Source organism: Dermacentor andersoni, chromosome 1 (assembly GCF_023375885.2).
Source record: "Dermacentor andersoni chromosome 1, qqDerAnde1_hic_scaffold, whole genome shotgun sequence".
Classification (NCBI taxonomy): Eukaryota; Metazoa; Arthropoda; class Arachnida; order Ixodida; family Ixodidae; genus Dermacentor; species Dermacentor andersoni.
In genome coordinates this window covers 381,810,753-381,882,841 of record NC_092814.1, presented here as the reverse complement: position 1 = coordinate 381,882,841, position 72,089 = coordinate 381,810,753, and the positions used below count along the sequence as shown (strand labels likewise).

General features: G+C 46.7%; 1 protein-coding gene across 1 annotated transcript; it reads right to left on the bottom strand.

Moving 5' to 3' along the window:
• Positions 1 to 47,129: 47,129 nt before the first annotated feature.
• LOC126518576 (retinoid isomerohydrolase-like) lies at positions 47,130 to 49,400 on the bottom strand. Its single transcript, XM_050168351.3, has one exon. It carries the CDS (start codon positions 49,297 to 49,299, stop codon positions 47,773 to 47,775), a length of 1,527 nt encoding a protein of 508 aa, XP_050024308.2. The 5' UTR covers positions 49,300 to 49,400; the 3' UTR covers positions 47,130 to 47,772.
• Positions 49,401 to 72,089: the final 22,689 nt, after the last annotated feature.

The window sequence follows — 72,089 nt, the reverse complement described above, 5'->3', positions numbered from 1 at the left end:
CTACAGCAAGCGAATAGTTCAGTTAATTTGCTAGCTGTAGAGTTAATTACATATCAAAGCAAGTGTTAATACAGGTGCAGTAGGATACAAAGTCCGCAACATATTCAATGTTTATTGGTTTCTGTGCAAGAAAAAGTTCTCCAGATAAGAGGTACTTCTTAAAGTGCATGTAATATTCGAAAACAAATTGACGACGCTGTTTATTGAAGCAACGGATTTAATACTATAGTAGAAAATTCATTACGATAGCCTACACTTTTGCTCTGTCAAATTTAATAAGTGAGGTAAGATAACCTTACCATTGGGAAATGCATCGGGAAATTCACGCCTGAAAACCGACAAGAATATGCAACTGAACGGTACCACGTTCAGCCCAACGTTGAAACTTCGGGTACTTCGCTGTCTTGTAATTTGCCCTTGCCGAGGTTGAAATTATTTAAGCGCAATTATTTTATGCTGTTAAACAAAAAACTGTGAAAACCCCACATGGCCAAGTCGTATCCTGACAACTCGCAAAGGTGTGCGAAGCAAACGTGAAAATGCACTTCATTTGCTGCAAAGTGTGTCACCGAACGCGTAGAAATGGGAGAATGCAATCTGCGGTACAAGTTTTTTATTCTCCGTTCGCGTACGTACCGAATTCGGTAATCCACGTCTCCGCACATTGCACTTGTTGAGCGAGACGCCATTTCCCAAAATAAACCGGCGAAATAGCTCTCCGCGCAATTTCAACGGAAAATCGCAGCGACCGCTGCGACCATCCGGTTGGTCGCAGCCAAAAATTGGGGGGGAGGGGACGGCACTGCGACTGCGATTTTCGTCGGAAAGGACGGAAATCGCACTTCCGGTGCGGCGAAAATCGTATCATGTGAAACAGGCTTTACCCTCACGCACTTTTATGCGCCCTCACAGCGCGCGGCAACAATTTTATCAGCCTTGGACTTTAAGGGAACCTCACAGCGACGGCAGAAATACGTCTAGAGTTTTCGTATAATTGCTATCGCCATAAAAAAAAATGTTGGTCGCACTTCAACACTGGCCAGCAAGGAGGGGTGAGGAATGCAGTGAAGAGGGAACACGACAGGACAAAGCACTGACTGGGGAACAAACAATAAAGAGGGCCTATTCAATAATTATTGTATATACAATAGCAAATATTATGACAATTTACTCAGACATTTTGCCTCCCCTGCAAGGCACACCGGCCAGTGGCCTATAATATGGCGAGTAAGGAGCCGATTTCAAGAGAGCCGACGGGTCACTGTATTTAGTGACATTTTCGGCGGCCTTAGCTTTTTTCACTGGCTATGCTCCACACCACCCTAAAACGTTTTGTCTCATCTCATTATGGAACTTACATGTCACCAAATGGGCGCAAGAACTGCGACGCCTTCAGAGAGAAAAATTAGAAGGCGTTACGCCGTGCCTGTAGGAGCAGAAGATTGCGGCCTCATCCATGGCGCGCCTCTCCCTCATTCCGGTTCCTACACACAGAAAGAAAGAGGGGATGAGCACGTGCTTGAAACTTGCAGACATTGTTGCTCCCCAGCAAGCTGTCGTGTCGTCGAGGAGCTTCTAACATCTGGTATTTGAACAGATCGTCGACTACGCTGCGCGGAAGATATGCATTCCGAAAATATTGCTGCTTGCCTCTCTACAAAACACATAATAAGCGTCCCCCTCCTCTTTCTTTCCGCTGTGTATGACTTTACTTACGTAAACAAACTTCAAGACAGCGTGCTCTTTTGCTATGGGTACACGTTGTTAAGAATGAAGACATTGCAATAAATGCGGCACGAAAGAATGGCAGCCAGAGTACTCATTTGCGTACAACAAAATATATCGAAGATGCGGGTACAGGACCAAAGAAGCTAAGAAAGAGCCACAAGAAACAGGTGGGAGGGAAAGTACGGGAATGGCCGCGACGTCCACACAGCGCCGCCGCCTTGATATGATAAAAGGAAATATGGTGACAAGTGCACATGTTTATCTTTCTACGGTGACCAATTTTCACCGGCTCAAAAAAGTTAAACTTAAGTGCTCGTCGTAGAACGCGCCTGCGTGTATTGGAAGTTTTTCGAATGTTATCGATAATTCCATCCGTTGTCGTCTCTACAGTGTACTAGAACGATTTGTGGTGGGCTCAGTGGAGGGCGTGGCCTTATGTGTTGCATGTCGCTACCGAGAGGGGGCGCGGCAAGAGGTTCCTCCTTAAGCTTCGCTCCGGTAGCTCCTGGACACGGTGGCTGCCTAGCGGGCGGCGTTACTTTTACCATTTCACTTCGATGTCGACAGCCGGTTTCTGCGCTGCCCGCCGGGCAATTACTTGTAGGGTACCCTGCCACTTTGGCAGGAATAAAAAAAGTGATTCTCTGGACCACCGCAGACGATTCGGGGAAGATCGCACGTCGTTCCCGCAATGATGTTGAATGTCTGCTCAGTTAGTTCTTAGAATCATTACGCTTCCACGGGAAGTTTAATTTTCCTGTCACTGCCGCAGCCTAATCATACGCCAATGGTTGGCCCGTCACCTGCGTAATGCCGTTTGCTCTAACCGGATGAAGTTTGATTTTTGAACTGCCGTGGTACATTACGTTGCTGCAGGAAAGTAAACTTGCCATGGCCTGCGCTCGCATAGGCTCGGAGGCCAATTTGTTCAATAATTATGGATATTCAATCTCAAATAGTTTGTCTACTGCACTCGTGCATGCTCGCCTTTACAAGACCATTTTCTTACAATACAAGACATGAGTAAATTCCCCGAAAAAAGAAGCATCTTTCAGAGCATGTACAAACACTTTATTTAGGGTAAGAAATACAACACATTGGTAAGGCGCATCTTGCAAAAACATAACAGAACAGCTTTCAAAAGCCAAGCAGCATCCCAAACCACCATTCCCTCCGCCCAGTCGCGATTGACGAATTTGATCTCAACCGGGCTTGATCGCGATCTTAAGGGCCCGTGCGACACTGATCAGATGGGGCACTTCCCATCGCGATAGAGGCCGATCGGTATCGAATTCCTCGATCGTGACTGGTTCTCCTCAACAACGACCGTAAAGAGTCTCAATTATACAAACAAAGAATACGAGCATTCTTCTTTCGCAAATACCCTGGTTACACGTATGTCAATGTGACCGGATAAGGTTAATTCGGGGGTTTTACGTGCCAAAACGGGCTTTCCCATGCGCCGGTTCACAGGCCATTGGCTTTTTCGTCATTTGTACTAAGGAAAACTCTGATGGCTTACGACGCCTTTTATGGTGCGGTTTCCGCACAGAGCACATGCGATTGCTCTTGTACTTCGTTCCCATTTCTTAAACGCAAAAGTTCGACGGTGATGTTTCAAAAAAATTCTTCGCAATTCACTTTCCGCACGCGCAAGAAGTCACGAAGGACAACGACGACGAAGAACAGCTCGCACGTTCTCTCCAGGCAAGTGTTCGTTCTATCATCGGATGACAGCTTTCGGCAGTTGTCGTGTGGCGGCGCCACCGTACCTGGAAGTTGCGAATAGTGTTCCTGTATATGCTCCCGCAGGGAGTAGAGTTGCGCATAGGCCCGCCAGCGTTTATACAATTGCTAGTAGGTACAACGGGGCGTGGCGTTTCTCACGGCGCTCGACGTTTCTGCGCAGGCGCAAGTAGGAGCGGGTGCGAAAGATAAAATCTGGGGGCCTTTGCTTCTTTAATATGTGAGTCTGCCTAGGCACAACGGAGGAGGTTTCTTAACGCGTGTTACGTTGGTACACCGCCACGCCCCGCTGTACATACTACCAGTTGTAAATACGCCATGCGGCATTATGTTCCAGCTATGCAGTGAAGCCACTCCTCGCCCGCGCAGGAGGCAAATGTCACGTGGTGTTCCATTTGCTTTTTTGCCTGCTGGTCGCGAGCTACATGCGGCATTGTTCGCAAGCACTGAGCAAGATGACACTTTTTAAAGCAGGCTACGCGCGAGCCATTGGCTTAGCCGGAGGGGAGTAGTGTTCCTACACCCTCCCCCCCCCCCCCCGGAATCTTAACAGCGAAGCTGTTCTTGCTCGGCGTAGAAGGGGCCGCGTATCAGAAAACTGCACCGACGGAGACACTGCGCGCAGCCGGTTTCGTCGCCGCACCGAGATCTGCGCATGCGCCGTGATAATGGTTAGGAGTGCGCATGCGCTTGACCTTAAAAAGGATATGAAAGCGTGTGCTCGGCGGCGCTCGGTCAGTTAACGCCATGGGGCCACGGAACACGTACACAAACTTAGAGAAGGGAAACTGCCTTCCACAGTGCAACGGAAACAAGAGTAGTGGTGGCGTTGTGAACTAAAGTATGCGACCGAGAGATGGCGCTGGAAAAATCAAAACTAATATCATCATCATTACGTAGTGAGCAATATGCCCGCTACGGTAGCGGCTAGTGGGGTTCGTTGCACTGTTCGCGCACTGGTTTTGGGCGTTGTGCTACCACTTTCGGAGCGGTGTTCGTGTGTACGATACTCTAAAATGACTATCGATACCTTTATTATATCGCCAGGTGACCGAGAGGCCTCAACTGGCAAAAAACACGTCAGACAAGTAAGCTTCCGTTGTTTATTGTCAATCGTGAATGAAACAGTACGTGCCCACAATTTTCGTACAGGTCAGGTGGAGCTAATGCTGTCAGTCACTGAGTTTACAATATACAGAGACACAGACAGCAATCTTTTAACGGAAATGAAAGCTGAAATCAAGCGACGTTTTCTCATCGTGTTTGGCGTGCCGCTAAAGCAAGGACAACGATATTGTGCTCGGCTACACTCGTAATTGTGTTGCGTACAGTGCTGTTTGACGTGTTTCATACTTTACGTATGTTGTCTGCCTTCGACAATTTCAGCTAGATCAAAGAAAAAGAAACATAAGAAGTGCTCGGCAGAGATGTACTGTCGGTAAGGTAAGCTCGAGCTGCAATGCCACATTGTTTTCATAACACATTGGCGATAGGCACGAAGTGTAGAGGAAAAAAAAAACAACGTTATGCTAAATTTTAGATCAGATATCTTGAGTTCTTGAGATTTCTGCGGCACATTTAGTGTTTAGGTGCAGCGGTAAAGGCTTTGACACAAGTGGAGTACTCGTAGGAAGGCGAGGAACGTTATGGAGACGACAGTGCTTACAAGGACCTCAGAAAATATTGTGTATCAAGAAATACGCTAAATAAACATAAGTATGCCCAATTAATGCTCACAGATCCTTGTAAAATGCAATTTACGGTTTCATGTTAAAAAAACATCTCGGTTTGCATGTTCAAACAATGCAAAAAGGTTACAAGGAGATGAACACGTCAGTTGAGTAACAGAGGAGAGCAAGGGAAGCTTCAGCCTGCAGCCAACGCTTCAACAATCAAACATATTTGTGAGGGCCCTGACGAAGATAAGTTCCCACGCTGAGGCTTGCCTTGCTTGTCCACTGTTGATTGGCTGAATGTTAAGCCAAACATCAAGTATATTTCAAAAACTTTTTGTGATCACTGTCCTCAGGTATGTCATCTGCTGTTTGAAGAGAAAAAAATATGATTTTATTGGTTTGTCATCTTTGAGAAGTGTGGACTGAAGTTGCCTGTTCTAGCCATCTGTTATGGTGCAGGGCTAGCCTAGTTACTGATTTCATGCAAACTGTACATGAGCCTGTTGTAGTTAACAAATCAAAATCAGTTCATAATAAAACTCTCATCGGTGACACAAACGCACACTCATACAAGCACCAGACGCAAAGGGAAATGGCATCTATCCCGACTTCGCAGAACGTGTGGCTCCCAAATGTTGCATTTCCTGGTTCCGAACACCCTTAACACAAACATATGGTACACGGAAAATATGAACCTAAACAGAAAAACTATTGTTCAGCAATTTTTTGAGCATGTGGTGGGTTCAAACCCAAATTAGGCTAATAGTTTTTTTGCCATTGTATAAAAAGAAATACTGCTATCTATTGTTTGAACTTTATATATTATATCGTAGTGTTGAATTCCAATTATGTTTTAATCCTTCTGTTTCTGCTATACCACTGTATTATGCTTTTTTGTTACTTCTCAGTGCACTGTATATTTGAATTTTACTTTGTATTACATTAAGTTTAATTGTAATCCTGCATTGTGTATGGTTCCTTGATTCATGATGTATGTCAAACTGTACTTTTTTTCCCTTCACTGCTGCCATTTTGTAAATGGGCCCCGGACCCCGTCAAGCTGCTCCAAGGCAGCTTTTTGTCCCCGGCCTTTTTCTCTTGGAGAAATAAATGAACCTTGAATCTTGAATATCCAGATCTAATTCTAACCCTATCGCTTACCATCTTAACAATGCTCCCTTAGATTTCGTCCTGTCCTATATATATATATATTGGTGTACACATTACAAATCAATTAAATTGGACCAATATAGAGTATGTCGTTAGCAATGCAATTCACCTTCTTGGGTACTTACAGTGCAGCTTTTCCAAAGCGCTGTCTACTTTAAAGCTACACCTTAACAAGACGCTAATACGCTCTAAACTTGAATATGCATCTGCAATATGGGATCCCAGTCTTAGTCTTATTACTTCACCTGAAGTACTACAATATAACTCTGCTCGTTTCATTCTTTCTAATTACAACCGTACCGCGAGTATAACCTTAATGGAGCTAACCAGCCCTTATTCCCCTAGCTAATCGCCGCAGTCGCCATGTTTCGCTTTTTCATAAAATTTTCCGTCATACCACACTTCACGACGACTACATACCGCGACCTCAAGTACATTTCAAACATGTCGATCATCGCAGTAACGCAGGGATTGATTCTTTCTACACGAAGTCTTTCTTTCAATCTTTCATCCCCCATACATCAGGAGTAGAACCACCTTCTCTCAAGTATCGTAACCATTACCGATAACAAACATTTTTTTGCAGAACATTAGCTAACAATGTATAATCAGGAGAATCATTGTATTACATTAACTACCTGCTCTTGTTCGTTTGTTTTACTCTACTGCTTTGTAACCACTCCCCCCTTTAATGACATATGGCCCTGAGTGTACTTCAAGTGAAAAATAGAATAATAAAGTAAGGAGTGACTGCCAGAGTTTCAGTGAACATGAAGCAGCATTTTTTCGAAATTGCACTGAGCGGTTTTGAAGGCTTTAAAATTATTTGCAGTTTCATGTAAGAAATTAACACTATGAGGGAGCATGTGATACTTAGTGGTAATGCCAGTCAATCTGATTTGCAAATAGCAGATGACAGAGTTTGTGCAATACCAATATGAGCTTGCTATATCACGAGAAAAGAAACAAGTTAGGACTCAACTTGTTACTTCTCCGATTGTCATAAAACGTCCTTAAAATGAAGTAAGCTTGTACGTCAAATTTTAGCCTTCCCGCTCGGTACGATACAAAACTGGAGACTGCTGCCTTCTTGATAGGGCTCATAGCCTTCTTCTATTTGGTAAACTTGCAAACATTTCATGGTGAGGCATGTAGTTTAAGAGGACCTGTTGTAATTATGGTTACCTTTGAGCTTCTTCAGGCTTGGCGTGGGCAGCTTGCAAACCAATAATCTCTCTTTTGTCCTTTTTCCTGAAAGTAGAAATCATGAAGCCATGACAAACATGCAAGCAGAGAATGGTGAAACAAAAGTTTGTCCAATACATGGACAAATCACGGTTCTAGTTGAAGCGTCCAGAAACATACCTTGCGAGGTTTCTGGCTCTGTGGTGACACATTCACTGTTGACTTGTACGTCCAGAGACAACAGAGTCGAAAGGGGTGATCAAATATGAGCAGTATCTTGGAGGCAGGAAGTAAAAGAAGAAAGAGCCTCAATTACTATGGTGCAAGCGTGGGTGAGTTTGTGATTCATGTATGACTAAGAACAGAGCACGCACGCACGCGCACACACACACACACACACACACACACACACACACACGCACGCACGCACGCACGCACGCACACACGCACACACGCACACACACACACACACACACACACACACACACACACACACACACACACACACACACACACTGTTTTGAGCGTCCATTTCTTTCAATGGTGGCCTTGTGCGGGCTGTGCTTAGTGAAGCGTCGATTAAACTTTTTGCCAGCTACTAGGCAATAAACACAGTGATTTTATTATGTATCAAATGATATTAGTCCTACTGTATCACCGGAAGTAAACTTGCACTAATGTGCTGTGAATTTATCGCAGTGTATCATTTATGCAGACACAGCCAAAACTATTTACTTTTTATACTGTACTCCGTTTAGGGAGGTTTAGGGACCTCCGTTTAGGAAGGTGACAAAGAAGCTTGAGAACAAGTTAAGGACCGCGCAAAGAGCGATGGAACGAAGAATGCTAGGCATAACTTTAAGAGAGAGAAAGAGAGCAGTTTGGATCAGAGAGCAAACGGACATAGAGGGATATTCTAATAGACATTAAGAGAAAAAAATGGCGCTGGGCAGGTCATGTAATGCGCAGACTAGATAACCGTTGGACCATAAGGGTAACAGAATGGTTACCAAGAGAAGGGAAGCGCAGTAGAGGACGGCAGAAGACTAGATGGAGTGACGAAATTAGGAAATTTGCGGGTGCTATTTGGAATTGGTTGGCGCAGGACAGGGGTAATTGGAGATCGCAGGGAGAGGCCTTCGTCCTGCAGTGGACATGAATAGGCTGATGATGATTATGATGACTCCGTTTAGGAATTTTAGCAACGTGGCAAAATAATAAAAACCTTGTTTGGATTGCTCTTGAAGAGCAATAACTTCATTATGATTTTCCACTTTGAAAAAAAAATGACTACAGGAATCTGTTTTATCCGCCTCGCACCCGAAGAAATAGAAACTTGAAGCAATGTTTTTTTACTCACCGCTGCACGCACCCGGAGACTGCAAGGTTAATCAGGGCCGGTATTTTGTAGCGATGCCTTTTCCAGGCTTTTTCAGGCTTTTTGCGCTTGGCCAGTGGTCAGAGTGACGGTCTGCCCACATTATCAACGGGATCAGGCGGCCGTGTGTGGTGGATGATAAGAATAGCATAGAATAAGGCATAAGGCATCGCTACAAAATAGCGGCCCAGCTTTCTTGGGTAGTTTCCAGACAGACTGTGCTCGGTTCCAGCGGCGAGTTCTCACGCCAGCTAGCACATTTTTTTCAAGCAACCCTTCATTACGCGGCCAGACTTGGCAGATCACTAGACAGCTTTAGTTACACGTACGTAGAGGCTTTGCGTACGTAGAGCTTCTACGTGTCAGCAGTGCGCATGCGTACAACGTAGCGGGCGCGCGCGCGTCTCACGGACGTACGTGAGATTCAATTCTTTGCGTGCGTTTCTTGCGCACGTAGACAGCTTCGCGCGGGAGTTCCGCGAGATCACGAACAAGCGATAGCGGTCCGCGCGCGCGCGGGCGGCTTGCATCGAAACGCGGCGACAGGATTGAATTGGCTACCGCCGTGTTCACATTTCCCGATAGATGTAGCTACGGGGTCCCTCTTGGCGTGCGTAGCGTACGTGTAGCTAAAAGCGTTTCAGATGGCGTGCACGTAAGGCACGTAGGCTTTTCACGTTTGCGTACGTGAAGCCTCTACGTACGTGTAACTAAAACTGTCTACTGACGACAGAAGCCGTGCATGTAGCCATTACGCCAGTGAAACACCGCAGCTGATAAAATTCACCGTCTTTAAACACGTTCGCCTAGTAGCGGCTATCGACTGTCGGACGCATAAACTGGCTGAGATGTTATTGTTGTCTAATTAAAACAAACCTGCGTGATGCTGCACAAAGGAAACGACCATCCCGTTCGCAAATATAACCACGGTACAATTCGAATAGATAAACGGCACGGACTGCAATCAATACCAGTGGGCTGCTGCATATCTCACGTCAGTGAGGTCTCAAAACCTTTTTCTTTATACATCTTTATTTCTGCGTCTAATAGACGAAGCCTTGCGCCAGAAAAGGGGTGCCCTATGGGAAAGGGGGACCAGTGCTCTCTTCTTCCTCGAGGTGGAGTGATCCCGAGGTCGGCTCTGTAAAGAGGCCTTTATTCAAAACCTTTATTCAAGTAATAAAGCAAAGGCTTTAATAGCGTAAGTTTAATAAAAACAATTGTCTGTCTATTTTGAGAAAAAAAAATACGCGTTAACTATGTTTGACGGTTACTATATGTGCATTTATAGAGAGAGAGAGAAGAAACTTTATTAATGAACGGCCGGCAGTTTCGTTGTGGTGGCCTCAGGTGGCGGCTCCAAGTCCTTGGACTCGGGCGGCATCTTTGGCTTGCCGGACGGCCCAGAGCTGGTCTGCCAACTCTGAACTTTTGAGAGCCGCCTCCCAGCGGTGGCGACGCCGATGGAGAAGGTCCCCGGCGGGCCCCGCAGCTGGGGCGGCGTCGGGGAGAAGCGAGCTCGAGGCTTCCCGTACTGTGGTAACGGCCGCGATTACGGACGCGTCGCGAACGGATGTGGTCCCATTACCGTGGTTGCCGGCACATTCCCAGAGCATATGTCGCAGCGTTGCTCGCTGTCCGCAAGCTTTACAGGCATCTGTTGGATATAAACCTGGGTAGATGTGATGTAGGACCGCGGGGTCTGTCTGTCTGTCTGTCTGGAGCAAGCGTAAAGTTACGGCCTCATTCCTGTTTAACTTGTCGTGTGGTGGCGGGAATGTGCGTCTTTGGAGTCTGTAGTGTTGGGTGAGATCTCTGAACGTGGTCAGGTAAGTGCATTTATAGATCAAATATTGAGCCGCGTTGAGCGCCCCTAGCAGAAAAAATACAAACTAAGGTATGCGACCAAATTACAGTAACTTCACTTGCGCGCTTATGCTGGATCGCGCCGCGGTTGATATTTCGCCCTCTGTGGCGATCGCTGGAACGTGAGAGTGGGCGGCGCCTGGTGGGGCCGCCTAAGAAAGTTCGCACTGCCGAAGAAGAGACTGCGCATGGCGAAGCTAGGCTTGCTGCGATGCGGGAGAAACAACGGCAACGACGGGCCGATCCGACCTACTTGGCCAGATAGGCCGAAGCCAAGAGGTGGCGACTACGCGAATACCCAGAATACGCCAGTCGAGAGAGAGCCAGGATCGTTGCGAAGCATCGACGATTACGCCAAGACCCTGCAATGCAGGAGGCCGAGTACGAGCGACGCTGAGCTCGCGCTTCAACCAGGGGAGCCAACGCTCGGTTTCAACGTGAGTTCCCTTCGTTGGAGTTCGGACATTACTGCCGAGTGTGCGAATGACTCAAACCTATCGACGCTCAACACGGTTAGGTCTCTTGAGAAACGTGCACAAGGCATCTGTGTGCTACAAGACATGTTCCCGGAGGCCAGCGACCACGACGAGATGCGTAGCAGCCAAGTTATAATCTAGCAGTATCCGGAACAGCCCCTAATCGACCAGCTTCGCTGTTTCATACCTCGCGCGACCGAGTGCGCTTGTCCATTGTGTTAGTTTGTATATATATATATATATATATATATTGAAAATGAAAGGGGGTTTATTGCACCTCGTATGCGGGATCGCAAGTGGCTCTTGATCGCGAGTCCTAGCTGTTCGCATCAGCAGCCCGAGCTCGGGTCTCGCGCCGCAGCGGTGGCAGTCCGCACAGCGCCACATGCATGTTACCCACTACAATTGCCCCCGCGGTGAAGAGGAGCCATCCTGGCGACCTAAGGTGATGACACGATAAGGGGATCGTGGTACGGCTTCAGGCGGCTCATGTGAACCGTCTCACGGCCACGGCGGCGTTTGTCCGAAGATGGCGTCACCGGTTCGACCACACAATTCACCGGCGATGTACACGCAACGATCCGGTACGGACCCTGATATTTCGGAGCAAGCTTTGGGCTAAGGCCTGGAGATTGGAAGGGCAGCTGAAGCCAGACGTGAGAGTCCACGGCGAAGGACTGTGTGGGCTGCCCGTTGTCGTGGCGATCTTTGTGGATTCCTTGGGTATCCGACGTGAACGAGTGAGCCAGTTGGCGGCACTCTTCAGCATGGCGAGCAACTTCGGAAAGAGGGGTGAATTCAGAGGCATCCGGATGATATGGTAGCATGGTGTCGAGGGTAGTGGATGGTTCACGTCCATAAAGAAGGAAAAATGGGGAGAAGCCTGTGGTAGCCTGAACGTCGGTGTTATACGCGTATGTCACAAAAGGGAGGATATCGTCCCAATTGGAATGATCAGACGCAACATACATGGTGAGCATGTCACCAAGAGTGCGGTTGAACCGTTCCGTTAGACCGTTAGTCTGTGGGTGATACGCCGTAGTGGTGCGGTGAATAGTGCGGCAAGCGGCGAGTAGCTCATTAATAACTTCGGACAAGAAGACACGGCCTCGATCGCTGAGCAGTTCTCGCGGCGCGCCATGCCGTAAGATGAAATGCCGTAACATGAATGCGGCGACGTCGCGAGCAGCAGCCGAAGCAAGTGCAGCAGTTTCGGCATATCTTGTGAGGTGGTCTACTGCGACAATTATCCAACGATTTCCTTTACCAGTGGATGGAAGATGCCCATAAAGGTCAATGCCAATCCGATCAAAATGACGTGCAGGACACGGTAAAGGTTGCAGAGGGCCTGTCGTATGAGGAGATTTCTTGCGTCGCTGACAGGCTACACATGACCGAATGTATATGCGGACATAAGAATACATGCCGCGCCAGTAGTAGCGCTGGCGGAGCCGCTCGTAGGTTTTCAGGACGCCAGCATGAGCTTGTTGTGGGTCGGCGTGGAAATACGTGCATATGTCGGAGCGCAAATGGCGAGGGATGACTAGCAGCCATTTGCGACCGTCCGGCTGATAGTTTCGGCGGTACAAGATGGCGTCCCGTAGCACGAAATGGGTGGCTTGGCGACGAAGGGCTCGAGGGCATGTAGCCGTCGAAGAACTGTGAAGAATGTCAATGAGAGACACAATCCACGGATCTTTCCTCTGTTCAGACGGCATGTCGGTAACAACAAGCGTAGCAACCGGGCACTCTATGGGTGAGGGTGGCGTTTCGTCGGATCGCATGGGCGATCGGGAGAGTGCATCGGCATCAGAATGTTGGCGCCCGGATCGATAGATGACGCGAATGTCAAATTCTTGGAGCGGAAGAGCCCAACGTCCAAGACGGCCTGACGGGTCTTTCAGTGACGCAAGCCAGCAGAGCGCGTGGTGGTCTGTCACAACATCGAACGGATGGCCATACAAGTAAGGGCGAAATTTGTTTAACGCCCAAACTATAGCCAAACATTCTTTTTCTGTGACGGAATAATTGGTTTCTGCCTTCGTGAGGGCACGACTCGCATATGCAACCACATATTCCGGAAAGCCAGGCTTGCGTTGCGCAAGGACGGCTCCAAGACCAACGCCACTGGCGTCCGTATGAACTTCGGTCAGTGCAGTCGGGTCATAGTGGCGTAGAACAGGCGGTGAGGTAAGCAGACGACGCAAAGTGGTGAAGGCTTGGTCACATGCCGGAGTCCAATGGCGAAGGTCACCGGGGCCAGACAGGAGCTTCGTCAGGGGAGCGATGATGCAGGCAAAATTGCGCACAAAGCGTCGAAAATAAGAGCAAAGGCCGATAAAACTTCGGAGCTCTTTCAGTGTAGTCGGCCGCGGAAATTCCGCGACAGCGCGAAGTTTCTCAGGGTCGGGAAGGACGCCGTCTTTGGAAACGACATGGCCAAGTATGGTCAGCTGGCGAGCGCCGAAGCGGCACTTCTTCAAGTTAAGTTGAAGGCCGGCGGTGGCAAGGCAAATAAGGACTTCGCGTAGACGAGAGAGGTGAGTGGTGAAATCAGGGGAGAAAACTACCACGCCGTCTAAATAACACAGGCACGTCTTCCATTTGAGGCCTTGCAGAATATTGTCCATCATTCTTTCGAATGTCGCGGGCGCATTGCAGAGGCCGAATGGCATTACTGTAAACTCATACAGGCCATCAGGCGTAATGAAAGCTGTTTTCGAGCGGTCGGATTCATCCACTGGCACTTGCCAATAGCCCGATCGCAAGTCCAAAGAAGAAAAGAATTCAGCACCATGAAGACAATCCAGGGCGTCATCTATGCGCGGTAGAGGATAGATATCTTTTCGTGTAATCTTGTTGAGGCGTCGATAGTCCACACAGAAACGAATCGAGCCATCTTTTTTCTTAATGAGTACTACGGGCGATGACCAAGGGCTGCAGGATGGCTTGATAACACCACGGTCAAGCATGTCTTCAACTTGCTCGGCGATGACACGACGCTCGGTGGATGACACGCGGTACGGACGCTGGCGTAATGGTGCGTGATGTCCCGTATCAATGTGGTGAGAGACGGTACTTGTGCGGCCTAATGATGCTTGGTTCCAATCAAAAGAGGCGTGAAAATCATTTAAAAGAGTAATTAGTCGCTCACGTTGTGTCGGCTCGAGGTCATCCGCAATGGAGCGACAAAAAACATCCGGTGGTACTCGGTTAGATGGCACATGGGGTGTCAGTGCTGCTACGTTGGCAGTATCTACGTCGTCGGCCATAGGGAAATGCACAATAGCGTCAGCGTCGATAGACTCGACGGTACCAATAGTCTCGCCACAGTGCAAAGCCAAAGTGTATGAATTTGGGTTTGAAATCAGTATTTCTGCAGCACCATGGTGAACCGTGAGGAGGGTGAAAGGCAACAATATAGGTTGGCGGCGAATGAAGACGGCAGCGGGTGTAAACATGACCGCCGCTTCGGCAAGCGATGCACATGAAAGAGGGACAAATACAGCACTGTGAGGAGGAAGGTCAGTATCCGAAGCTACACAGATCCTGCTGAGATCCTGAACTTGAAAGTCGTGACATGGCAAATCGCACAGAACGGAGAACTGAACCTCAGCACGTGCACAGTCAATGACGGCATGATGGCGCGACAGAAAATCCCAACCGAGAATGACATCGTGGGAGCAACAAGTTAGCACAAAGAAATCAATCGAATACAATATGTCTTGAATCAGCACCCTGGCAGTGCACATAGCGACTGGCTGAACTTGTTGTGCACTGGCTGTTCTAAGCAATGGAACCGAAGGCTTCATGGTCACTTTCCGCAATGCACGACAAAGCTTCTCACTAATCACGGATACAGCAGCACCTGTATCGACGAGCGCAAGGCATTTGATGCCATCAACGGACACTTCAATAACGTTAGCGGGGGAAAAACGAGGACTTTGATGTTCCGACGATGACGCAGTTCGTGCCTCAGGAACTGCGGAAATCAGTTTTCCGCCTTAGTAGTACTGGCACTGGGTCTACGACGCGTGGGTGAGAGTGAGCGCCGACGAGGGGAAGGCGAGGGACGAGTGCCGTAGAGCTGTGACTGCGGTGCCGGTATGTCATCAGCAGCGTAGACTACCGGTGGTGGTCGCTGAGGCATACGGAAAGGTCGGAAGTCGGAGCTGGGTCGTCGCGGGGTGCCCACGAAGGCCGGCAAGCGCCGGCGGCAGAAGCGCACAACATGACCCGGGGTACCGCAGGCATAGCATATTGGGCGGTTGTCAGCAGTGCGCCAAGGATTTGGCCCCCGCTGCTGTGCACTGAAAAAGGGATCCACCGGCTGGCGAGGCGAAGGCGGAGGAGAGAACACCAGCGGGCGAGGCGCTGAAGGCGGAGGAGAGAATCCCTGTAGACGAGGCGCCCGTGCAACGGCTTCAGCATACGTCAGAGGCGCGGCCACGGGAGCCGGCTGACACGGACGGAGGTGGAAGAGCTTCGGTCACTTGCTCTTGAATTATCTGTCGGAGCGCTGGAGCCAAACATTGGTCGGCAAAATCGTGGTCGGCAAAATCGTGGTCGGCAAAATCGAGAGCTGTCGCGCGACCTCCTCGCGCACAAATTCTTTTATTTGCATCAGCAAAGTTGCGTGGTTGTCGCCAATAATTAATGCGGCTAACGAATCTTCCGTAGGCGGTGGGCGCCGAGCTAAGATGCGTTGTTTCCGTAGCTCGTCAAAACTTTGGCACAAATTGATAACTTCGGCCACGGTACGCGGATCCTTCGCTAACAACATCTGAAAGGCGTCCTTATCAATGCCTTTCATAATGTGTTTTATCTTGTCCTGTTCTGACATTGACGGATTCACGCGCTTACACAGGTCAATGACATCTTCGATGTAACTTGTGAAAGTTTCACCGTGATGTTGCGCACGCCCCCGTAAGCGTTGTTCTGCGCGAAGCTTGCGCACAGCGGGGCGCCCGAACACTTCTGCGAAACTTGTTTTGAATGTGCTCCATGTTGCGAAATCGTGTTCGTGGTTTCGGAACCAGAGGTTCGCGACGCCAGTTAAGTAAAACAGCACGTTGTGCAACTTGGTGACGTCGTCCTACTTGTTATGCTGGCTCACCCGTTCATAAGAAGACAACCAATCCTCCATGTCATGATCATCGGTGCCGCTAAAGATGGCAGGATCACGCTGGCGCAACACACCGGAAACGATGACCGCCGGAGGCTGTGGTGCATCTTCCTGGGTGATTTCGTCAGCCATGGTCGAAGCAGTCGGTAGCGTCCGGCTTCGGAGTTCCAGTTTCCGAGGTCTACCCCGCAGCTCCACCAAATGAAAGGGGGTTAATTGCAGCTCGTATGCGGGATCGCAAGTGGCTCTTGATCGCGAGTCCTAGCTGTTCGCATCAGCAGCCCGAGCTCGGGTCGCGCGCCGCAGCGGTGGCAGTCCGCACAGCGCCACATGCATGTTACCCACTACAATATATATATATATATATATATATATATATATATATATATATATATATGTCAGACCAAGATGGCAAACTTGCAAAGTAATTTTTCACACATTGCAGGCTATCATATGAGAAGACAATTTTCTTGATCGCGTCATACTACTAAGGTGATGTTACTACAACACAGCGCTTATTAAACATACAGGCAGAATTTTGCATTCCTTATGTCGACTAAGGCCGATCTAACAAGCAAGACATTGCGGGAGTTAAAAGCTGAAGCTATCACAGCTGTCTAATAAGTTGGCGTGGGCGAGATTTTCGCTTGCTACGCAAGAGCGAACACTAGAACATCAATCAACGTTACATGAAAATTTCACCTACAAAAAAAAAGGACAGAATAGAGAAAAACCAGGCTGCAGGGGGCAAATTGTACCTGCTAGTATTTACGATGTTCTAAACACACTGTTCGAGACCCGCATAGTCAGAGCAATCGTACAAGCAACACATCAAATTGGGCGAGTTGGTAAGGTAACATTCTTATTGCACATGTGCAGCGCGACACAAACATATACTTCATTCTTCGTCCTGTGTCTGCGTCGCGCTGCACATATACGCCAAAAATCGTTCAAAAGGTGAACAACCTTTCATGCCAGGCGTATGCATCTCGGCATTTAAAGTGGTGTTACTCGTGATAAATGTTGCTTTAGCGTAAACAAGGCCAACGCAGCTCGCATATCCTGGTCCCTTTCGGAACCGGCCGGTCTTGGCCAGTACGCAGTATACATGCCAGTCGCCGGCGCACATCTGTCCATTCGCACGGCACCGCGTAAAAAGCTTTGCCACCTTCCGTGCGGTTTGTGCAGTTTGGTGCACTGCACCTCGTCATACTGGAATACAAGTGTCACTATGAAGGGTTTCTTATCACGAAGGTCCTTGACTCAGTCTCGTGGATTACCGTACCTGCGACCCTCAGCCAATAAGTGCAACGCACGCCCGACGGTCCGCTGATTGTAACGTCGATGCCACTGACGGAAACGACAAGTCGGCGTCACGCGCGTAAGGTTGGCTTCGCAGTGGCGCAGTAGAACATTTGACGTCATTTTGTACCACGTGACATCGCTCCGCGAATAGCGATGCGAGTGGCACCGCCAAAGTTACGCACAGCTCTGCTCCCTGCGGGACCATATACAGGAACACTACAGTAGGATAAAACTGGAGTATACTCTAGATAAAACCCCTAAATGATCTAAGAGCATGGAGGAAGGAAAACTGAGGGGCCCTGACGTTACTCTTTGTGAAGCTAAGTGAAGCCGGAAGTTGGCGTTGCTCCACCTTCTTGCATTACCCCCTGAACATCTTTCAGGCCTGCGCCCAAAATTTTGGCATCATATCCGGCAGGCTGACACTTCCAGAAGCCGCAGCGTCAACGACATGAATTTAGCCTCGTTGTTTCACGCTCCTCGCAGCGCTCGGACCGGTTGGTTGGAGCGGCGTGGTCGTGCTTATCATTTCCCTTTGTTTTGCAGCAATTTTGTTTCCGTGCGCGATGCGCAGTGGGTGCTAAAATTCCAAATAAGTGTTGTGTGCCGGGGTGCACCGGCAACTACGATACGGGGAAGAGGATACAAGTGTTTTCTTTCCCTAAAGACGACGACACTTTCAAGAAGTGGCTACGCGCCATTCATAGAAAGGACTTCGCGCCCACTTCGTACACTAAGGTAAGAATTATTGATGGTCCTGTAGCGTGCTCCCAGTTGCTCGTACTTTTTAAGCACATTTACTGTGATACTTCCGAAGCCCAGATAGACTTATTGTGCCCACACGGACTGTAAGCACGCTTACACAAAGGGGAGAGCATTACGTTATTTTGATAAGTGGCTTCTCAGGCGTTTACAAGACGTTTGTACGTAGCTGCAGGTTTGCGCGGATCATTTCCACGCTTCATGCATCGAGAGCATGGATTCATACACGGATCCCCCCCCCCCCCCCCCCCCCCAAGAACAGAAAACGTTCTTACAGTTGCACTGCCAGTACCGCGGTTGCGCCGTGGATCTGTGCCTACAGTTTTTTGCGACTGTCCTTCGTACCTTTCAGCACAGGACAACGGTACTAGAGAAGCACCTGGCGCGAAGAGCAGATGACTAGAAGCTTCTCAACTGGCCCGTGCTACCGAAGAGTCACTGGCTTCACATGAAGCGGAACAGGAGAGAGACCATTTTTCGTCCCTCGAAGAACTCAAGGCGCGCTTGCAAGTGGCATCAGTGTCGGTGAAATGGACTTTGATCCATAAAGAAAAGTGCACGACGTTTTTCAACATCACCGACGATCGTGAACCTTGGTTAAAGGCGTCACTGACGGTGTTCGAAAACCTTCAAGTGTCTGCCTGCTATCAAGGCTCCGCGATCAAGAACCTTGGTAACGCTGTTTTACCGGGCTCAGTTCGCATAGTGAGCTCCTTGCTGGAAATTTTGGACAACCTGTACATGCTGTCTGAGGAGCGCTGTAGTTCTCGCCACCTGTCGCTTACCATGCATTCTCTTCTAGACATATTGGAAAGAAGCACTAATGAAGACAAGAAAGGGGCTGTAAAGTTTATAAAGGAACAGCTGCTACTGCTTTCTGTAGAGCGTATTCAGTACAGCACACAAGTAATGGTGTTTGCATGCATTCTCCACACAATATCGCCGCATGCCTATAAGTTTTTGGGAGAAACAAGTACACTAACCTTGCCCCATCCGAGCACTATCAGGAAAGTGTGCTCATCTGTTCGAATGTGCCCAGAAATTGATTCTTACGATGAAACTTTCCTTCAGTATGGTTCCCAGAGATTTAAACATCTGCAGCCGCATGAACACACCGTGACGTTGATGCTTGACGAAATTCATATCAAGCCTTGTTTTGATTACAAGGGTGGGAACATACGTGGTCCTTTTATTTTATTTATTTATTTATTACTTATCTGCATCACCCCGTAGGGCATTACATCAGGGAGGTTACAGACTTGAATAAATACATGAACAAATTATTTCAATGCGTGGAAAAAGCATCATTTTCTGTGATGTACACAATGCTCGATGGCAAACTGTTCCCATCTCAAACAGTTCTGACAAAAAAGGAATAACGGAAGACGTCACCCCTACAAGAAAATTCCCTAACCTTCAAACAGCGGTCAAGTCGCTTAGATGTGTAATGTGGTGCCTGGATATTGTTCGCGGTTTATAACTGTTTTAGAATAATAAATATCGTGGAAAAATTTTAATCTGATATGCCTTCTACGATCCTTCCACTCTTGCCATTTAAGTTTAACTTTGCTTTCTGTCATGCTAAGCTGCTGGCTATAGTTACCAAGAACAAATCTAACTGCCCTATTCTGGGTTTTTTCAAATTTATTTATAAGCTCAGATGTGTGTGGGTCCCAACAAACGCATCCATATTGAAGTATTCAACGTGCATGACTGAAATACAACTGCGTTTTTAAGTTACTCGGTAAATGACTAAAATTGCGCCGCAAGAATCCCAAAACTGATGCTGCCATATTTCCAATATAGTTAACATCCTTGTTCCATCGTAAATCAGAAGTAAAAAACACACCTAGATATTTAAATTCCTTGCCTATCTTTAGAGTGAAATCATGAATTCTATACCTATACGGATGATTAGCTCGTTTTTTTTGTGGATGTGACGTGTACAGTGTTATTTATATTTAATGACGTATCCCAACGCACACACCAGTCGGCTATAGTATATAAGTCAACTTGCAGGTTTAGTGAATCGGAAATGGCTTCTACGACTCTATAAACAATACAATAATCGGCAAACATCCAGAATGAAGTTTGTATACCAGTTGAAATATTATTAATATACAACAAAAACAATAGTGGCCCCAACACTGAGCCTTGGGGAACTCCCGACGTAACTGATGCATATTGCGAAGATAAATCGTTCAGAACAACAGCCTATTTCCCCAATGGCAAATATTCGGCAATTCAAGCTATTATTTTACCATCCAAGTTATAAGCTCTTAATTTGGAGAGTAGGAGACTGTGTGCGACTACATCAAATGCCTTGCGGAAATCTAGGAAAACGCAGTCCCCAACTTGTTGCTTATCAATTGCCGCGGCTAAATCGTGAATAAACTCTACCAACTGTGTATTGCAAGATAAATCACGCCTGAAACCATGTTGGCTGGGGCTTAGGAGATTATGTTTTGTTAAATTTGCCATAACACAACTGTATATTACATGCTTCATAATTTTACAGGTTGTACTAGTTAAGGAAACGGGCCTGTAGTTCTGAACGGAGTTTCGCATCCCACTCTAATGTATGGGCACGACTCGCGCTAATTTCTCATCATGAGGCATGTCGGTTTCATTGAGGGACTTGTGGAACAACCAGGTGAAATAAAAGCATAACGCGTCCGCACAATTCCTTATGATAGGGGCAGGAATGCCATCAGGGCGGCATGCCTTAGCCTGGTTCACATATTTTAATCATTTACGGATACCATCGACACAAAAGGTGACTTCCCGCATGCAGTCTATTTCAGCAGGTAATTCAAAACAGACAGTACGTGAGCTAGACGGCAAAAACACAGATGAAAAATGACGGCTAAAAATTTCAACTTTAGATCATTGTCATGAATAATTGTTTCCTCATTTTTCAAAGCAGGTATCGATCTGTTGTCCTTGCCATTACGCTTCACATACCTCCAAAATTCTTTGGTATCCCTGGCAAGTCTTTCTCCTAGATTTAAAAAAATACAAGTCCTAAGCGATGTCGGACTTTTGTCTAAATTCAATTTTTATTGCTTTCAGCAAGGCCAAATGCTCTGGCGAATTAGACGCCTTGTATCTGATAATTTCGTTGCTGTCGTCGAACAAGGGCACTTAACTCTGTGGTAAACCAAGGTTTGTCTGGAACTCGCCTGCTTGATATAACTCGTGATGGGACAAAAGCTTCACGTAGTTCACACATTTTCAGTTTGAAAATATTCCACAGTTGTTCGATATCTAGATTACCTGCGAGTGCGTCAAAAGTTCGAAAGAACGACTCGAAAGCAGCGCTAATCGCCTCGTAGTCGGCCGTGCTGTAGGCACGAATCTTTCGACTAGCTGTTTTTGCAACCTTTACATACAGAACTGATAAATCTGCTAGAACAACGTTGTCATCGCTCAAACCTGGCAACACCCGTACATTGTATACAACATCAGGTACGTTACACAGCAAAAAGTCGAGTACGTGACCTGTTCGCGACCGTCAGTGCGCGATGGCTCGTGCACATACTGATAGAAATTGTTCTGATCTAAAATACCAAAAAAAGTTGAGTATAGGCTCCCTCGAGCAGTATCCCTTGGTTCCCCCGCTGGCAAGTGAATATCCGGAAGGTTAAAGTCGCCCCCCCCCCCCCCCCCCTAGAACAAGGCAGTCTTTGTTAATAGTTTCAAGACAATTGGGTAAATAAACTAGTTGTTCTACAGAAGGACAAGGAGGCCTATAAAATGACCCAAGAACAATTGCTTTCCCATCGGCAGCCTTACTTTACAAAAAAAAAATCGATTCAGTGTCATTGTCCGGAAATTCCATTTGCACGCTCGGGATACTATTATGGACCAGAATAAACACCCCTCCGCCACGTGCACAGCGGTCTCGACGCAAGCACTCGTACGTGTCCGGAAATACTTCAGTGCTTGCGATAGTCGGGACAAGCCAAGATTCTGTTCTCAAAACAATGGTCGGTTGGATGGTACGAAGAAAAAAATGAAAATTATGAACTTTATTTTTTACACTGCGGCAGCTGACACGCTGACGGAGCTCATCGCAGCATTAACAGTACTTTGTCATTGCTCCCGTGCAACGCCGCTTTACTGTCCCATTGAAAGCGCCTGCTCCCCAAGTGAAGCGCATCAAACTTCAGCACTGGTTTCAAGCCTTCTTCGCTATTTTGTTTGGCATACCCCCATAATTTCTTTCGCTTATCACGGACAGTACGGGAAAAGTCTTCAGATATAGCAACGTTCGATCCCTTGAGCTTGAATGCTTTTGCAAGCACGGCTTTGCGGTCTTTAAAAGAATTGAAGCGAACGGTGAAGGGCCGATTTTTTCCTTTGCAGACTTTACCCAGCCTGTGTGCACGTTCACTAGCTTATGAAGGTAATTCAAGCTTCGCAGTGCACTGACTTATGATGAGTTCCTCAGACTGGGCTGCCGTCTCATTGGCATTAGAATCTGCCAAGCCATAAAAAATCAAATTATTGCGCCTCCCACGATTTTCCAAGTCGTCCAATTTTTTTAATCATGCCTGCCAAAGCATCATGATCTTGTCGCTGCTGATCTTCAACGTTAGCCAAGGTTTTTTCAATTGTGTCGATCTTTGCTAGCTTAGTTTCCAACGAAAGAAGGCGAGCTTTAACGTCAGTAACGTCTGCGGTGAGCTGCGATAACTTGGAAAGTATTGCACTTTGACCATTTAACAGCTCTTGGATTTGTTCAGCAGTTGCTGGACCTGGGTTACACTCAATATCTCCGCCACGAAGCAGCAAAATAAGTAGGTAAAATGCCGGGCTACGAAAAAGTGAAAAATGCCTGGACATGCACACGATTCGACAACACAGAACCGCGTCGGCGACAGGAAAGAGTAAGATAAAGCGTTTGGGGTGGAACGGGCAAAATGTAGCGCGACGTTTTCAAAGGGTAAAAAGAACCAACTTGCATGAGCAGTAGGAAACTTGTAAGGGTCACCGCCATCTCGCCGGTTCCACGCTGCAGTGAATTCCAACGAGGCAGCCACGTCAGTACACGTATTTATGGTTAAAAGTCTGCTGGGCTCATTCAAGGACGTAGCACACATTCTTCAAAAAAAAACATACAGGGCGACCAACTTCATGCCATACTGAAGAAGGAAATCTTAAGCTTAGAAGAGATTGGGTGCAGGGTCATAGCTGTTGTTTGTGACAATAATTCACTAAACAGGAAGGCAATGAAGATGTTTTTGCGAAAGCCGATGCTTCGTCATGTTTACCCACATCCGGCAGACCCAGATCGACCGCTATATTACGTGGTAGATGTTGTGCATAAGAAATAATTAGCGGAACCAGAAAAATGCAGGCCCTTGGCTTTCCCTACCCACGCTTTGGGCTTTTCAATAATGGTGTTTGAGAGATTGTCATTTGAGAGATTCACATCTCTGCTGCTAAAGCCTGGCTATGGCTTAACGTCAAAGGCACTTAATCCAAGCAACTTGGAACGGCAGAATGTTAAGCTGGTACTGCAGGTTTTTAATCCGCACATAGCCGCAGCCCTGGCAGCTCGCAGTGGTGAAGTCAATTTTCAGCATGCGTGAGCAACAGCATATTTCATCAAAATCATTATTCTCTGGTGAAGTATTGTCAACTTAAAGACACCGAATAAAGGCTTCCATCATCGTAATGTTTATTTATTGATTTATTTCAGAATATTGCAGGCCAACAGTTATGGCCCATGCAGGAGGGGCTATAAGTAAAGAAAAAAGAAAAAAAAACAGAACGGCAGTTTAAGAGATTGCCGCTAATAAACAAGCAGAAAAATATGTATACACTGTTAAGAATGGCCATCTGCGGTGCAAGATTGCCACACACTTACGACTACAGGCGGCAACATCCAGGCGCTGCTAAGGACGGCTAGCTGCAGTGCAAGATTGCCACCCACTTACGGCTATAGGCGGCAACATCCCGGCGCTGCTAAGGACGGCGAGCTGCTGTGCAAGATTGCCACCCACTTACGACTATGACGGCAACGTACCGGGAGCGTCGCCGCCAACTTCTAGCCACAGCGTGACTAAATCGACTTTGTGACGGGACGAGTTCGGCGGGCCAACTATTGTTCCCAAACTCCCCAATGCGCTACCCGGAACGGCTCCGAGCTCTACGGGGCCCTCTGACGTCGGTTCCGGACCTTCGAACGTGTGTGCTTTTGTGTGCGTAGACCGTCCTGCGGGAGGCGGCTGGTTTGTGATGACTAAACGAACGTTCGCCGCCTTGTATCGCGGGAGGACCGAGTGTTTAAAAACTGCAGTTATGCAGATGCTCGACAGACTTCTCTTAAACAGTCATGTTGGACTGACACTCTCTCTCAAGCAGTCATGTTAGACTGATGTACTTTCTCAAACAGTCATGTTAGACTGATATAAATATTGTAAATGAACCCATATTCCTCGTTGTCGATGAGAAGCAGTCATTCCCTTCATCAACGTCCTCAGCGTGGATAAGTTGGACGACGGCATGGGCCAGCTACCTTCTAATTCATGCCGGACTCCAATCTTGACAACGGATCACGAGCGACGGGATTGAGCCCCCAATCCAGACAACACATAACATATACATATTTATACATATATGCACGTATACGCACATATACAGCACTTATTCACTCAAACAAATGCTCTTCTAGAGCTTTAACAAAATTAGGGGACTGGAAAATGGCCTCCGGGAGAGAGTTCCAGTCGGCAATGGTCCTCGGGAAAAACTGTGCTTGAAGGTTTGAGTTCTTGCAAAAATTAGTTCCAGTACATGACTTCCTGTGTGGTGCGTTCGTCTAGACGATAGCTGTTTAAGTACTGTGGGATGCGAAATGTTTAGGTTATGTGCTAAAAGGTTATGCATGAGCAACAAACGGGACATTTTCCTACGTACTTGAAGTAGTTGGATGGTATTTGTTTTCATTAGTGTCGTAGGTGAATCAAGCCTTCTGTATTCGTTATAAATAAACCTAATCACTTTCCTTTGAACCATCTCAAGCTGGTAAATGTCCTTCTTTATGAACGGGTCCTATAATACCGACGCGTACTCTAATTTTTATCTAATAAATGTTATGTATGCAAGACGTTTAAGCTTACTTGGAGCGCCTCTAAGTTTCCGCCTCAGAAAGCACAGCTTGGCAAATGATGAGGAACAAATGTGTGCAATATGCGCAGACCAGGTTAAATCGTTTGTTGTTGTAACACCTAAGTATTTATGATGTGTGACCTCCATAATAGACTGATTGAGAAGGCTGTAAGAGAAAGGAGAAACCTGCTTTTTGCGCCAAATTCACAACATGACAGTTTTATCTAGGTTAAGTTGCATATTCCATTTAAATCACCATTGATGAACGGCTAGTAGCGAGTTTTGTAAGAGGTAATGATCATTACGCTCGTTTATGCTCTTAAAAAGAATGCAGTCATCTGCAAAAATCCTGACAGAGACATTTTCGGAAATAGCAGCCGGCAAATCATTAGTATAAATTAAAAAAGAGCAGCGGGCCTAAAACGCTTCCTTGGGGCACACCTGACGTAACTGGAAGCACTTCAGATTTACAACCATTAACCTCTACGTACTGTGTCCTGTGTTTTAAATAAGCATTAATCCAATTAACAAGGTAAGTAGGGACGACGCCAATACTTTCCAGTTTATAAATAAGTTTACTGTGGGGAACTGTGTCATACCCATGCCATACCATACAGGTGACCCAAAAGTAGCTTTTCTAAATCCTTTCATTACATAGCTCGACGTCTGGGAATTTTATGGGCACGACATTGAGACATTATGGAGACATTGAGTGCCCTAAGGCTCACTGCTCAATCCTTGTTGGAATTGGTAAAGTACTGCATAAGTGAGCTTCACTTCAAGTACGTCCTACTAGGGAAAGTCCAAACTCATCCTCTCGAGAGTCGTTTTATACAGTACCGGCAGATGACTGGTGGGCAGTACCACATATCAGTTCGACAGCTCTGTGAAACAGAGGGCAGGATTCGCCTTCAAAATGCCCTCCCAAGGATGAGCACTGATGACCTCAGAGGCATCGAAGAAACAAACAGTGTCAGGGATGTAGGCACCTTCTTTAGTGTTCATGTTAGCAACGATGACCTTGACGCGCTCAGAGCACGAATGCCAGTTATTGGTTACGTTGGTGGGTATTGTGCGCATGCTGCAATGAACGTTCTAAAGTGTGAAAGTTGCCGAGGGCACTTGGTTGTTGCTGGAAATGAGACCGATATGAATGAAGACACCCATTCTTTAATCGAAAAATTGGATCGAGGTGGCCTCAAATTGTCCTCTGCCCTTGTAATTACAGTAGTCATGTGCACGGTAGTTGTAGTTACAAAGCTTGCGACCCAAAGTGCCTGCACACAGTTTCTCCATGGGTCCAACCAAAGGAGCGTCGTTCGGCAGCTGACTCTAGACTCTCTGCCGAGGCTTGAGGACATCGGTGCATGTGAAAATGGGCACGCCTACGAGCTCCCTGTCGCACTGGTTGCAAACTGTGCAACAAACTTAATGTTGAACAACGTGTGCAAACAAAGGAATGATCATCTAAGTATTAGAAAACAAAGAAGGGCAAAAAAACAAAAAGCTAAAATCTTTCTTGAAAAGTTGTTTTCCGTACCTTGTACTCTGCACATTTTTTTTTTATTGCGATAAAGACTTGCCCTTAAGGAACATTTAATTGTGTTAAATATTGCACTGCGGGTATTTTATTGCAGTTTTTTTGATGTGATTTCTTCGGCCAACTTCTGCCTGTTGCAGTACAATGAGCCTTCTTTTGTTTGTGTCGTGCGTATTTTCTAGCCTAGATTTAAACGACAGTTCGTTGTTTTGTAATTTGAAATTTTAGTGTTTTCGGCATCTATTCAATGCGATATGTTTCTTTTTTTCTCATTGAACTAAACCTCAGACAGTTCTTGCTGTGGTTAGTGAATGACTTATTTGTGATAATTTGTGGCTGTGTGTGCTTTTATTGTGCAGAGTGCATACAGAGATATTGTGCAATTTGGTTTGTGCGTTGGGATTTCTTGTGGATGCCTGCACCTGTAGCAGTGCAATAAGTGCTTCTTTGCGTCACTTATTTATTCTACTATAGTCCACAATTTGGCCACCAGTGTGTTTATTGCACAGTGGTTTTTTCGCATGTCTTTGACTCTGAAATGCAATGTGTTTGAAGTGCAGAATTTTCAATCTGATAAATGAGTGAAATAATATTTTTGTCTAACCTACAATTAAAATGGCAGTATGGTTGTCGTGTTCTAACTTTTGGCATGGCGTTGGCATTGCAGTGTGCTGTGTTCTGCTTCCTGTCATTATACTGAGGCTCGTAGTGCGTACATTAAAAGCAAATGGCTATTTTCGGGTATTGTTACTGTGCGTGCCTGTTATCAGTGCAATGCCTTCTTTTGGCTGTCAGTTGTGATCTTATAGTACACAGTATAAAAGGCAACATGTGTCTATATTACAGCGCGATATTGTTTGCTGCCAACCATTTCAGCCGCGAACATTGTGTAGTGGTAAATATGTTTACAGACGGCAGTCTGCTGTGATCAATAAATACGTATAATTCCCTTCGTAATATGTATAATTCTCTTCCCTTCGCCCACAAGTAATTCCATTACCCATGAGCGAGCGCGCAGCAAGCGCTCGCGGCCCTCCCAGCTGGCGCGTAGTGACGTCATCGACGTCACATCACATGACGCGCAGACCTGAAAGCTGTTCAGGGAGTAATGCATCATGTCGGGCCAGTTATCCTCTCTTGTTTACATTTTTCGCGAAACCACGCCGCGCTGCGAAAAACCGGGCTGCCCGGATGCGCGCGCTCCGCAGCGATACTAAACAAAAAAACATAAATGCGATGTCTCATCGCATTGCCGCTGCCGAATTCATGCTGAAAGAAGTTGATAATGAACTTCGCAAATTGGGCCGTGAGGTCGAATCGGCTGCTTTTACCGGCTTTTATGAAAATAAACATGGCTTATAAGGCCTACCAACTGAACTGTTCTCATCAATTGCAGGTACCGGCCGCTGCCCAGTTCTTGTGTGTTATTATAAAAGGTCGCCTTTATCTCTGCCTTCTACTTGCTTTTCTCTGCTTGGGCTTCCTCGGGCTGTCAGACGGACTTGCGAGCTAAACGTCTGGCGATACGAAAAAAATGTACGCATTCTCACTGCACTGCAAGAACGCACTGGACCTGGACCGCACTGCAAGAACGCACGACCCATTTGCGATCAATTTGGAGTTGATGAGCACAAACACGTGTTCTCGCTGTGGCTTGAGGAATCATCGTAATTTATTGAACAAATTTTGGGTGACCTCGCATGACTGCGACAGCGCGCGTGCGAGGAGGCAGAATGTCATTTCTGACTCCACGTTTAGATTCATCAACTGCGGCCTGAGGTGCCATCTTCCAACGGTAAGTGAAGCTTCACGGAACCAAAGCTTTGCGATAGCCGGCGCACGGTGCAGAACAGTACACGCGTAGAACTGGCCTACGTGTGACCATGGAACAGCCCCTTCTCCCAAGGCGCCGCCGAGCATGCTGACTGCCACAGAGACAGCCACGAGTGCCACACCCCCTCCTGAAAGCAAAACCGCCGCCGCGGTCGCCGTCGACGGTGTTCCCGCCTCGCACCAGCACTTCTGCCTTCGCGGGGCCCCTGCGACACGGTTCTCCACCGCCCCCTAGCCAGAGACGCGAACTTTCTCGCGAGCACACAGGAGGCAATGGCGGCACAGCTATCGCAGGTAAACGGCGCGCACGGTGTTCGCGTCAACTTCGCGCTCAACGCTGTTGCGGCCGACGTCGCCGCCAGCACTTCCCTCAAGCCTCTCTTGGCTCTCACGTCCACCTGCGGCATTCCTGTTCGCGCGAAGAATGCCCCGAAGGACTCGTGAACCGGCGTGCTTTTCGACGTCGACCCTTCCCTCGACGACGACACTGTTCGCAGGCGTACGTTCTGTGGGGCCTTGCTCACTCTTGCAGCGCATCCGCTAATCTTCACTTCCCTGCGCTTCTCGAGCGCACAGATAAGATCGCGGTCGGGAGAATGCGTTCCTTAAGTCAAAGCAGCCGCTTCTATCCCATCTTCCCGGATGAAGCGTTGACTGGCCGGCGCACGGTGCGGAGGGCAGCACAATGCACATATTCTGCGTAACGCTCTATCAGCACGTGTATTGTGGTACACCTGTGCAAATATGTATGAACCTTGAACCTCGTGCTGTCGCGATTACTGCGAGAAACAAGCAACAGTTAAGCAATATGTGTTTAATATGCACAAAAGCAAGTTGTTACTGAACACGAACGTTCTAAAACGAGGACTATGCATTCTTGCATAATGTACGTTCTACGTGCCTCAAATGCACCATGCGCTGTCAAAAAAGGAGGAATCACTGACCTGCAATGCGTTCATTGTACAGATTCTGAAACGCATCGATTTCGGCCTGCGATGGCACGTTAGCATGATTCCGCCGAAGAGGGCAAAATTTCCCGCTGATTCCTCCGTTGTCATTGCCGTGACGCGGTACATTGCGTACAGCGTTGCATGCGCGTTCATTTCACGAGCTTTAGTTCCTCCTGTCCCAGCTGGCCACAGCAACATCCGGGAGAGCAAGGTCCAGATAACACAGCGCAACAAAACACGGAGATTAATGCGAACCTGCCCACACGGCGCCTTTGCCACGGTACGAAACTTACGGAGCAGCACGTGTGAGCGCACAGAACCATAACAAAGCCACCATTGTGGCCCGAAAGCATGGCCGCTACAGCAAAAGAAATAAAAAAAAGCACAAATAAACGAGAACCTACTACGTCATTTCCTCCACACTTTCTCCTAGCGCTCGGAGGGGGTAGGACCCCTCCTCAGTTTTCCCGGTGTTCTTTGGTTTTCCTTCCTCATTTCTAGAAGTAACGACATCTCCTCTCTCCGCCTCCTATGGCTGCGCTCCTTCTCTCGGCTCTTCCCGGGCGCCGACAGTGGCGGCACCTAGGCCGGGTGCAGCTAGAAGACGCTCCCAACGTTCGCCCCTTTGGCGGGCAGTGCCCTGCGCTCCTGGAAAATTTGGTTGTTGCGTTTATGACAAGAGTGGTTCATGAATGAGTTACTTCAATAACTGCTGGGATCTACGTTGCAGTGCTTATCGAAGTTGCGGTGTCAACGGTGGAGGTGGTGTGCGCAAGCTAGCTAACGGAGTGTTTTTTCTCGAACAGTGCCTTTTGATCAGCTTCATTTGAACTTGAACGCCGCCAAGAGAAATTGCAACAACATACGCTTTGTATGTGGTCAATTACCTTTTACTTTTTTCGAGCACGGACGTGGCGTCTAGGTTTTATATGAACCGATGGTGGTGTACTACTTCCATAATATACTCTGTCAAAGGCGCGTTTGCTCGTGCTGCAAAAAAAGCTTGGTAGTGCATCTGAGCTTAATTTTTTGATGCCCTAATACCTTAGGATTTACCATTCAAATTGGTCTTCGGTGAAGTGATCCTAAGATGAAGAAACTAAGATTTGGTATGGCACAGCTTTTTGTGAAAGGACGCAAGGCACGGAAGAAAATATACACGGTGACAGTTCACAAATAATTTCGAAACTAAGAACTTTTGATATGTCAGCCGGCCGTGTGAGTGGCCATAATAACTTTATCAACGTCGAACGTTGAAAATGGCCTGGGTCATTGCGTGCCCCTTCGTTAGAGTTTTTTTTTTTTTTTTTACCCGACCTATCCGCGTTAAATATGTTTCAACCAGCTTAGATTTGCACGACAGCTTTGCACCCAATATAATTTCGGCTGTGTTTAGTAGATATCTGTATTCTGTTTTTTTTTTTTTTACGCGCGCAGGTATGGCGCACTCAAGATGTAGCTGCCGTTACTGTGCCTAGGCACAGTAACTGCCCACTTTGGTAATAACCCCGCAAATACGAGTACGTGCGCCAATGCACGCTACATAAAAGCTAGACCTGCACCGCGAGCAGCATGAACAGCGGGGGCTCAAATGATGAGAACCGCCGTTTTAGTCTCGAGTTCGTCGGCATGGTCCAACTAAAAAAAAAAAATAGTGTAGCAATGCGCGTCACTTCAGTATGCAACACGCGTCACTGAACGGCGGGTCAAACTAACATATGAAGCGCAACTTTCGTGTCTGAGCCCAGCAACGGTTTCAACTACAACGAAACGAGTGCGCCAAGCAATGTGCGCAACATCATGAGAAAGCCTGCCGAACGAGAAGCGTGAACGGCGATAGTCAGACAACATGAAGCATGGCTTTCGTAGCAGTGAGTGAATGTTTCCAATTACAACCGTGCCGAACGTTATTTAGTGCGAGGAAGGGCTGCAGACGCTCGTGCTTCTCACCAAATCATCCGAAAAAATACGAGTGACTTCCGGTGAACGACCACTTTCCCCACAAAGGCGCGGGTCCCGCGCATTTTCAAAGTTCATCCGACCGATCGTGTGCAGCCAAATCTTTCGGCAAGCCGCGTTGCTTCTTCCGGATAGAATAACGAAAAAGTCTTTTCCCCTAGCCTCCTCGGTTGTTGCACCCACAAGCGCAACATAGGCTAGGCAACGCCGCAGTACGTAAACGGCGCCAGCGCTAGCGATACGCTTCCCGCCAAAACTCCGCCGCCAGACACCAACCGAAGCGCGAGTGCGATACCCGAGAATGGCGCCGGCGTCTGCTACGGACCAAAAAAGCGCGCGCTAGCACGTAACCACGGAGCTTCCGGAGGCACGGCAGGCGAGAGAGAGAGAGTGTCAAAGCTCAGAGGACGTCGTTACTTTCTTTATTTAGGGGTTTTACATTAGGACTGCTCGCAGCACCCTCTGCGCTTTCATTCAAAAAGCGTCCCGCCGGCTCCATACGGCGTGGCGCGCGGACGGCAGACTAGCCAATATTCTAGGGACCATAGTCGAGAGATGGTTCTCGCCTAGTAGAAACAAATCTCGAAGGCTATGTTTTAGCTGGCTGATCCAGCAGCGCAACTGTGCGTGTGTGCGTGTGCGAAATTCACCCCTGGCTTCCCCTCTTTGCGTCGTTGTCTGACCCGGTGGCTTTGATCGACGATGCACTTTAAGCCGGCCTCGGCAAGTCCGCCGCTTCGGCGGTAGCAGGGTGCCTCGATGTCAACGCGGCATCCCACGGAGAAGCGTGACGTTTAGAAACGCTACTTTTGGGTCACCTGTTTGGTGTGACATGGGTTCTTGGTAAACATTACGATGATGGAAGCCCTTATTCGGTGCCTTTACGTTGACAATACTACACCAGCGAAGAATGATTCTGATTAAATATGCTGTTGCTGGCGCATGCTGAAAATTGGCTTCACCACTGCCAGCTGCCAGGGCTGCGGCTACGTGCGGATTAAAAACCTGGAGAACCAGCTTAACATGCTGCCGTTCCAAGTTGCTTGGATTAAGTGCCTTTGACGTCAAACCATAGCCAGCCTTTAGCCGCAGAGATGACTCCTCTTTACGTAAATCTCTCAAATGCCTAAATGAGGCAGACATTTCGAATTCAGGACGAACATCATCGTTGAAAAGCTCGAAGCGTGGGCAGAAAAAGCCAAATGCCTGCATTCTTCTGGTTCAGCCAATTATTTCTTATGCACTTAAAGAGATGCACAGCATCTAACACGTAAAATAGCGGTCGATCTGGCTCTGCCGAATGCGGGTAAACATGACGAAGCATCGGCTTTGGCAGAAATATCTTCATTGCCTTCCTGTTTAGTGAGTTATTGTCACAGACAACAGCTATGACCCTGTACCCAATCTCTTCTAAGCTTAAGATTACCTTCTTCAGTATGGCATGAAGTTGGTCGCCCTGTATGGTTTTTAGCATGGCAACTTCAGTATGGCTACCATTGCTGTCTAAACAAAGCGATATATAGTCGCTGGTGATATAACCTTACCATATCCTAGTTATTATAGATGAGTCAGCGTTTGTATGACTTTTTATTTGATATCGATGACGCTAAGCTATATGAAAGTACGAGAACATTGAACTGAGCATGTCACTTGTGATCACTAATGACCGGGCGTAATGAATCAGTAGCGGTAACCAAAGGAATACTTATTTCATAACTTTTTGATTTATATCAATGACCACTTGCACGAATGAAGGTACTAATCAACCAGTAAATAAGAATATTTATCACTTTTGATCTAATAATACAAGTTCCCAGTTTGCACAGTTGAATTACTCGTTTTATGACACTTCGTTTGATATCCATGAAATTATGTTCTGTAAAACAGGGAGAGCTTAGCATAATAACTTGGTAGCTAGGGGTCACTAGTGACTAAAGTCGTTTCTTTACCTCTAGGGTATAGTTCCTTAGTTTGTTGCTCATTAATTCACAGTGTGATGACTGAGTGGTTTTCATGACGGCGTGTTCGACTGGAGGCTACCAATATTCTTGCAGAAAAAGCTATTTATGTGAGCAAAGCCCATAAGTGCCTAGTGATCACTGAATCACTCTAAGATGTTTCGGTCGAGAGCCAATACGACATTCGGCGTGCGTCATTCCCTCTCTATCAATCTCTTGCTAACATTTTCTCGCAATTGTTTACTCGAACTGAAGTCTCCTGTCAGTGCTGCTCTCGCAAAAAAAGTAAAAAAAAAACCGTTCAGACATTGCCGTCAGTCACATGGGAGAAAAGCTAGTCGTATTCGGTCTTTCTATCTTATTTTCAACAAAGTGTTTCAACTGCTAACATTTTCTCAAAATATTGCTTGTCTCGGAATTCGAAGGTTCTTGAAGGACGTTCTACTTGGAATAACACCACTGACACAGGGAATAAGTCGGCTAGGGTTAGGATCAATTTGACATGGAAAACCTGCCGTTTTCAACAAAGTGCCGCTGCAAAATCTTGCGCAGTAAGCATCTGTATATACTTCGCAGAGTTGCATAAAAGTCTCCCATATTGTTTCAAGCGTTGTGTTGAATGGACTCGTACTCCTACTAATAAAAACAACACCTAGATGTAGTTAATCATAGTCGTTAAGGGGGAAGGAAAAAAGTTGCAGTTCCGCCCGACAGGCGAAGCATCGATTACGATAGCAAATTAGTGGACAGTTATAGGAAGGAAGCGTAGTATATTTATCGGCCTGTAAAGAAAGACATACTAACTAAATTAACAAGCATGGTGTCACGCGCGCACAAGCAAATATAAACACATCTCATTCGATGACCGCGGAAATTCGCTACCAAAACATTCGAGCGAGGACGCACGGCAGCAACCGCAAGCGAACCGTCTTTCGTGCTGCGTGTCGCATCAACGCGAACTAAGCCGCGGAAACACAGCGCTCGACAGCTTTCGAGTGCCCGTCGCAGATACCTTTCAAGATACAGCGGCCCGGAGTAAACCCCCCCCTCCCCTTCACTACTCTCGCCCCGGAGCCTCGCGCGACGGAAGACGGCGCGCTTCCTCTCCGCTTCCCTCCTTTGCGTGCACGATATAGACGACCGCACGCCAAGTTTCATCCTAGACGCCAGCGCTCGTTTCTCCCCTGGCGGAACGATTTCATCTCCAACGGGTGTAGGTTTCCGCCGCCGCTTCCCTCGGTCGCGCCCGCGTTCAGTTCGCGCTGCGCGCGAAACGTCTCTTGTTTGCGACGGCGCCTCTTTGGATGACCGGAAATTATTATTGTGTTGTTAACTGTCACGACAGCAATGTAAACACGAAAGGGTTGATGCCACCAGTGAAATTCTGCCGATTCACAAGAAAATGGTACGAAATAAGCAGACGACACACATGGATTACTGCGGTGCGCCGAGCGAAGTAAACAACTGGAAAACGAAGCGAGCTCGTTCATTGATCACTCCTGAGTGTATGACGGTTTTTATATGTAACCCACATGAATTTAATAATTACTCGGTACATAATCCTTTTATTCATATAAAAACTTTAAGTTGTTCGACGAGCGCTTGTCCTGTCTTCTTTCTCGTGTTTCGTTTATGTGTGCGCTGCCCAAGAATGGAAAACACTTCTGTTGTATGCGCTAGCAGTGGCCGAAGTTCACGCGTGCCGAGAAAGTGAATATGTGCACGATGCATTGAGCATGACCAGAGTTCATTCCCGCTTCACCACTGCACCGATCGATCGAGTTACTGGACGATACACTCCCGCGTCTTGGTCGCGCCGGCATTGCTGAAGCAGGAATGATTACTAATACTTTCAACTTCCGTCTCTTGAGCACTGTTAAAAAATGGCCAAGCTGTCTACACTGCTGCTTCTATTCCATATTGTAGGGGACGCACTAGTTAAAGTTGTGTTCGCATGTCATACTTGTGCTATGCAGCGATATATTTTTGAGAGCAGCATTCCGGGCAAGTTGGTAATCCATTACTTAAATGATATTGCGCGACAAAAAACGACACGGACGTGAGAGACGACACACCAAGCGCTTGGTGTGTCGACGACATGCGCTTGGTGTGTCGTCTCTCACGTCCGTGTCGTTTTTTGTCGCGCAATATAATTTAAGTCATCGATATATTTTGTTTATTTCCGCACAGTGTCGATGGAAGACCGTTGTCGCCATCAGAGACAACACGGATTTGTAGCAAACATATTGTGAGAAACTGCAAAAATGACTTTAGCTCGTATGTGCCGTATGTATGTGCCGCATCGTATGTGCTGACGATTTTTCCGGCGGTACATACGATGTCGTTTCCAATTACCTGCTCAGCGTCACTTACATGGTTAAGCAGACACTGCCCTTTCGCCGCATTGCAGCCATAAAAACAATCGTCAAGCGTACCGATCTTCTTAAAGGCAAATAGAAGCGTGTACAGTCTGTTTCACACTTAAGGGAAAACTCGGAACGTATTGCATCGCGATGCGGCAAGCAATGGAGTCGTGCGGTGGCAGCAGCTCGAGCAGGCGCAGACGCTCGAGGGGCGGAGTCGTGATCTGCGTCGTCTGCTACGGCGGCGCGCGCTGGCCGCATTGTCGGGAAGCGTGCTACTGTCAGGGGCAGTGCACGTATATTTCTTCACTGTGTGTGCTACCGTAATAAGCAGCGACAAGACGCACTAAGATGTGCGCGCAACGTGTTCAGTCTTTGACTCGAAAGGAAAACAAAGCACTCTACAATGATAACTATGGGAGTCGAACACGATGAAACAAACGGATACGATTAAATGAATGTTTTAGGTTCAGACAAGGAGCTAGAAATGATTTTTCTCGACAATCATTCGCTACACCAGACAGACTCTGCCCGCCGGCGGGGAATTGGACACGTCACGCACGGAACTTCAGTATCGCGTCATGTCCCCAGCGGCAGCGATGACAGCGCTCATCCTGGAAGGAAGTGAAGTGCAGAATGACTTGATCAGGGATGTGTTCATTCGCAGCACGTCTCAGTCGCTGACGATGGTGGATCGAAGCCTATCCTCGGGCGACTGATAGAGGGGATGGTGCGCCAGCGATACTTTCAACGAGCCCCAGACATTTTAAATGATGTTGGCGCCCGGGGATTGAGGTGGCCACTCCAAGAGAGTGGTCACCTCTTCTAGCAGTTGTTGCAGCACACGAGCAGTGTGGATCGGCGACCTATCGCGTTAGAATATATAGTCGCCTTCCAGAAACGGGCCGTCAAGAATGTATGGAATCAGTACGTCGTCTATGACTGCCCTGCAGCGATGAACTTACCTTCGAGGCATATAAGTTGGCGTCGCACAACGCATAGTAAAGAATACCGGCTCATTTCACGCCGTAACGCTGAGATCGGCGCCCTGCAACTGATAGTAGAACGTTTAGCAACAATGCGGCCAGCGCGCGCCGCCGTTGCAGACGACGCCGTTCAAGATCCCGCCCCTTGAGCACCTGCGCGAGCTGCTGCCGCCGCCTGACTCAAGCGCTCGCCGCATCGCGATGCAATGCGCTCCGAGTTTTCCCCTAAATGTGAAACAAACTGTACACCGCACTTCACGCGCACACACGTCGGCACACACCGCGCGCGGCGCGAAACGTGCCCAAACACGCGCAGTGCAGGAGGCAATCAAGGCGGCGCGAACGAGAGATGGGAGAGGAGTACCACCCGCTAATAGAATTTTGCTTCGCATGCGGCGCTCTCAACGCCGGCGCAGCAGCGCCGCTCTCGGTGCCGTTCTTGTCTATTGAGCCGCGATCGCCGGCTCACTCGCGCATACAGCATACGACGCCCGGCGATGATTTTATCGCCCTTGGGCTTTACGCGGACCCCCACGGCGACACTGACGCCGAGGGCAGAAATGTGCCTGGAGTGTCTATGTAATTGCTACTGCAATAAAAGACGCTCCTAGCACACGCAGGGACTACGCCGGTTTCTGGCGATTGGGAAAAACCTCGAGCCGTGATGTAGCAGGCGCTTTAAGCAATCACCGTGCGGGCTGCAGCATGAGGCTGGAAGAATTACGAGTGGTAGGAGTGTAACTCTGACGTGGCGGAGCACGCATACCATCTGGTTTCTATCACCTACGTTCTGCATTATACCACACGCTTTGCTTATTCCATGTGAAAGTTTCATTCTGTATGAAAAAGCTTTTAAAGTGAATAGCTCTATTACAGCCTTACCCGCGATTTCGTGGTAGTTGATGGTGTATCTCACGCTTTTTGCTTTAACTGATTTGGTGAAGACACGGTAGAAAACACTACGCTAAAATGGATCATTTGTGTAAATGTGTTAAAAAAGCAATGAAATTTCGAAGCTATAGCTGTCGCCTTGTGCATCCTATGAGTGTATGGCTATGTTGTTGCTTCTGTGAACTGTAGCGAAACTCAATGGTGGCTGCCGTTGGCAATGCGAGGGTTATTGGATACGGCGGAGCTTGGGGCCAAATATTTAAAGAACGGCTGATTTTAAAAGCGATAGCTGTGCACTATGACGTAACCAAGCTCGGCATGTTTTCACGTTAAATTGTGAACGCTATTACAGTGAAGGCTTGCTCCAAAGAAAAATGCGGCGTGTAGAGTCGAGTTCGGTATTAAAGCGATAGCCCTGTCCCGGCAATACGCTATAACTGTTGCAGGCGACAACAGCCCGTCCGCAAAGCACGAAGAGCTTTCCCGCTTTCAGTACGATTCGTGCAGTCCGGGTGCACGGTACCCATTCATGCTCAAAGGTGATGCAGATAAGTAAGCGCGGCGATGATGAGCGTGCATACTGCTCTAGTGCACATGATGTAGTGAGCTTGTTGCTGCGGCCGAAGCGGTAAAATGTGCTTGCTAAGGATGCTCTACTGCTGCCATGAGAACGCGCATTTGGCGATACCGATGGCACAAGAGCCGACGCAAGTGGTATACTGGCGTTGTCGCCGCCAGGTGGGCTTCGTTACTTCGAGTAGAACGATTGATATCACTTGTCAATGACGTGATGACGCTTGGTCGATGGCGGTACGAGGGGAGCCAGGAAAAGGAAGACCCCGCGATAGCGTTTACAGGGACACTATCCCTCAGTATACATGAGCCCAAGCCCAGAGTTCATTTTAGTTCGCCTAGGAGATTTGAGATTTAGTTTATGGTGAATGAAAAAAAAAATAATAACGACAATACGTGAGCCACGGAATGCCGATTCCACCGTCAATCTGCACCAAATTGAAAGCCATGCCACCTATTTAACATGTTAAAGCTCTTCTCCAAAAGCAAAGGAACATTCGCATCACTTAGACTTAAACAGTGCGTTGGATTTGACGTAAAGCATTCTTTGATGTTGTTCTTGTTGTTACAGAATTATAAATTTATTCGATAAGTAGTAATAATATTAGTTCTAGTTCGTTCGTACTAGTAGTATTAGTAGTAGTAGTAGTAGTAGTAGTAGTAGTAGTAGTAGTAGTAGTAGTAGTAGTAGTATTAGCAGCAGCATTGGGGATGGTGTTGGTAGTAATAGTAGTAGCGATTATTATCGTTGTTAGTATCGTTTTTACACGGTCGTGGAAGCGGTCGGTGGTGGTTGCTCAGCGAAAACGATGGACCAGAGGTGAAAATGGATGAAGTAGAAGAAACGAAACGGACGCTACCTTTGAGAGGGAGACATTGGAACACCTAAATCAATAAATAGAGTAGATAACTTAGTCCTTATTGATTTGGAGACTCCTGTGGGGCCGCGGCTTCTGTTACAGATGACTGGCAGAAAAGGAATGCAGTTATGGGAGTGCAACGCTCTTTAGTTATAAATTATTATCCGTCCCCCATTTTCAGGAGATGGAACCCGAAATCAGAGGGTGGCAGTACATGTTGTAGAAGTAGCATAGATATAACGCTCAACGAGCGTACCTACGACCACTTACTGCTTACGTTAAGAGCATTAAATGCGCATTGTACACTCGAACAGCAAATTCGCCATATGATGAGGCTCGCAGATCAGCGAGTTTATTCCTAAGCATCGGGTTTCATTTCCCATTTTAACAGTTTCATTTCACATTTTAACACAGGTGAGAAATGCCACAGATGTAGATCTATTGGAAATTGCCGTGAAACGCTTGTGAATATGTCACGATGCTTAGTGTCTTGAGAAATTAATTACTATTGTGGGTACGTAGCTTGAAGCAAACGTGAATAATTTGTAGGATAACTTTACATAAGCAAAGCAAAGCACAATTGCAGTGTCAAAGAAAATAATCTTGCTTGTATATCTGTAATTTTAGCTGAGCTGCGCTATAGGCTGTATTTAAATTTTTCGCTACACAATGCACCCTTACACGGTCGTGTTGTTTAAGTTGCTCCACCTAACTTTATTCCATTTACTGTGTGTTACCGGATTATCTGCCATTGTTAACCTAATTAAACTTGTGTTATGCGTGCCGCTCACAGCATGTATTATTGATATATGTACCAGTTTTTAATGTATTTGTTTATTCTGCAATGCTTTGCACTCCCTCCTGCTTAGCTAGGCCCTCGAGGTGTGCAGTATGGAATCAAATAAATAAATAAATAAATAAATAAATAAATAAATAAATAAATACTCTTTCCGGCGTTAAGAGAGGCGTCTCTTCGATTCCCGGAAACAGTGCTAAGTACAGAGAGATGAACGGCTTGCCTTACCTCAATGAATAACCATTTACCTGGATTTAACGTAGCCTAGCCTCTCGGGCCATAAGCTGTGGTTAAATTAGCTGCACCAGTTCATATAGTTAATTATGTAATTGCCAATGCATGCAACTTGTATTCTGATGGTCAAGTATGAATTTTATTGCAAACAATAAAAACTTAAAAACTTTCCATTCAAGTTGGCTGAAAATTTTAGCACCAGTTAGACACACTCGTATTAAGTATCTCATCATGCTGTGGATTTGCGAGGCCGTGAGGCGGCTAAAAAAAAGCTGACGCCTCGAGAAACAATTGCTTGACTTGTTTTGCTCAGAGTAAAATATGGGTAGTTTTCGTTGACTGATGTTAGTGACCCGAATGTGCACAGGCCGAAATTGGGGGTGCCGTAGACGAGGGCACGGAACAATTTAGTTTGTTTAAGATTAACAACGTTCATTACACGATAAAGATACACGTGCATGTAGTTTCCCTTAAATAAACGGAGCGTAATAGCAGGTTTCAACCGTATACCTCGTGCAAAGCAGCAGGCCATCATAATCACCAAATAACGGCGGTGCGTTTCGCGAATCCTAAATTGGTCGTGTATATCAGCCTATATTCAGTTTCATCACGGTATGGCCGATCCTTAGCTGAGAGGCAAGGGCGCGGCATAGCGTGCCGTTTGATTAAGGACATTAATGACGAAGGTCTTCTGCTTTTTATTTATTTCTTTATTTTCGTACGTACAGATTGCCCATACGGGCATTGAAGTACGGGAGGCGCACAAAGGAATAAGCGAAAGCACTGGGATCACAAGTGAGGTCGACAGGACCCAGCATCACTGCAGCTAAAAACATGAACAAATACTTAAATGATGTATGAAAAAAAAGTTTAACATGTAGATAACAGGCAAATCACAGACATCACTCAAATTAGTACAGTAGGCAATGGTTTATGATGAGAAGGTACAGTGCACAATTACGCGTCACGTTGTCCCCGTAAATGCGATTTGAGCGCGGTCAAGAAGCTATTGTCATTTAATGTAACTATTGAGTTTGGTAGGCTTTTCCATTCGGATATCGTGCGTGGGGAAAAAAGCTGATTTAAATAAAGATGTCCGACAGGAAATTTCGCGTATTTTACAGCTATGGTCTTTTCTTCGGGAAATATACGTGGGAGGTTCTAGGTAAGCTCCGTGGTCAATGCCATTTTTTTTTCATAATGTCGTTTAAGAGATTTATTCGGAAAGACGCACGACGAAGCTGCAGGGAGTCCCAGCCTAGCTGCCTTCTTAACGCGCTGACGCTGCTGTGACGGTCATATGACTTTAAATTAAAACGCACCGAATAGTTTTGTATCGCTTCAAGTTTATTTATTAGCATTTTAGTGAGTGGATCCCACACTGTTGCTGCGTACTCTAATATTGAGCGTACGTTGGAGATATACAGAATTTCTTTCACGTCACTAGGCACATTGCGAAAATTTCTTTTAATAAAGTTTAAAACGCGACCAGCCTTCAAAGCTATATATTCGACATGATTGTTCCAGGTTAGATTATAGGAGAAAATACACACCTAAGTATTTAACAACCTTATATGTGGCTATTTGATGGTTATGTAAAAAGTAGCTACTGAGTATTTTTACCTTTTTTCTACTCAAGTTAATGTGGCAGCATTTTTAGGATTTAGAGTCATATTCCATTTGCTGCACCATGAAATAATCTGATTGAGGTCCATTTGTAATGCAGCTGTATCGTCCTCGTTTTCTATATCTCGATAAAGTGCGCAATCATCTGCATATAGACGAATTTTTGATGTCACGCCTGAGCCAATATAATTTATAAAGATTAAAAACAAAAGTGGGCCGAGGACGGATCCCTGCGGCACGCCAGATGTTACCGTTATGGAGTGTGATTGTGGGCCGTTGATGACGACGTTTTGACTGCGGTCATGAAGGTACTCTTTTATTCAGTGTAAGATATTACTCGGCAAACCAAGGCAAGAAAGCTTAAACAACAGCAATGAATGTGATACCGTGTCAAACGCTTTTTGAAAGTCCAACAATAGGCAATCAACCTCTTTACCATTGTCAAAAGATAAGAAAATAGCATGTGAAAATTCAACAAGTTGGGTCACACATGACAAGCCAGCTCTGAAGCCATGTTGATAACTGACAAAAAATTGGTGATCCTGCAAATGACGAAATATACAAGAGTAGAGAACGTGCTCCAATGATTTGCAGCACACAGGGTTAAAGATATTGGCCTATAATTTTCAACTTGGCATCGAGGACCATTTTTATGTGCAGGCACAACGTTCGCCCTTTTTCATTCACATGGCAAAGCACTGCAGGATATTGATACGCTGAACAGTAAAACTAGAAATTTGGCGATAACTGGGGCACACATTTTAAGCACGTGACACGGAATGTTGTCAGGGCCACTAGCTGTATTAGTTTTAGTTCCTGTAGAAGCTTCAGGACACCTTCGTAGGAGATAATTTTGTCCGACATAGTGTCTAGGCTGTGCGGGATCGGACCAGCTATAGGGCGTCTGGTAGGTGCAGAAAACACGGATTGAAAGTAGCTGTTAAAGTGAGCAGCCTTTTCTGAATCGTCAGTAATTTGGCCTTGAACAGTCAAGATCGTAGGAATGGAGCTTTCTTCTTTGCCAGTGGCTTTGACATATTTCCATATTTCTTTAAGGTTATGTTTCAGTTTTTCACTAAGCAAGGCACTGAAATCATCTTTGGAATATTTTATCTTTAATTTGACCTGTTTCCCTGACTCGTCTGATTGCTTATATATCCCGTCATCATCTGAGTAAATGTATCGGCGGAAAAGGCGACCTCTTTGATTCAGCAAACGCTTGATTTCAGTAGTGAACCATGGCTTGCTCCGTCTTTGTTTACTCGACAATATTTTTGATGGTACGTATTTGTCAACCAAAGAGAGCAGTTTGTTTTTAAGTAGCTCGCATAGCTCATTAATGTTGGAAGTATCGGTGCAGTCTAGAAACTCTTCGTAGAATACTTCCAGGCAGTGCGTAATTAAACTATAATCACCCTTTTCAAAAAAGAACACTTTGCGCGGTGGGGCTTTAATCGGATGAAATCGCAGGCATCAAATCTGTGCCAAGACGGCTTCATGGTCGCTAATCCCAGGAACAGGCGGGACAGATTCCACCAATCGATCAGAGTTTGAGAAAATCCGGTCAAGTACATAAGCGCTCTCACCACTTCGTCTTGTAGGGAAGTCTACAAACTGATAAAGACCGTTGGCAGTGATCATGCCACTGAATTCAAGTGAGAGTGCGCAACAAGAGGACAATACTGGGGACCTGTCTACCCAAAGCGCGGAAGGCATGGCAAAATCACCACCAAGTATGAAATCGGTCGTCTGGCTTTGGAGGGTACCAGAGAGTGAAATAAAACTAACTGGACTAATACAGCTAGGGCTACGGTAATACGTACCAAATACAATATGTGTGGAATCATGCAGCCTCACTCGGCACCACACAGTTTCACAGTCAATGTTGGTGCTCTCTATTGGAACACTTGGGAGGCATTTGTCAACTAAGAGGAATACACCACCACCGTGCCTGTCGCGGTCTCGTCTGTAAATAGTAAAAGCAGCGGTAAAAACTTCACTGTTGTTCACTGTTTCGTCAAGCCACAATTCAGTTCTGATCACTACATGAGGCTTTGCAGAAAGGATAACGCTGTTTACAACTTTGTTTACAATGCTACGATAGTCGATCAGCAGAACGTTTAGCTTAGTGTGCCGGGGAGTTGTGCAACAAGTCGCGCGACATGCGAGCTTGCGAAAAGAACGGAACTATATATATATATATATATATATATATATATATATATGTATATTAGCCTTTCAGTGAACATTGACAAGTTGCAGGTTATTTTCTGCATTTACTACCGTCGTTTACCAAGTCCTCAAAAAACGTACCCGGCTTGTACACGTCCTCTGTGCAAAAAAAAAAGAAAAAAGAAAGAAGGAAAAAAAAATAGACACTGACGTATGCAGCAGTGAACATAATGCGACCAGGCGCCTGCAAGCAAATGCGCAGATCGGCTCGTAAACTGAGGCCAGCCGAAATTTAAGGACGTTAAGCCTGCGTCTGCATATCGTGAAACATCGGCCCATCAACACCATTTAGCAAGCTTACATTATTCTTTGAAAATCAGCTTATGAAATTCCGAGAACTGCAGCGACAAAAGGACGTTCTTGTTTTTATAAGACACCCAGGGAAGCCACATCGGACAAAAAGTAGACGAGGCATGGGACGAAGAGGCGGGGTGTGGGGGGGGGGGGGGGGGGACGGTTGCCTTTTCGAGAGTCTGCACCCGCCTTCTCGAGGTTCGACTGAGCCTCTTGTACGCCTGTAAAACTGCTGATTCACGGTTGACCAGCCTGCCGCTAGTCTTATGGCCAAACTACGCGCACGCTTGCTGGTGCGCGATAGGCCTAGCGTTTGCCGCACCTGACGAGGAATGGCGGTTTGAATCTACAAGACGCGCGCCAGCGCGCGCCCACTTGCCTTACTACTGTCGCCTTCGTAGACATCGTTTCGTATTTTTGTGAAGCAGTCAGAGCACCGATATTTGTCTACAGAAGATACCTGTGCTCGCGCTGTGCTTCGACGCGTACGATCTGTCCTGCACCATCTGCCCATACGTGAGGCACGTGGGAACGAGCTTTCACGCGCCGGCACGCGTACGTGTAGTTTGGCCTTCATACGCGCGGCGGTTATCAGATCAGTTATTCGCGCTCGGTGGTGAAAGCTGATGTCGAGGCCCTGGTTTTGGGTGTATATATATATATATATATATATATATATATATATATATATATATATATATATGAGGAAGGCCCGACCCCGGCCCGAAACGTCAAGAAACCGCTTCATACGCGCGTCTGTTTCACTGTGAATACTTACCCGGACCCAGAACTGCTTTGTTTCTGGTATATATATATATATATATATATATATATATATATATATATATATATATATATATATATATATATATATATATATATATATATATTCTGTTTACATCCATGTGCACTGCGTGTGTCATCGCGCCTGAATACTTACCCGGACCCAGAACTGCTTTTTTTCTGGTATATATATATATATATATATATATATATATATATATATATATATATATATATATATATATATATATATATATATATATATTCTGTTTACATCCATGTGCACTGCGTGTGTCATCGCGCCAATTCTGAATCTTGAAGGTCTGTGCGGCACGTAGTGCAAAAGCGCTGAACTGAAGCCGATGCCCGGAATCTCTGGGGTTGTGCGATTTTCAAGTTTAAAAAAACACAAGCGCAATAAAATGTGACTGCCTCCAAATTTCTCGCATAAATACCAACTCCTCCCAAGACTCTAATAAAAAGGTTAATTGCCGAATGTTTCTAAAGTAAACTTCTGAAACTGAGGTTATCAGCGGTTGGTGTACGCCTGGCCTAAGAATTCCTTCGCAAAATGGCGCATTTTCATCCCATGGCCTTTTTATAAAAAATCTGTATAGTCCAAGAAACAGCCTGTATTTAGATAACAGAATTTTTTTTTTACACGCACCAAAATTTTTTAAATTGCATGTGGCAGATGGCGCAATTCAAACTCTTGAACTGTATTACTCGATAAGGCGGACATTACTTCCTCGAGCAAATTCGCAATTGAGTAATTTACAAAATTTCACTAAAGCACTTTTTTACTAATTAAGTTACGGCATACATTGTAGTCTACGAATTGCAGCTAGTCAGTTTGCAAGGCATATCGACTTGCAAACTATTCTGAGGATGACAGATTAGTTTCGAGATATGCGCCGTCAAACTTTATGCATTGAAGCACAACAGCGACCGGAACGCCAATGTATTTCATCGCACACTTTGAAAATGAAAATGTCGAAACTGGTGTAGTCCTGAGAATTCGTTCTAACTGGATAAGCCTTGTGTACTCGCTAGCTAAACTTCGTAAATTGCAATATGTGCCGTAAAGTAAATAATTAAAGAGTTCATTAGTCTAAGCATGTTATTCAATTAGGCATTTTGATTTCTCGCAGAAGTAATGTCCGCCTCATTGTGTAATTTAGCTCATGGGTTTGAATAGGCCTATCTGCCACCGGCAATTGTAAAAAAATTGGTGCAGCTAATAGCAAACACCTGGTAGGTACGCTGCGTGGTGGATGTGTGGGTGAACTAATCAAGAGCTTGCATTCATAAAGCTTCTCTTCAGTAAGTGTCCTCCATTATCTGCAGTAGATGCGACAATCTTGTCGTTATCACCACAACCGCTTTTTTGGAATGGCAATCACCTGAGCGCCGCCCAATAAGGTGAAATATGTTTTGCGAATACGCGAAGACGCCGCGACTTCATTTTCGAAAATATACTTACGCAAACATTGCAAGAGGAGGTGTGACACAGTGGTGCTGTTGGTTATTAGCGAAGGCGCACGACCAACGGCAAACAGCTCTTACAAATAGAAAACTTTCTGAATTCGGCCACGGGGCTCGTATTCCCTAATCTTATGACGTATAACGTATTTCTTATGACGTATGACTTAAAGAACTTAATTATGTGATTACAACAAAATGTATTGATTCATAACTCTCCGGTGGCTTCAAAGATCCTGGACCAAAGTGATGACCCAAAGCAACTCTCGGTGAAAGCTTTGAGGCCGTACTTTATGATGTATGTGGGCGAGAAACGCTTGCCGCACCATGCATAATAAAATAGTTGCAGCACTGACTGGTCCTTGTGTTGAGAATTTTTTCTTGTCTGCTTAGAATCGTCTTTGGTAAGCACCGATGCGCCGAAACAAAAGTTATACACGGAGAGAGCATCTAGTGCATGAGACCGTTTCACTCTGTTCAGATGGCGCACGCCGGTAGGCCTATTGTTTAGCTTTCACTTTATTATTTTTTTTTAATATGCAGTTATACAGTGTTCAGAAATGCAATACAGCTGCACTGTCACCTTGTTCGCAAGTAAAAGCAGTCAGCTCCAATAAAGCAAGAAAAACGTTTAACTCAATATTTAGAACACCTGTGCGCAAAAAGTTCTAGTTGTTTGGCAGGCGAAACATGACTATTATGTTTAATATGATATAGCGAAGCCTGGATATTTGCACACTCACAATAGAACTAAAATCTCTGCGTCGTACAAAACGCTTCATATATACTCCCTGATGTCCTCAAAGATGTTTCTCTGATTAAGAGCAAGTGGTTCACGTCAAGCCGTATTCAACGGTTCCCAGACACTTTCTATGCTTCTTAGTCTTGGTCCTGGAAAAACCAGCCGTGAAAATCTCCGGGGACCGAGGACGGACAATTGAATTCCACCACAGCCAACTGCCGGAAGCTCTGTGCATCAAGCACGACGAGAGCCAGCTTCTTTTCCTTGTCCTCTTGAAGCAGAGAACTTAGAACGACTCCGTCATCCTCTTCGACGGAACCTGGTCGAGAAACAAAGACTGGTTCGGACGGGTACCATCCTTCTCTTTCCCAGCGCCGCCATTCACCAGTGATGACGTCAAGCTTGGATAGAAACATCCTGTGCTCCTGACCAGGAACATTGCTAATGCAGTAGACGAACCGATATGGTTTCCCGTTATGGTTCTGGTTGATGCGCGGAAGCTCGCCTAGCAGGTTGCCCTTTGCCAGATTCTGCGGCTCTACAGCGATTCTCTCGCCTCGGCCTCGATTCAGCGGTAGAGTAAAGCGGCGAAGGTGGGCCATCTCAAAGTTACCAGGATTCTTTTCCGTGTATACTAAGCTCCTCATGATGCCCTCGTCGTCGAAGCAACAAGCATCAACAACGACGTCATCCCCTTGCTCGAAGGCGTTTATGTGGTGAAATATGAAAAAAGCAGCGGCCTCGAACACGGTGGAATGCAGTTCTCCAGTCTTTTTGTTCATAATGTGAAAGCGGACGCCTTTCTCGGGGTTGAACTTCAGTGCATCAACGTAAGCCTTGTCACCAAGAAATTTGCACCGAAGCATAGTCGGCAAGTGGAGAGCGAGAGGCTGCTCCACTACGACCACCCATTTCTCCGTGAGAGCGAAGCTGTGGACGTAGGGCACCGTCGTGCGAGAGCTGAACGGTATCTTGCCCACGACTCTCACGCTGTTCACTGAGCTGGGAACGCATTCGCCGCTGGGAGGGTAGCGAATTAAGACAAACCCAGGATTAAGTCCCATGTTTGTCCCGATGTTGTACGTGGTGCCATCTTTTACGTCTAAATGTGGGTGCGCCGTGGCGGTATGTACGGCTACGAAGTCCGTCAGGTTCTTCTTGTCAACAGTTTCCAGAGTAACAGGATCCACTCGAAACATGTACGGTGACTCCGTCATGGCGTAGACTTCATCACCTATAGGCATCACATTCACGAGGGCATTGTCCGTCATGTCCATGGTGAAATACGAAGCCAGGCGTTCGAACAGCGTGGCACAAGGATCGGGATGCGCCAAAGTTCCGAATTCGGAGACGACGATTCGGTTGGCCCTGCGGTTGCGGATGTACGATTGACTCCTCAGAAAGCGGTTTTTGTAGAACACGTGACCGTTCTCAATGCTGAACTGCCTTACCAATGCGAGGCCATCAAATACATGGTTGTAGCGGTCAGGACCGACGGCAGAAAGGCCCGGGCCGTTTCGTAGCAGCTTTCCTCGGAGCCAGTATGGCAGCGTTCCATGCACGACACCACTAATTGGTTCCGATACTTCGGGAACGCAGGAGCGCTGGTAAAACTTTCTTATGTCCCATTTCAGTGAATGTTCAGACTGGTGGTTAACATCCATGGCTCAGGTACTCCGATGATGGTCGTGGCTTTCGAGTGCTGAAGTGCGTCCGGGGGTAAAGGCAGCGTCGTACAAGTGTCGAACAGTTAGCAAGTATCGTTTCGAGTAGGCTGCAATAGCGTCGCATGCACCTTTTGTATTCGCACGAAGTTTATCACCCGATATCGTATCGGTGATATCGGTGAGAGAGACGGAAACGTGTGAAATCATATCCTGTCGCACACATAGCAACAAGCGGTTAATCACCGACAATTGTCGGTCACTGTACAGGTTCGTTCAACCTCGCCCCCTCTCCTCTGTACCATGCATAGTATTCATAGCTTCACTGTCTGTAAACATGGTTTGTACATTGAAGGATAGAAAAAGAGAAGGTCTCTATTTTGTTTTGACAGAATGACCAGCCGATGTAACGTTCTTGAAGCCTTTCGGTTCAAAGAAATCTACGAGTTAAAAAACGAACGAAGAAAAGAGGGCGGAAAAATAAACTGTAGAAGATAATTTCGCAGGACGTTGTCGCTGAAGGCTCATTATGCAGCAACAGCCATATCTTTTACAATACGGATAACGTGCGCTGTGCAGCAGCTTCAATTAACGCACTGTTACATGCAGCTGCCTGCTTGCATAAGTTTGCTGGAGGACATGCCGCATTCGAAAAGACATAGTATGGGCTCAAGCCTGTGAAGATGGCTAAGGCAACTACCCAAATACGACCAATGCCAGTTTGTCACAGTTCTCATAGTCGCAGTGACGATAAAGTTGGCGTCGGGTCTGGTTAATGGCAAGATAACTAGTGTGTCGTCATTTAAAGCGTTTCTTACAGCTTAATTCGCACGTTTCTTTACAGGCAATCAAAAGTCTCCAGGTATCCATTGATACCAAATGAAATGTCCTTTTACTTCAGGAAAACTTACTGTCCCTCGCGGCACGCCCGTCGTTGGCGGCTGCTCAATTAAGCTGGTGAGCAAACAATGCTCACGACTCCGTTGGAAGCAGCATTTGGTCCAGTGGTTCTGAAGCGTGTTACTCGCCACCGACGTTTGCGGAATCATCCTTTTGAATACTGCACTAATGCATTTGAATACTGGACTAATGCATGCGATGCAGTGTTGATTGGTTCACGAGCCTCTTCATGACTGTTGCTCGGTACACTATGTTGTTCCCAGCACTCGGCATAACAAACCAGTAATACCAACTCCAGCGATATTTATCGCTTATCGAACGTAAGGCCACTGTAGCCTATTCGCGCCATGTTTTAAAGGGGCCCTTCAACACCTTTCCTTCAAGTCTGAGAAACACACTGAAACAAGTGTATCGCATTTCACAGGATATATATTCCGTAATACATTTGCGATCAGTAGGTAAGGACAGTGTCAAATCAAGAAGGCCGATATGGTTTCCGGCAAAATATGCCTAATGTATTAACCATGCATATTTACAAGCCTCTGTGTTTTAAAAACATAGATTCCTTACAAATGCCACCAGCACGAAGAAGAGCCCGAGTTGTTCAGGAATAATGAGCACGCCGTCTCCATGCACCGCACGCACGAATAGTGATAATAAGCGTGGGAACGAAAACGACCACTCGTATCCAGCTTTTCTGGACACCAGAGTTTAAGTTCGTGTGAGTGCCACCACACTGCGTAATGACCGTAAACTTTTCAAACTTCCCGCGGTGATGCAGGGATGACGTCAGCAAAACAAAAATATAATAAATAACAGCTATCCCTGCGCATTGAGCTTCGCCACAATGCTTGGCCTGCCGGCTAAATGAGTGTTATTGATAAAGCATAGCCGCTCATCGGCTGGAAATGACTTATCATCCTAAGAGCTTTTACTCGCGACGAGCGAGGATTGACTCTGGGCTTTTTCTTTCTTTTTTCCCCTTTTTGATGCTACAGCGTAAACAAACTAGCGTAATCGTCAGAAGCACTCCGTGGCAGCCTTTCTTCAGTCGGCACACATTCTTAAAGGGACACTAAAGATTACCAGAAAGTCAAGTTAAAGTGATAAAGCAATGCTCTAGAACGTCTAAGGCGTCAATATTATCGCGAACAGAGCTTTAGTAACCGAGAAGTTGAGGTAAATGCATGACACGATTTGAAACCCCCCAGCGACATTCCGGTACTAGCCCGATGACGAAAGCACTCCTCATCACAATTTATGTCACTAGTACTCAACTACTAGTATTAAAAAGATCATTTCATTAGATTATAAGACGGAAGAAAATGCTACTTGCCGTCTTCTATTCGATCCTAAGAAAAAATAACATTTTGACGTTACTCTTGAGAAGTACGGGTGATCGAAAGGTTTCGTTTTCGCTCGACTCTGCGCGTTCGACTTTGCGCCACGCGCGCTTTGGAGTTTCAGTCGTTTCTCTATCGCGTCGTGCTGCGGTGGTCCTGCTGGCTCGCGAAACTTGCATTTGGAACAAGCAGCGAGAATGCCACGTCCATGTGACGTCGTGGGATGCGCGAACGGTCCGCGGAACTTGGCCAAGGGCAGTTGCAGCGGCGAATCCAACGTTACTTATCACTGTGTGCCAACGAGTGAACCTGTCCGTTCGAAATGGTTAAGTGCCGTACCTCTGCCACAGCGCCCTGGCAAAGAGCCGAAAAATCGCATAGTGTGCTCGCTGCACTTTCGTCCAGAGGATTACGAGTTCAACGCCGACTTACTGAAGTCGCGTGGAGTGCCTTTCAAAGCAGGCCGCCGGCGTAGTAGTACGCAACGACGCCGGCAGCGCGAGCCCTCAGCAGCAGGTCACATTCATCAGTGCTTAAATCGCCGAATTCAAGCCCAGCATCGCGAGCCAATGTGTCGTTGTCAGGGCCGTCCATTGCAACGAGCGTCGAAGTTGGCGTCATAAAATAAAGAACAAGCTTATCGTCGCGCGCTTTCGCTTTCGCGCTGCTGTCGGCTCTGTCTTGGCTCTGTTTCTCGCCGCGCGTTTGCGTTTTGCGCAGAAAAGCCGTAGCGCCGACTGCGGGAGCCGTTATACTCACCGACGGCGCAACGTCACCATGAGACCATGCCGTCAATACTCCTCGATCGGAGGGCGGGTGATTTGAACTGCGCTAGAGATGCGCGGACGCTTCAGAACGCATTTTCTCTTAAAATAAGCCTTTTCTTCGCACGAAACAAGCGTTTCGAGGTTTCTGGGATGGTATTTGAACAGTCCACGTTGACTTAATATTAACCTTTAGTGTCCCTTTAACGTCCGAACATCGCACAGCGCCTACGAGAGACGCTGTCTTCGACGGCTTTTGATTTTGACCTATCGATTTCCTTAAGGTGCCCCCAATTATTTCCCTAGCGGCTTTGCAATCCGCACTCATGGACTACCGCAGCAGCTGCGAATCGAGATGTGCTGAAGTATTAAGATATATGGATATGTTCGATTACGTCAAATTTACTGACCACCGGGCCAGCTACACCTTTGGGTATGACATATATAGTACTCGCAGTTAGTTCCCAAAGTAGTATACTGTCACGGTTATCCACGTGGGTGAAGGGAGACCGCTATTTAAAATTATTGTGCAGTGGGATTTGTCTGTTCCCCATACTGCCTACCATGTTGCCGTTCCGCCTTTATAATACAGCCGCAATGTAGACTAGCAGATATCGAACGCCATAAAAGCTACCGACATACTCAAAGACCTCACGCGCCCACCTCCTGACCCTTACCTGTATTCAAGAGTTCTGCGACTGGGAAGGACATCCTTAAGAAATGTTAAATAAGTTGTTATTATTATTATTATTGCGATAAAGACTTGCCCTTAAGGCATAATTCTTGGTGCGTATATGTGTATTATATGCGTGCTGTGAGGCCTGTGTTGTGTATGACTTGAAGCAGTGTTTTGTGCAATCTGTTGTCATGTATCCAGCGGTCATAGCTGGTTGTCACACTGTAGCGGAGGCCGGCTTGCAGTAGGAGACGCGAGCGTTCCGATTTTAAACCAGTACATGTCTATATTAGGTGGTATGTATCTGCTTCCATCACAAGAACAGAGCAGTATGGACACGTAGCACCCAGTGGTAAATGCGACCAGTTCCACCTTGAGATAACAGCCGGCTTAAGGACACACGGTGGGATAAGAGCTCGTGTGTCCTGCCGGAGAAAATTTTTACGGGCTCGGAGCGAGTTAAGGGGTTGAGGTGGGAGGGGAATAGGCGGAAGATCAGGATTAGGAGGGCAGTGTGCCTGCTGGTCAGCAGCAATGTTGTGAGGGTTGGCTTAACGGCCTTGATTCCAGTGTACCTTGACGCAAGTAGCTGTTTTACTATTCATAGTGTGTATTGTCTCGCAGATTTCCATCGCCTTATCAACCTTCTTGAGTTCCTGAATAGCCGCTAAAGAATCAGTGAAGGTATCTAGTTGCTTGATGGTAGGCAGCTTAGAAGTCGCATCTTGCACAGCGTCATGGATGGCTTGAAGTTCCATTACTAGAGCGCTGGCTTCCGTAGATAAATAGCGCTCGTGGCCGCTGATGAAATTATGCGTAGTACTCAGGAATGATGTCCTTCCGCCGTCTGGGAGAATGGCAGCATCCGTATAGACTTTGCAGGTGTTAGCGCATGATGCATCGACGATACGTTGTTCGTCAATAATACCTGTTGTATCGCTGCGTCGTAACTTCGTTGGCTTATTAGTTGTGATGCTGGTGAATTCCCAGGGAGGCATTGGATAGGGCTGATTGTCAATCCGAGAGCCGCGTTGAAAATGAGCATGCAACGCAGCGACAGCCGGAACAAGTTGCTTTTTTATTTCACGTGCTTTTTCACGTTGCAAAATTAGCTCTGCAATTGTGTTGAGCTGGGCATGTTCCTGTAAGGTTGGTATCGGAGTGATGCGGGGCAGTGCTGTGATTGTGCGCATAGCATCGCGATTAATCGTCTCCAACTGTGCCAGCTGTGCCAAAGTCAGCCTTTGAAATTGTGCCTGATATAAAATTCGTGGCTGCAAGACTGCACGCACCAACCGTCGAGCTACGTCAGTACGAGCTCCAGCTGCTTTTGCTGCAATGCGTTGAAAAAGGTGAAGTGTTTTTGTCGAACTCTGTCTGGTTTTACGGAGCCAGTGTGCACTATCCGGAGTGGTGAATATCGAGACCCAGTATGCGGACCTCAGAAGCCTCAGGGATTGTCACTCTGCCGAGTGTAAATGTAAAGGGGTGCTGCGTGATTCTTGTGCGTCTTTTCTTGCTGGCCACAACAACACAGCTTGATTTTTGGGCGGAAATGTCCAACCCTGCTTTCCGAGCGTAGTTGTTCAGAACATCAAGGGCTTCCTGAAGCTGTTGAATTTGTGTAGATATATCCTCATGCACGGACCGCAAAGTGACGTCATCCGCATAGATTAAGAACCTCACGTCTGGAATCCGATGTAGTTGCCAGGCTAGAGGTATTAGAGCAACGTTGAAGAGAAGAGGAGCCGAAACCGAACCTTGTGGGACTCCTCTGTTCGACGTGGAGTATCTTTCTTGCTTTCCATCCACTCTAATCGCAAATGTGCGATTCTGAAGGAATGAGTACATGAATCTTATCACCCGCGGTGGAAGTCCCAGGTCGATGAGGTTGGCTATAATGATTGCATGGTCTATATTGTCATAAGCTTTCGTTATGTCTGTTGCTACTACCGTGCGCACAGCGTGACTGTGTGGTGAAACCTGTAAAACATCGTCTGATACGATAGAAAGCCCGTCTTCAGTTCCCAAGTAAGAACGTAATCCAATTTGAGCAAGATGATATTTATCGTGGCGTTCAAGCCACCAGGAAACACGTGTGGCCAGCATCTTTTCAGCGAGCTTGCAGACAGTTGAGGTTAGTGAAATTGGGCGTAAAGACTGCAGGCTATTTGGAGACTTTCCTGGTTTAGGAATCACGACAACAATTGAATGCTTCCAATCAGGTGGAACGTTTCCAGTCTCCCATACTTTATTAATAGCCTCAAGAAGTGCTTCGAGGGCTGCTTCTTCCATGTTCTTGAAAACCTCATAAGGAATACCATCGGGACCAGGTGTTGTTCGTTGCTTCGAAGTTTCAATCGCCGCTATTAGTTCGGCCATGCTGAAAGGGCTCGATATTTCGGATTTGGAAGTTGTGTCAGACTCATCAATTTCGGGGCAGTTTATAGGTGACGCTTGATCGTATTTAGGGAAAGACGCTCTAGCAGCGTGTTCTGCAAATTGATGTGGCGAACTCTGCATCGCTAACCTCACGCTCGCTGTAGGGTCAGGTTGCTTATGACCGCGTTCAATTGTACGGAACGTACGCCAAAGTGCTCTGTTTGCAATGCCCGATCCAAGATTCTCGCACCACTGATACCATCGTCGTCGAGAAAGTTGCTTTTCGTGCCGACGCGCCTTCGCCGCTATATGGTTAGCACCTGCAGGGCTACCTGGTGCATCGGGATTCCTCGACGCATACACTTCTGCCTGACGTCGCTTTTCCCAAAGTTGCAAAAGGGCGAGGTCCGGTTGAGGTTGTTCCTCGTCAACTGTGGTTACAATGGTGTTCCTCCGTAGCAGTTCTTGCAAAGCGGGAAGAATTTTTGAGGGCTCTGAGGGTACTTTATCAATCGATGATTCCCGAAACTTATCCCAATGCGTGACTGTTACTCGTCGTCGAATTTTCTTTATGCATGTTCTGTGCGAACCAATCATTATTGGCATATGATCACTGCCCCATGTATCTGGTTCCACCCGCCACTGCGGCATTCCAGGACCCAACCACCACGTGGTCTGGAGCGTTTGTTCTAGATACTGCGGGTACAGCACAGGTAGCCACAGCGTGATGGTTCAACAGTGTAAAAGTGACATCGCTCATGATGTTTTTAATTTCGTATCCTCTTCGGGAGTTGTACTTGTACCCCCATTCTGTATGTGGGGCATTGAAGTCTCCACCCACGAGAATATGAATTCCCGGGTACGTAGACCGGAGATGGGCAATCCACCCCAAGTTCAAACGTGTGCGCTGTGGTCTGGCGTAGAATGACACTAGAATGACAGGAGTCTTCACTGGTCGTGTCAGGACCCCGACAACTTCTTGATTACCACTACATCATGGCTCCAGATCAATCACTGTGTGAGCAATATGCGATGATATATAAACTGCAGCTTTTCCCGGAGCTGGAGCCATTGTAGTAGCACGTCTATCTCTAATAGATGGGTTATGATACCCAATAAGTTATGCGGTTTTATGTGTCAAAACGACGATCTGATTATCAGGCACGCCGAGTGCACGGTGATTCAGGAGTAACCTGGACCACCTGGGGTTCTTTAACGTGCGCCTAAACCTAAGTACGCGGGTGTTTTCGCATTTCACACCCATCGAAATATGGCTGCCGTGACTGGGATTCGATCCCGTGACCTCGTGCTTAGCAGCCGAACACCATAGCCACTAAGCAATTTGCGGGTAACGAATGTTGGCAGTTCGAGGAAGGTGACAGTCGGCACGGGAAACAATTTGTTCCCATTCTCATTGCGCGAAAATTGGTGCCAGCCGTCGAAGAATCACACCGTAGGGTGCATTGTATTTAGTGTGATGGAGTCAGCGTCCAAAATTCCATACCCGAATCACCCTGTAATGACTGTCGACCAGGCATCTCGCTTATACGTGCAGTCGCCTGACAGCTGCCGGACGCTGGAGTCGGCCACGGGACCTACTTGACCTCTCTTCAACACCTTGCCGACATTCTCGCCTTATTTTGCACCATCGGGTTTCAGCTGAACAGTTTCAACGTCCAATTTGTTTATCTCGTAATTTTGCCACCCTGTCAACGTTATGTCCTGAGATTTCCAGCAGTTCCACCTTTCCCAAAATGCCCGAATTTTTGTCGGCCTCTGTTGATATTTTGGAGGCTTTTTAAGAGACGTTGAAACCGTAGCACGGCGCCCTGACCACGCTGCTAAAAAGTAATTTTATTTTGCTGAGGTTTTGTGCAAGCTTCTGCCTTGCTGTTCATCAAGCTCCTGATTTCCCTGTCACTTGTATCCCATTTTGACGACTACGATCCCACGGAAGTTGGCACTGATGTAATGGTCATGGGATTGAAACCGTTTAAATCACTTCTACCGTGAACACGACAGCCCCTTTTGTTCACTGCGAATGAAAATGTTGCATTATTGAGCGCCATTTTTAAGCTTATAAATTCACAGTCTAAAAAATTATGCGGATCCCATGCAGTGTGTGAATCGATGTAAGCGAAGCTTTGTGTGTTGTTTGTTTTGATTGACGTTAATTAGCGGTAATGCTGGCTGCGAATATATGATTTCTTCAGCGTATAGTGCAGTACGAGAGCAGTGATTTGATGACAAATAGTACCTTGCGTGCACTACTGCTGTTTGTCTGCGTAGTACACAACATGCGTCGAGCGGTGGTTGCTTGAGGCGTTGTTGTGCGCCATTGTTTGTAACTTATGTGAGGATTGAGCATGGTCATTGCTTCACATGGCACATCGCATCGAGGCAGATGTGTTGGCAGAATTATGGTGCTCCACGTACCAAAACACCATCGGATTATGAGGCACGCCATAGTGGCGTACTCGGAATTAACTTGGATACCCTGGTGTTCTTTAACGTGCTCCGAAATCAAAGTGCACGACCGTTTTTGTTTTTCGCTCCCGTCTAAATCTAGCTCCCCGCGGCGGGCATTGAACTCGCGACCTCGAGCAATGCCATAGGCGTCAAGCTACCGCGGCGGGCACAAAAGTGTTCATTTGACGTGTGACCGCATCAGTAGTGTCGCCTATACCCTACGGTGATTAATTGCGGCTTTGCGTCTGCACGCCCTGCGTCACTTGTCCACTTGACAAATTTGCAGGGCGTTTGTTTTTGAGAAATGGCAGAAGCGTACAGTACCCTTGGTTCAGTTTGCCCAGAACCGCTGTCGTGTCTATAGTAGTAGCGTTTCGTTCTCTTCTCAAGTCGCCTTTTCCGTGTCCCGTTCTTCCCTCCTGTATGGAAACTGCGAGCGAAGAATGGCAAGGCTGTTATTCACTCGTTTCGCGAATACCCCGGTTCTACCCATTATCTGCCTCTTCTCCTTGCTTCTCTATACCGTTCTATCTACCTTTCTTCAAGACTTGCGTCTTAGGATAAGGGTAAATGCTGCAGTTTCTGCAATGCTGTTGCTTTTTTTTTGGGGGGGGGGGTCACGGATAATTACAGCTGCCAAGAGGCTAATTTGACGACGCCCAGGGAGCTCTAGAGGGCACTGTGCTCGCGACGTGTAGGAAAAGTCCAAACGAGTTTCTTGCGTCGCCTTTCCTCTTTTCCACGCTCCTTCCATGTATATGCGCACTCTGAACCTCCTTCCGACACGGCGTGCAAGACAGCAACAGCACCAGTGGAAAAGGGGAAGGAAGAAGCACAGAAAGCTTCACTTTTAAAAAGTTGTCTTTATTTGTTGGCGTACAGTGTCGTGTCGTCGTGCCGTCATCGTGTCCTTTGCGGGATTTCTAAGCTGCGAGAGCCAACTGGCTGACTTGGCCACTAGACACTTTCTGCCTTCAGCAGCAACCTTATCGTGTTGCCAAGACGCGAACAGTCTATCCAGTTGACTACATGACTGTTTTTGAGACTGTTCATTATTTGCGCCCTCCACAGCTATACTGTATGGAGGTGCTTCCTTTTTACTACACTGTATTATTAATGAACTTGTTTTCGAATTATATTCTCTAATAATGTTGTAACGTATGGGTAACAACGCAAACAGACGACCACAATAAGGGAGACGCTCACATACAAGCGCTGACTAACAACTAGATTTATTGGCAAGGATAGCACACGTTATATATAATGTTGTATTCTTGCTATCATTGTCGTACGTAATCTACACGGAGTACTCAGGCACCCTCGAATGAAATGCTTTCAGTTTTTTTTGGCTGATTACGCCCACCATTGTGATGCAAATAAACGTAACTTGAATTCATTTTCTAAAAAATAAACGCTGAATATAATGCGGACGTCATCCTGAACAAGATCAAAAAGCGCCGTACACTGTAAACATAAACTAGCCCATATGGGCGTTTTAACAGCTGACATCACATCCCCCCTCCCCCCCCCCCCCCACCAGCTTAAATTAAGTACTCCCACGAAAAGAATCAAAATAAGCTAGAACCATTATTTTACCCCCGACCTCGCTTTAAGGGGCACTGCGGCTGTGAAAGGGGGGTTTTCAAAAATTAACGGTGGCGTACGGTAGATTGGGAGCGTTGAAGTACGCCCATATTTGACACGAGCCAAATAGGGAAAATAACTCAGCCGTGACCAACACGGCTGTCAGCCCCAGCGACAATTTCAGTAGAATTATTTCTGCAGTCAGAATCGAAAGGTAATCCCGCGCAATGTGTTTCCGCGCTGTTTTTCTGTTCCGAGTAGCCACGCCTTGGCGCCGCAGAGGACGCCCAAAGTCGAAACTACGCGCGGAGGAGCACAGGACTTCGGAGCAGGCAGCAGCCATTATCAGCAACGACGCATTCTTCTACCGTTGTTGATGTTTGTCACAGTTTTGAACCCCCTAGACTCCACGGTAAGTGACTTCGAACGACCATTGCACGTTTATGAGTGTGTATGTGTTCTAAGTGAGGAGACGCGCTGGTATGACTTATTGGAGGCCTCAGTGCAACATGGCGCGACAGTTGGCCGTCCAGAACCATTTTGCACGATCGCTGTGTTTGTTCGAGCTTTGTCGTATTCGAGGCGACTGGAGTGTTTAAAGTGAAGCGAGAGTTTTTATTGGTTGGCTGTGAGCGCTCGACTATGTTCCCCGAAGTGCGAGCCACAACCAGAAAAGTTATGTGCTGCGCGAGCGGATCTAGCTTCGCCTCACCGCGGCCTTAAAATGTGGCGACTCGTTAAGGTTTACTGCGGTGCGCGTATGTGCGTGTTTGTACAGTGATGACTTTAACGGGAACCGGCGGCGCAGCTTTGTGTGCGGTATCTTCTAGCTGCCACGTACGTGGCATAGAGTTACGTAGTAAACCACAAGGGTGGACACACTAGCGGTTTAGCGGCCGAACTATGGGGCTTCGCCGATTCCGCTAGGTGGCAGAGCACATCAAGAAAAATGTGGCTGTGGCTGCGGCTAGCAGCTTGACAAGTGGCACGGGCGGCCCGACCCAACATGTGCGAACCCTGGTCAGGCCCCGTCGCCGGGCTCTTTCTGTAAAATGCACCCCAGGATCGTTGCTGGGTTCTTCTGCCAGCGTCTCACACTACTGCTTCGTCGCCGTTTCATGGTAAGGCCACAGGAAGTTCTTTTGCACGTTGTTAAAGACTTATTCTTTTCGTATTTCGTTATGTCACTGTTAGCCGCATTAACGAGTGACGGCAACCTTGTAGCCATAAACAGCTGCTGCCCATTTGCTACGCTGACTTTCGTTTTGCATTCTTTTTTATGCGCAGCAATGAGCGGTGATGCTAGCGATAACAGCGATGCGGCAGCGTCCGAGCTGCGAGGCACGTTCGATACAATGACGAAGTTGGAAAATAAAATAAAATGGTTCGTCAAAAAATGCGGCCTATGAACACATGCCGTTCGGTGCAGAGAGCCTTATGCTACCCGCAGCGGCTTCTGAAAAAGTATGGTGCTCCACTTTTGCAAAAGATAGCTATTTCTAAAGCGGTACAAACGTACAATATTTGCAGTATGGCAATAATGCGCGCTCTGTCAACCTCTGTAGCAGGTTATGTGCGCTCGAGCGTTGTTAGCTGTTTCGCATTGGGCTGAAGATACGTGTTTTCATCCTTCAATTGTGTAGGGAGTCGTTGCCATAGAAAGTTTAGTGTGTCTTAGCATTTATAACAGTGCGCCCTTGACTTTAGATCTAAAAAAAATACGCATTGCACGAAGGATTGCAGCATCTCTGTTTTACAGCTTTGAAGGCACTAGTATTGCCTATACGAAGGAACGTAGCGTCTACATTCAATAGCTTTGAAGCATCCACTATTGCTTACCTTCTGCCTCTCATTCTACGTATTCCAGGAATCTCCACTATTTCCTCAAAATACACTCTACAGCCAAAGGACATTATGCATATTCAAGGGCAAATTCCTCAGTACCAGAAGACGATTGCAACGCTTCGAAGACAGCAGGTGAAGACGCCCAACAAAAAGTGCTTAATTACAGCTGTTTAATGACGGACGCACTTGCTTACAAATTCGAGATGAGGATGCTGGTGCGTGCCCAATCATTTTTGTGGCCATTTTATTTTGGCACGCAATCATTCACATAATTCTGTTATCTTAATGCACCCTCCTTAGCAGAAGTAAAAGAAAAAGCGTCATATTGTTTCCATCGAAAACAATCTCATTTTGAGGAAGTTAATTGCTGGCGTGTCTGTGCAGTTTTGTTTTTCATTATCTGGATAGTTGCAACACGTCTTGTATGTGTTTTGCTCATGTAAAGTTATTGCCATCACACCATTAATTTCCGACTGTTCTCCATTATACTGGTGTCACACGACCACTTCCGAACGCGATGAAGCCCGATCCGGATCTAAATTCTCGACTGCGATTGACTCCCTCACCCAGCTTGCGCGAAAGAGCAGTTCGCGACCAGGAAATTCAAATCGGATCGGGCTTGATCGCGATTAAAAGTGCGCCATGTCATACCTGTATTACTTGAGGTTCGCAGTTTCTTCCTGTTTTCATGTATCTGCCGTCTTACTATCTTGCTGCAATAAATTGTTGTCTGCTATTTTCGTGTTCTTGGCTGTGCAGCAAGTTGATTTATATCTAAGTAATATGACACATTTGTTTACAATACTCCTTCTGGCGTGAGTTACGGGACGTACAATATCACAAGCGATAAAGTACTTCCTCAACAGTTGGCATCATTGTTGCGCTAAGTTACAGCTTGAAACAGCAAATATAAATTTAGACAAAACTAACATAAAGTGAAACAGATTTGCGGGCTCGTCGTCGCTACGTATAAACAGCGGCACAAGCGCCTGCATGAAATCACTCAAAGCAACGGTATGGGTCACAAGAAATAATAATAAAAGAAACGAAATTGAAATCATGGCCTCCTAGATTGGGCGGCGTGGGGCGACCATCTTGAAGGCCGGTGCGTTTCGCCGATTCCGCTAGGTGCGCTGAGAGCCAAAGTCGGCTAGAGTTACTCTATGTGCTACCAAAGGTAGCATACCTTTGGGCATATGCAGGGACTCTAAGGTCGGCTAGTGCTCCCGCAGGGAGCCGAGTTGCGCATAGGTCCGCTTTATGTTCCAGCTCTGCAGCGAAGCCACTCCTTGCGCGCGCATGAGGCAAATGCCGCGCGGTCTTACATGTGCTGTTTGGTCTGCTGGTTATGTCAGTTATGTCAGTGACCGTTAACCGTGATCGTCCTTCATCACTAACCGTCGTTCACAGCAGCTGCACGTTTTTGATATATGCGGTGCAGACACGTACGTTTAAACGCATTTCAAATGTTCACATGCGCACATTTTATGGAAAGATTATTGTTACGATTCATACCGCAAATTTAACAGCTGCTTCGTAGCAGCAAATCTGCAAGTGGAAAATGGTTTATGATGCACGAGCTTATAGATCAAATTTATTTCGTACAAGGGAATGGATGAACAATGGCTGGTGGCGGCACGGGATGAGTGCTGGTTTTTGGAGCCTTGGGGGGCAGAATTCAAGACCACTGGAAAGACAAAAAGTTATTAAAAGTAACAACAGCTGATTTTTATTGCACTAATCACATAACATGGCAAACTTGCAAATTAATATATTCACATATTGTAGACTGTAACATGACAACACGTCTTTTTTATCTATTCATACTACTCAGGTTAATTTACCATAACACAGCGCTTATTAAACGTGCAAAAAGAATTTTACATTCCTCATATCGACTAAGCCTGATCGAACAAGCAACATATTGCGGGTGGTAAATGCTGAAGCTATCACAGCTGTCTCATCAGCGGGAGCGCACCATGTTTTCGCTTGCTACAAAACAATGAACACAAACAATTCATTGACCTTACATGAAAAATCAGAACGCCGACAAAAAGAATTAAAGGAAAAAGCAGAGTAGAGAAAAACCAGGGTGCAACGGGCAAATTGTATCTGCTAGTGTTCACTGTTTGGACACACTGTTCTAGACCCGCATAGTCAGAACAATCGCACAAGTAACACAGCGAATAGGGCGTGTTGGTAAGTTAACATTCTTGGCGTATATGTGCAGCGCGATACAGACGTGTCGTTCATTCTTTGTCCCGCGTCCGTGTCGCGCTGCACATGTACGCCAAAAATTGCACAAGTGAACGACCTCTCATGCCAGGCGTACGCATTTCAGCGTGTACAGGAGTGTTACTCGAGATAAATGCTGCTTTAGTGTAAACAAGCCGAACTCACCTCGGTAAACAAGGCGAACGCACCTCGCATATGATATGCACACTTCCCTTTCCGAGCCGGCCGGTCTCGTTCCTCCGCATGGCACCGCGTAAAAAGCTTTGCCACCTTCCGTGCGGTTTGTGCAAACCGTCATACTGGAATACAAATGTCAAAATGATGTGTTTCGGATCACTTCACCAAAGTCAGAGAAAACAGGGGGAAGGAAGGAAATTGAAATTCAAGACGATGAGCTAAACGAGAACAAGGTGAAAGCTCCCGCGAACGTTTCGACAAGTGGACTTGTTTTTTTCAAGGCCTTGAAAAAGCCATGAACTTAATATCGTCGAATATTGTACCTACAACCCGGAGCCGATTGGTGCAACACACGCTCGACGGTCCGCTGATTGCAATTTCGTTGGCACTGACGGAAACGAGTCGGCGCAGGCCCTTAAAGTTGGCTTCGCAGCGGCGCAGTTGAACATTTGACGTCATTTTGCACCACGTGATAGCGCTCGGCGAATAGCGGCGCGAGTGGGTGCGCAACTGCGGCTCTCTGCACCACGTGATAGCGCTCGGCGAATAGCGGCGCGAGTGGGTGCGCAACTGGGCTGCGGGAGCACATACCGGAACACTAAAGTCGGCCGCAGGCGCCTACGAGAGTGTCCACTCTTTACGTTTACTATATTGATCTATGAGATACATGCGCATCATGCGCCAGACAGGCCACCGAAGCCAGCGAGGCCGGTTGCGCGTGTGAAGTTCACCTGTTCGGCGACCCGTCTCTTTTGGATATAGTGTGTTTTTTGCGCTCCCGGCGTATTTTTGAGTTCCTTCTGCACTTCGACATGGCACCACTGCACTATTGGACTACAGCAAGGCGAGAAATTTTGTTTGGCCGTCTGCGACACATTTCACGCGAGTTTAGTTTACGACACCGCACCGAGATTTGTGACGCAGTTAGCGAAAATCAGCTAGGCCGTCCTGGCGTAGTTAACTGGAGTTAATGACTCGTACTGGGAGATGTTTGCGACGCTTTCTATGAGCCCCACCATTACTATAAGTTGTTTCGGTAGTTTTTGGGCACAGTCGATGCACCCGGCTTTGTGACGCAGTTAGCGAAAAGCACCTAGGCCGTGTAACGCAGTTTCGCGTGTACTGATTTTTTCCAGGACAAGTTTTGCCGCATTTTCTGACTCGCAACATTATTGTAACTAATTTTGTTACTTTTTGGGGCACTTTTTATGTACAGTGGCCGCGCCAAGCGTTGTGACGCAGTTAGCGAAAACCAGCTCGGGTGCGTGATGCAGTTAGTTTCGCGTGTACTGAACCTTACTGGGAGAAGTTTTCGCGATTTTTCTGACACCGACCATAACTGTAACTAATTTGGTTACCTTTTGGGCTACTTTTGATGCACGTTCGCCCCACCCGGCTTTGTGACACAGTTCGCGAAAAGCAGCTCGGCTGTGTGCCGCAGTTAGCTTCGCGTCTACTGAATCTTACTGGGACAAGTTCGAGAATCATTCTGTGACTCCCAAAATTATTATAATTTCGTTACTTCTTGGGATACTTTTGAGGCACGCTCGCCGCGCCTGGGATTGTGACGCAGCAGCAAAAAAGCAAGCCGGCCGTGGTGACAGTTTGGCGTGTACTGAACCTTACTGAGATAAGTTTGTGAGGCTTTCTATGGCCCCGCAACATATACCTTCTTTGGTACTCACGCTTGTCGAAGACGCGACGAGCGATTGCCAAGAGGGATAACATTGGAGTGTGTTGTTTGCGCCGGCAGAATGCGCAAAAGATAACGCTGAGGAACTCAAAAACCATGAACTTGTAACTCGAAAATTGTGTCTTCTGAACGACTGAAAACATGCTTTGCAGCACGCATTTCTCTTGAGTGCGAGTAGAAGGCATTCTGCAAGCGTCTAGCATGGTCTGACTGGAGGGGGGGGGGGGGGGGGGGGGAGAAGCTGTGTTTTGGCCACATCTGTGTATGTAGCGTACTGTCGCGTCGGCTGAGGCTAAACTGTTTTGGAAACGCGAAGTCGCCCGCGCATTTGTGCTCTTAAAGTGAACGAAATAATGCCCGGGATTGGGGGAATGCTTGGAAATGGGATGTTTTCTTAACAGTTTATAGTACGGTTTGAAATGAGTCGGGTATTTTCGACGCCACGTATGTAAAAGCGAATTGCTTTTGTTTGTAATGTCGCCCATTCCCCACTTTCTCGCGTTTGCCCCCTACACGCAGTATTCGTATAAGGTCTAAATACCAAAATGACACATGCTTGTAATTTCCTTTTTTTCAGCTGATGCCGTCCGGTGGAGCTTCGTACGGGAACTACTGCTGCTTACCTGGTGCCACTACGTCGGATGAACGCGCAAAAAACCCGGAACGAGCATTTAAATAGAGCGAAAGAAACATTTATTCATTTACAAGGCGTTTTCCGTCCACTTTATGAAATTTCACGTGGCACAGATTCGATGGAGGCTTGCAAAAATCGTTCGCACTCATTTTAATTAAATAAACGATTCCGCACTAAGACCGCGCGCGATTGAACTGCAGAAGCAGAAAAAAAAAAGGGCGGGGCGCCAAGTAGCGCAGCCGGCGTAGCGCATGCTAGCTAACGTTCAAAATGTGCACGCCTAAAACCGGAAGGAGTATACCCATGCGCTGGGTGCGCTACAGTCGATTCGGCCGCTGGGCTTTATGGGAGTGTCCGCTCTTGTTGAATGTCTTTCTCTATTTTGGAACCAGGGCGTCTACACACTACAACTCTTCCTGTAAGAGAAGGTTCCAGACGACTGTGATGATGGACATAATATTAGCGAATGCGTCTGGCGAATGCCAGGGGGCAATTACGACCCAACAGCTTCACAAAATCAGTTACTGAGACGTTATGTTGCGACGGACGCAGAAACTAACATTTGGTATCGTTAAGATTCTCGGTGCTGCGCCACCCCGAACGTCATTGCTTTCACTTAAGAAGTCTTACATAGAAAGCTCCCCTTTTGTCCCTCTCTGTAGATTTTAAACAAAAAATGCAACATTGTTCAGCAAACATTGAAAGCCCCAATGATGCCAATATTTCGCAGAAAACACAGGTAAAACGCGCGTATAATCAAAAAATTCACCGAGGGAAAGAGAAGTGTTTGGGAGCGAGCAGTCCTCTTAAGAAGACACCTTTCATAGAAACCGTTGGCAAACCAATTTGCTCTAATTGTCTCAAATCTGTACTTCGGCCATCAAAGTTGCCTTAGCAGAAAGGATCCATCCATTCAACCAAGCTTGGTTGAAGAAAGTCAGTTGGTTGTTTCTCGGTCCTCGCAAGCAAGCCAGGCCTCCCACTGCGTTTTTTTTAGTTTCTTGCTTCAGTTTGGGACACTTGATCTCGGTGGGCGGCGATTTACATTCCCACGTGACGTGGGAAGAGTGGGCCGCTCGCCACTCCACGGAGAGGTGTCCCTGTATAGTATGGGATGCGCGTAGTTTTTTTTCTATGTAGGTTTCGGTATGTGTTGGTCTGCAGTCGGTACCAGTCTCACGCTTGTGCCCCGGTAAAGTCGCGCGAGGTTGTGCAAGGGCGGATGTATTTTTGTCGCGTGCCTCTCTGATTCTCGAGGACATCCTGGGGTGTTCAAGGGGAGGGCGGGGGGGGGGGAGGGTGTTCCTCGGGAGTCGCGATCGGTGCTCCAATGCTGTTCTCGCGATCGGCTCTCTCGGTGCCCTCCAGACCTGTGTGCGATGGGCACCATTTGATTTAGTGGCGATGGTCTTAAAAGGACTGCGGATAACTTTCCATCGAATGTGCTTTTGAACCTTCACTAAATATAAAAACATCAAGCCTAGACCATAGTGTATAAATCTTCCTTATAGATCCTAGAAGCCGTCATCTAATAAAATGTACTTGAGCAGGAACGTTCCTATAATTCGCGTTTCTACTGCCTAATCTGCTGCCGCCTTGGTAAAAATATCACAACCATCTCTCGTTTCATCATGTTTTTGGAACATGCATGCGAATTCTGGTAGCTAGATGGATTGTATTTTCCTCGATTTCAGCAAGGCCTTTGACACTAACACATTCGCTCCTTTTACTAAAATTATCGTGTCTTAATATATCCCCTATCACACTAGCATGATTAGAAGCCTACCTTCCATGCCTAAAACAATGCACCGTCCTTGATGGCACATCATCAACACATGCATCCGACTTATCGGGCGTGCCACAAGACTCCATTCTGGGGCGCTTCTTTTTTATTATTTATATCAATCATCTTGCTGAATGTTAGTCCCATCAGGTTGTACGCAGATGACTGCTGCATATATCACGAAATTAAGTCCACGAAGGATTCCGTACAACTGCACAAAGACCTAGACTCCATAACTGAGTGGTGCAGCAAATGGAAAATGAAGTTCAACTTGTCTAAGTGCAGTGTCGTTAGGTTTATATACATACATATATATGTATATATATATATATATATATATATATATATACACATACAACAGCCTCTACTTGCACGTTACTGCATGGAACAGACACCGCTACGTGTTACGGAATATTCTTACTTATGCGTTGCCATAACAGCTTCCTGGAATAATCACGTTCATAAGGTATCAGCAAAAGCCAGTCGCGTATTAAACTTTCTACGACGTAGTTTGATGAAGGCACGTTCTGTTCTTAAAAAGATCTCTACGCATCAAATGTACGCTCAATTTTGGAATACGCCTCCACAGCCTGCGACCCAGCAGCTAAAGTAAATATCGATGAGCTGTAGTGTGTCCAGAAACGTGCCGCCCGGTTTGTGATGGGCAATTTCAACTACACCACAAGCTCAAGCGAAATTGTCAACGCCTTGGGATGGCCATTACTTTCATCAAGGCGTAAATATATCAGAGTACGTCTGTTCTATAACATATTACACGACAAAACAGGGATCGATAAACAGAACTACGTACAGTCGCCTAGCTCCATCTCATCCCGAAGAGAACATCCTTTGAAAGTACGCGAGCATATGTGTCGAACAAACGCATTTGGAAATGCATTTTTTCCTAAAACAATAAATGAGTGGAACAGGCTCCCGGCGCGGATTCTTTCCGCCCCACAGTGTTTCCTTAATATTTAAAAGAGCATGTCGTGACCTAGTGCAGATTTTTTCACCACGGTTCTTGATGTCAAGGTCCTGCCAATGTATTTCGTACCACTTATCGTATGCTGTTAAATTGTTTACTTCCACTGCATAATGTATTTTATGATTTCTTGCATTATCATTTCTTTTGTAAAGTAAACCCCCCTACAACAATGACCCTAGAGGGCGCTGTAGGTACATGTATAAATAAACAAGTATAAATATACATATCCACGAGGTCACGCATGCAGTTAAGAACGCATACCCACTTTATCCGCGGTTGGTGACGTTTCCTTAGCTCGCGCACGCCGCCTAAGCAGTAAAAAGCGATATGAAAATGAACGGCAGTGAAGACATCAACATTCGCTGTAAACGTCCTTACGAAGAGTGATAGCGTAAGTGCTTTATTGTAAATATGGGCCCAGAGCGCATGTTCTCAAAATTTATCTTACTTTATTGGAGAAAGGACGTTGCACATCCGCCACCAAGGTCTGTGAGTGGTGGCGCTGGCTAACACTCCCAGAGTTCTACTAGGAAACATAAATACCCAAGAAAGTGGATGGGGAAACGGCGCCGCTGTAGCTCAATTGGTAGAGCATTGCACGCGAAATGCGAAGGTGGTGGGTTCGGTCCCCACCTGCGGCAAGTTGTTTTTTCATCCACTTTCATTTCCATTAAATTATCGTTTCTTTATTTCATTTATTAAGCACAAGTAATTTCTCCTATGTTGTCCTTGGTGTCAGTGTTTGTTGGCTTCTTATGATATGACCAATAAAAAATCGGGCCCCTCGGTTAATCCAATCCCCTTCCTTCTCGTTTATTGGAGTTCGTAATTCACTGGAGTCACGGCAATCTGCTTTTCATCACGCCGATCGCTACCGCGAGTTGCGGTAACCCCAACGCTGGCGAAAGGCGTGACGCACGCACCAAGCGTCTTGAAGAGCTAGTTGGCGTTCGAAGGAGGCAACTATGCGTGCGATTGTGACTTGCTCTGTAAGTTTGATGGGCGTCGAGCTATTGTGCTTGGTGAGCGAGGTCCAATCCTACCATCGAACGCGTAATTCTGTGTGTGTGTGTGTGTGTGTGTGTGTGAGAGGTATTCCGAGCAGCAGAAGAAAGCAGCAGCCACGGTCAGCTAAGTACGGGAGGTTCGCTTTAAGTAAAAAACAGCGAACACTCCCGTTTTCTCATCGCTGTTTTAGCTGCACTGCTGGAACTGCGCACGCCTCGTGCCCCTGACACTGGCGTGAGGCCGATGCGAATGCGACAGACGCTAGCGTATCTGCATACTTGCGAGAAATGAGTGATTGCGGGAGAAGCAGGAAAAAAGATATTGCCAATACCTGGGCACAAGTCTCTAGTTTCGCTCTTTCCTGCACCGATCATCCGTCCCGGCAACTGAAGCTTTCTTTCTCTTTTATTTTCTTTTTCGCATTGTCGGATTCTCCGCCTACTCCGATCAATTTTTTCTCCATAATATGTTCGTTCTTTTCACCATCTTCTTCCTCTCCCTAGCCTCCTTTCATTATCCGGTCCTCCTCTCCCGACTCAGCACGCACGTGTAGAAGTCTACTGCGTCGTGTTTTTTTCTTTCATTGCTTTTGTTTTTCTTTTTTTTTGTATTTGTTGTATTCTTATGTTATTTTCTTTTGTTTTTACAACCTGCGTTCATCCTCTTTCCACCTCTGTATGTGTGATTCCTGCGGTGGTGTCCTCAGGTCTGCGCGGATACAATTCGCGAAACGATAATTATTCCACCTCGAAGATTAATGTCGGCTCATTCGAAGAAGGAAGGAGCGTGCTTGCTGCGCTCGCCGGAACATGCCGTGGAACAGCACGGTGGCGTAAACGATAGCACCGCTAGACTTTAGGTATCGCCTCCGCGAGTTCTTGGTTTCTAGTGTCGAGGCCAGAATTCAATGAAAGCGATCAAGCAATCCTTCGGCGCACTGTACCTAAAATACACGGAGCCTGGATTAAATTGGGCACATGCAATACGCCCGTCGGGAGCGGGAAGCTGCACCAACTAGCCAGAAACCGGGGAAGTTTGTACCTAATGCGGCCAAATTCTGGCTCTGCATGCTAAATTTTGCCATATGGTTGTTATTTTCGGAGGCAGTGCTGGCCGTTATACCCGGAGAGCATGCTCAGTTTCCGCCATAGTGATTTGAAATTCAGCAGTGATTTGAATACAGCTATGGGGCTTTCGTCTGTTCTTTTTTGTTTTTTTTTTTGCGCGTGTATAGTGCTGTCATGTGCTCTAAATTTTTCGTCTATATATATATTTCTTCAATATTAATTTTTTGCGTTGCTGTCGAACAGAGATAAACGGAGTAGGCGAGGAGCTTTCACATATCTCTCCACAGCAACCGATATACATTGCGTGGTGTGCACACGAAAACCTGGAAAAATCTGTTTTGCGTGTCGTCACTACTCGAAAACTTGACATGGCTGAAGGGAAATCTCCCTCTTATAGTATCTCGCTAACCAATGTACACGGCTACCTGCACGAGTGAACTTTGTACCTATTTAATTTCAGCACCGGGAGAAGTTGCACCTCTTGTGCAACTTCTGTCGGAAAATTTTACAGATCACGCAATTTCTTCTTTCTTTTATTTTGAACGATGAAGCACTGAAAACTGCAAACGATGCTCCAAACCATCTGTGACACCTAGTAACACCACCATTTCAATCGCTGTTGCGATGGAGCCCAATCACTTAACAACGGCGCTTATTAAAGTGACTCCGGTCGCGTTAAACATGACTACACCTCTTGTGTATCGCTATGTTTCAACTGTTCCAATGGCAGCTCGACGTGGCTTCTCAGCATACGTCAAGTTTAGGTGACTGGTGGTTGTGTATGGTAATTTGCACAACTGCACATCTATGGGGCTCTCGTCTGTTTTCTTCTTCTTTTTTTTTGCACGTGTAGTGCTGTCATGTGCTCTCAATGTTTTCTGCATAGATTTATTTCTTCAATATTAATTTGTTTACTCTACTGTCGAGCAGAGATAAACGGAGTAGCTGAGGAGCTTTCTACATATCTCTCCACAGCGACCGATATAGAAAAGGAAAACAATGAATTCTACAGGACAACTTGCATAGAAGATGAGGTCACACTAAATAATTCAGAATGCCCGGAAGCCCGCCGCAGTTATATTCTAGGACTCAGAGGGCGCAGTTCTTAATCTATTATCAAAAAGACAGCTCCAAAATGTTATGCTACGAAAGTAGGCTGTGTTCTGCGCATGGAAGCGTCGTTAGGTCGATGGCCTGCTTTACATTTAAGACGCTTACTTACTGGGCTAGCTACTTTGTCTTTTT

Bases quoted from the DNA above. Each gene is read 5' to 3' on its own strand.
- LOC126518576 (XM_050168351.3), bottom strand. From the start codon at position 49,299: ATGGATGTTAACCACCAGTCTGAACATTCACTGAAATGGGACATAAGA.